At 33.7% G+C, this 72,089-nt stretch overlaps 1 protein-coding gene and 1 long non-coding RNA gene across 2 annotated transcripts; both read right to left on the bottom strand.

Moving 5' to 3' along the window:
- Positions 1–38,559: 38,559 nt before the first annotated feature.
- Positions 38,560–58,950, bottom strand: SCE1 (sumo conjugation enzyme 1). Its single transcript, XM_089786612.1, has 5 exons — positions 58,698–58,950; positions 51,458–51,541; positions 47,623–47,775; positions 47,384–47,497; positions 38,560–38,906 (listed from the first exon to the last, which is right to left on the bottom strand). The coding sequence occupies exons 1-5, from the start codon at positions 58,764–58,766 to the stop codon at positions 38,844–38,846; spliced, it is 483 nt and encodes a 160-aa protein (XP_089642738.1). The 5' UTR covers positions 58,767–58,950; the 3' UTR covers positions 38,560–38,843.
- On the bottom strand, positions 54,490–58,950 carry LOC149551035 (uncharacterized). Its single transcript, XR_016352658.1, has 3 exons — positions 57,741–58,950; positions 57,488–57,639; positions 54,490–57,371 (listed from the first exon to the last, which is right to left on the bottom strand). It is a non-coding gene; the product is annotated as an uncharacterized LOC149551035 (long non-coding RNA).
- Positions 58,951–72,089: the final 13,139 nt, after the last annotated feature.

Raw genomic sequence — 72,089 nt, 5'->3', positions numbered from 1 at the left:
ATCTCCATCAACACATGCCAAACTCTCAACACCAGAAACCTCATTGCTCACAACAAGATGCTCTGCAATACATAACTCACCTCCAACAACTAGATCATCCACGATCGAATGCTCCACAATCTCCATTTCAGACTCAACCAACGTATCGCGAGAACCAATCTCCATCCCAACATCAACAACATTAGGAATATCTTCAGTAACAACCTCTAGTTGCTCTGCAGGTTCTGCATCAGACTTCACAAACTGATCAACAAAACCAACCTCTTCCACCTTGACCTTCTTAGCTTGATCAGCCAATCTAGCATCCAACCGAGAAATCATCTTAGAAAAATTTCTCTCCACTATATCATGGATTTTTGCAATCATCCTAGGGTCCAATCCTCTTGGAGCCATCTCCCAAGATCTTCATAAACCCTTTGCAACAAATCCTTCCTACGCTCCTTGTGACAACCTCAAATTGTTTGCAAGTCAGATTGCAACCTGCCACCTCGCACGAACAATCAGGAACCACATCACAAGTCTAGCACCACGGATTTGCAATCCACAAGCTCTCTATGATCATGCCTCAACAAGTTTAGTCTTCCATCTCCGCATCCATCGATCAATTTGCATGTCCTTCCAAGGTCCTGGTGCAAACTACCTCAACTTCGGCGATCTGTCTACATGCTCAGGAACTCCTGCTCTAATAAACTTCACCCAACCAAGGTCCTGGTACAAACTGCCTCACACTTCGGCGATCTACTTGTACACTCAAGAACTCCTGCTCTGATAAACTTCACCCAACCAAGGTCCTGGTACAAACTACCTCACACTTCTGCGATCTGCTTGTACACTCAGGATCTCTTGCTCTGATGCCACTTGATGAAGGTACGCTCTGATACCACTTACGAAGGGCCACACCACCCTTACCAACTCATAACCAAGAATGCAATTTTATTATACTTGAAAATCCAGTATCAATTACAATAACATTTCTGCAAGATCTCTCAAGATCCAATCCAAACCCAAGCTAGTCCAGATCCACACTCTGGTAGAAACCTCCAAGATCTCAACTTGTGCTCGCAAGCCACCAAGCAACCTCCTTGTTTCTAAACCGCAGTCACTAGCTCTTCTCTAACCTTATCCAAGATCCAAGTGTAAATTGCCTCACATTTAGCGCTCTGTCTACACACTCACAAGTCCACCATAATCCTGTTGTAAACTGCCTCACATTCGGCGCTCTGTCTACAGACTCAGGAAAACTCACTCTTCACTTCCTCCTCCTCTTTCACACCTTGAAGCCTTCCAAGCTTTCCAAGCTTCACCTTCTTGAGCTTCCACTTCTCAAGCTTCTCCTTCTCAAGCTTCCACTTCTCAAGCTTCCACTTCTCAAGCTTCTCCTTCTCGAGCTTCTCCTCGAGCTTCTACTCCTCGAGCTTTCACCTTCTTCTCAAGCTTCTCCTTGAGCTACCACTTCTTGAGCTACTTCTTGAGCTTGATTTAGAAATGCTCATATGTCTTGCTTAAATAGGCATTTACCACCCAATGCATGACTTATCCACAAGCTTCTAGAATTCCTCCACAACCTTCTACAACTTCTATAACCTTCTACAATATCCACAACTTTCTAGAATTCTACCCACACACCTCGATAAATGGAATGACAACCATTTATTTTTTATTTTTTTCTATTATGCCACCTATGCACCTCGAAAATAGAAATCCTGTTTATCTTTCTTTTCTCCTTTTTCCCCTTTTTATTTTTTTATTATTTCTCCTCTAATTTTCGTCACTTTCTCTCTCCTCCGGATTTTTTTTTTTTTTCAATTTTTTTTTTTCCAAATTTTTTTTATTTATTTTTTTCAATAATTTTCCATGCAAGATGCTCCTGCATCAATTAAAGATTGTATTTTTTCTTTTTATAAATTGATTTTTGTTTTCGATTTTGCTTTCAAACCTTTTCTAGAAGTATAATAATAAATTGGAAGAATATCCTAAACTTTTAATTGCCTAGCTAAACTATAGTTGTATAGCATGTTTTAAAAAAATGAACTTTATAAAGATAAGACGCATACTTTTTAATTTTAAAAATTAAATAAGTTATTTATCTAAAAGAGAGTTAGCTAAAAAAAATAGTAAATTATTTTGTACTACATAATTTTTTTAAGACAATTATAGAAAATTATATATATTAAATATAATTATTTTTAATAATTTATTGTTATTTTCAATTTAATAAATGATTTATAATTTTTTATTCTTTAATATTTAAAAAATTAAATTATAATACACTTAAATCTTATTTTTTAAGATTTCTTAATAATAAAGCTTTTACTAAATAATAATGAATGTTTACTTTATTTTGCTTTAAAATTGTAGCATTTTCAGTTTTAATTCTAGAAACAAGTTTCTAATTTTTGTTAAGAATGAAATTTTTAGAATTTGCATGATAAAAATGTTCTATTTTAGATATTTAAATTTGAAAACTTGTAATTATATAAAAATATATTTATAAAATTTGTGATTCATGATAAGTTTATACTTTATTTGTATTTTAATTTTTTTAATAATTTCAATCAAATTTTATTTTATCATATTTTATTCTTCTTAATTTATGGTTCTTGGTAATAAATTATAGAATGTGATATAATGATAAATTAAAAATTATTATATAACTGAATTTTATTCTTAAATATAATTAAGATTAACTAAGATTTTTATTTTTCTCTAAATATCTACTTATCATTTGAATTCAAATATATTTTAAAATTATATTTAAATTCATAGTATGTATTTTATATCTATTTATATCAGTTACTATTTTGTTTCATTGTATCATTGAATTATTTGAACATATTTTTGAAATTATATGGTATCATATTGATAGATTTTGAGTTACTATCTAATTTTTACAAAAGAAAGACGATATTTATAATTTAAATTTGATTAAATAACATGTTTTGTAGCTACTTTATGTTATGTTTAATTGGTGTACTGATGCTAAGTGATTACATTGATGAAGATTGGTACAAATTTGATGAGAGATGAATTAATTCTTAGATTGACATTGATGTCAATTGATTGACTTAGTGTTTTCAGTATGTTACTAGATATTGTGAATAAATAATGAGTTGTGATATTTTTCTAAAGTTGTTATTCTAAACCAAGACAATGTTATGTGTCATGATGTTACATTTGTGCTTCCAACTATGTAAATGAAGAATTCGGTCAATTATATTTGATGAGATTAAACTAGGTGTAAAAACAAGTGCAAGTGATTTGAATGTTATTTGGATAAAAAATATTCAAAAGTAAAATTAAAAATTAGAACAATTAATTTGAACATGTATCTTGTATTTCTTATATCAAAAAAATGTCCATTCAGATTGATATTAGATGTTACATTTGTTATTTGGGATTATCTTTTAGGCTATCTATGAAAAATTTAATACCATATTCTTTTGCAAATATAGTCTTCATTGTACAAGGCACATCACTCCTATTGACTAATCGTTCGGTGTACATAAACGTGCAACTATTAGTAATAAGTATAATGTAAATATAAGAAACTTACCAATTATTAAAGATTTTATATAACTTTAACTACTATTCTTGGTACTTTCTCTAATTAATTGTTACTAATTTTTAAAACGTGTAACTGAAAAATATTCATTTTTTTAAATTGGACATTAATGACTTAATATTTTTATAGTAATTATTTTTAAACACTAAAAAATAATTACAAACTCTCATGAAAATTTGTCATTTATATTTGACATTAACATTCAATTCTTTATATTTTACTTCAATTATTTTATTTATTTAATTATATGAATAAAGTTTGGTTTAAAAAATAATAATAATAATAATCCATCTCCTTTTTTAAAAAATTGCTTTCATGTTTACTTTTGCATTGTGGTTGAATAGAATATTACATTATTAGGAAAATTAGCTACAATTTAAAATTTTAAAAAAAAAATGCAATTTTTGAACTATGAATGAGAGATGAATATTTCTGAAATATTGTAAAAAAACTATAATTTCCACAAACAATTTTTAGGTACCCAATACCTCTTTGACAATTTCATTATGATAATTTATTATTTCTCTTATTAGTTATAGTTTTATAGTTTTTTATTGTATGTTAAGATTTGTAATTCATAATAATAAGTATAATATAAATTTAATAAACTTACTAATTATTAAGATTTTTTCTGATTTTAACTACTCACAATTGATACTTTTGTAATTTATTGTCACTAATTTTTAGAATGTGTAGCTGAAAAAAATCATATTTTTAGTTAGACATTACTGACTTAATATTTTAATAGCATTTCTTTTTAAACACTAAAAAATAATTACAAAATTTATCATGTTATATTTGACACTAACATTCAATTTTTTATATTTTACTTTAATTATTTTATTTATTTAAATATGATAATAAAGTTTGATGATTTTTTTAGAAAAGTTTAGTCCATTTTTTTTTTTTTGCAAAAAGAAGGGTAAAAATTTATTAAGACAAAAAGGAATACAACAAGGAGAGCTCAACAAGGAGCTCGATCCTGAGCAACAAGATCATCAAATTCTTGCACCATCTCAAAGGACAGTTGCCTCCTATCCCTAATATTCCAACCCGGATCATGACTAGATGCCCATTTGGCTAAACAATCAGCAATTCTATTCCATTCACGAGGAATATACGTGAACCTAACGAACTGAAAAGAGGAAGAGAAGAAAAGAATCTGCTTAACAACAGTGGCCAGCTGCCAACTAACATCCTCAAGCTCTTGCGAAGAAAGCATGTTCACCACCACCTGGGAATCAGACTCACAGATAATCTTACTCCATCCCCGCAAGCAACACTGTTCCACAGCATATAAAATAGCCTGAGCTTCCATGAGATTGTTAGTATAATCACCCTTATGAACTGAGAAGAAAAATTTAACATCCTCAGAACTACAACGAGCCACTCCGCCAATACTAGCCGGACCAGGATTCCCATGGGAAGAGCCATCAGTGTTAATTTTCAGAACTCCACAGGGAGGAGGAGTCCAGTGCCCATCCAGGTTAACCCGAGCCTTCCTCTAATGGTGAAGCTGCCTGGACATAGAAGGAAACCTATGAGTTGCAGCCCCATCCTGCAGATGAAAATTGAGGCGATTACAGATAGCAAGATCAACCGGATCCATACCCCCATCAAGCTCACACTTCACAAGAATAGTTTCCTGAAGAGAATGTGATATTTTCCACCAAAGATGCAAAACACCAAGCCGAACATCTTGGAATATGCGACGATTCCTCTCCAACCAGATATGCCAAAGCATGAAAGATGGGCCAGCAATCCAAGCAGCATGGAGAAAAGAAGACTTGGAGGGAGCAGTACCCAAGCGAGCCCAGAACTCAGGCAAAGAGGAAGCATGCCGACAAGAGCAACCCCAAGCGCGCCACCAAAGGTGCCATATCTGAGTAGAATAGGAGCAATGGAAGAATAGATGGGAGACAGACTCCTCTCCATTACCACACAAAACACAATAAGAGGGGCCCTGAAATCCACGTTTACAAAGATTATCCCAGGTAAGACAACGATTGTGAGCCACTAGCCACATGAAAAAATTGCACTTGGACCAAGAAACTTTATTCCAAACTTGCTTCCACCAAGGGACCTCAGCATCCCCAAATAATTGTCTAGTTATCTCCTGATACCCAGCAGAGACATGATATTTACCAGACAAGGTACCGCCCCAAGCCAAAACATCTAGACCAAGCAAAGAAGAACACTCTCTAGAGGCCAGAATTTGAGAAAGCTCCTGACGATCCATGTCTGTACCTCCAGGAGGCCAATCAGAAGAATGCTTCCATCTATAACCAACAATAGGTCCCAATTGATAAGGAGTCTTGTAATGAGCCACTTTATCCCATCCAGCGGCAAGAAAAGAGTCACAAAGAGGCTAAAGATGAGGGTATATGGATAAAATGGAAGGGAATCCATCCCAAGCATCAGACCAAAACAAAGCCTGAGAACCTCCTTTACATATCCAAAACAGACCCCTCTTTACCAACATCGCACCTGTCTTCAAAGTATACCAAACCATTGAGCCACGACCTTCAAGAGGAAGTGCAGAAACAGAGCAAGGATCAGCACCATGAAAATATTTATGAGTGATAATAAGAGCCCAAATTTGATTTTGTCCAGAGCACCATCGCCAATAAAGTTTAGCAGCCAAAGCTTGACTACTCAATAGAGCAGATCGAAGACCAAGACCACCCTCCTTTTTAGGCCTACAAACAGTTGCCCAATTAACCAAGCTCCGTTTAGTACTACACGAATTACCACTCCAAAGGAATTGTCAAGAAAGAGCATCAAACTCCTTGAGAAAGTAAATAGGTGCAGCATGAACCATGCTTCGATAAGTAGGAAGAGCTTGGATAACAGCTTGAAGAAGAGTAACTCGGGCAGCAGTAGAAAGCCATCTATGAGTCCAATGATTTACCTTATCCTGAAGCTTGGTAATCAAATTTTTCCTGAAGAGACGTGGCTACCTGGAAACAGCAATAGGGATGCCAAGATAAGTCAAAGGAAGTGATCCTATCTGAAACCGTAGGATACCAACAATCCTGTGCTGAATAGAATCAGGAGTGTTAAAAAAGTAAATGGAAGATTTGTGCTCATTAACTTTCTAGCCTGAAGCTGCCAAATAGACGTCCAAAGCATGTCGAAAGGCTTCAACTTCCTTGATTCTAGCAAGACCAACAAGAGCAGAATCATCAACAAATTGAAGATGGGAAAGAGAAGGTAAGCCATTACCCCACCGCCAGCCTTGAATAGAATTCTGGGACACCTGATGCTTAATGAATCTACCCAAGCCTTCAGCCATGATGATGAATAGATATGGGGAGAGAGGGTCACCCTGGCGGAGGCCTCTAGAAGCACCAAATAGTTGAGAAGGTTGACCATTAATAAGAATAAAAAAAGAGGCAGAAGTAACACAACTCATAATCCAACTCACCCAGTCAGAACTAAATCCAAAAGAAAGAAGAATACTCCTTAGGAAGCTCCATTTAACTTTATCGTAGGCCTTAGCCATATCCAGCTTAACAAACATGGCTCTCTCCCTTGAAGTAGCCATAGAGTGAATAGCCTCAGTAGCAATAACCACCCCATCCAAAATTTGTCTACCAGCAACAAAACCACCTTGTTCTTCTGAGATAATAATGGGAAGCCACCTTTTCAATCTCTCAGCAATCAACTTAGTAATAACTTTGTAAACCACATTACATAAGGCAGTTGGTCTAAAAAACTCCAATTGATTAACACCCTCTCTCTTAGGAATAAGAGTCAAGAATGTAGAGTTCAAAGCTCGAAGCATCTGCTTGCTAGCATAGGATTCTTTAACCACCTCCAACAAATCATGATTAATGATGTCCCAAAATTCCTGAAAGAATTCAACTGGAAAGCCATCAGGACCAGGAGCCTTCCCCTTAGGCATGCCAAAGACCACCTCCTCCAGCTCTTCCAAAGAAATAGGATGCATGAGATAATCATTCATTTCCTGAGTGATAAGGGAAGGAATAAAGGACAAAATAAGATTTTCTTCATTATCAGTAGGAGGAGAGTCCTCAAAGAAGAGGGTAGAGAAGTACCAAATAGCCTCCTGGAACAAAGCTGACAAGGAATTCAGTTGGATACCTTGAGAATTAACCAAAGAAGAGATAGTGCTCTGATTCCGGCGAGATTGCACTGTTTTATGGAAAAAGGTAGTGTTACGATCACCTTTCTGGAGCCAATCAACTCTAGCCTTTTGCTTCCAAAAAATTTCCTCTCGAAGTTCCCATTCTTCTAGAGCTCTAGAAGCAAGGGATTCCATTTTTATTATTATTTTGCTTTCATGTTTGTTTTTGTCGATTGTGATTGAAATGTTGTATGTAATAGTAATGTCTAAAAAAATAATTTATTATTATAATATAATTTTTTATTGAATTTTCAATTAATATGCTTAGCACATGATGTACATAAAAGAAGAATAAATAATAAATGTGATTAAGGATAATTTCTTCACTAAGGTCAAAATCATATATATATATATATATATATATATATATATATATATATATATATATATATATATATATATATATATATATATATATATATATATATATATATATATATATATATATATATATATATATATATATATATATATATATATATATAATCACATTTCTATTTTCAACAGTTAAAATTTCATTATTTTATTTATTGATGTTTTATGGCACATTTTGCAACACTCGAAACTTTAGACATTTTAGAGAATTAAAAAAAAAAAATTAAACTTAACATATAAGATTTGATTGGACATTTATTATTTTAACTATTCTTTCTACATATTATAAATGATCTACTTTTTCAAATCTTAACTCCTATCGGTTTCTCGTTGCATGTAAAAAAAACATGCAACTGCTAGTTTATTGCCATACTTTTTGTATTAAAAGTAATAAATGAAGGATCTTGACCCTTTAACAACTCATTAAAATATATCAATAGTTTCCTAATAACAAAAGAGTTGGAAGATATAAAACTATATATGATATAATGTCTTGGAGTACTTAAAACTAAAACTTAAAACCCAAGAAAGTACAATAAGAAAACAAACAATTCCAATGCTTAGTAAGAAAGTTAAAGAGATTCTAGTAGTCTCCTTGTCAACAACATCTTTACATCGAAACACTAAAACAATTAAAAAGAATTGTGGTCAACCTCAAAACATTGCAACAATGAAAAAATTGTCATTAAATACTTCATTCAACTTTTATATTTGATTTTTGTCTTGTAAAAATTTAGGAATATAAATATATCTAGTCTTTGCATATTTCATCAAAGTTAACACATGAATATCTTATATTATGTTCAATAGAATTAAAGACAATTTTATAATAATATATCTAAATTTTAGTCTAAGATTGTCACTATATATAAAGACAATCTTATACCAACAATACCTAGATCTTAGTAAAGATCACATTTATATGTGAAAATAATCTTACAACAATAACGTTTAGATTTTTAAGAAAGATCATATAGATCTGCCAAGATAATCTTATAATAATCATAAGTATATTTTAATAGAAACTTATATTAGATATTGTATTATTATTTATAAAATTAAATACATACTACAACATAAAATTTGATTTCCATTAAGTGCATTTGATTGAAAGCCATTCATCTTCTATTAAACATAAAAATCTTTTAAAATATTTATATTAAAAAAAATCAAATTATTAGAAATGCTTGAAGTCCATTGAGATATTCAATTGTAACCACCATTCGAGGAGGACGGCATTTGAAATCATAGGTAAACGCATTCTCCAATATCCTTGGAGACTGAAGATTCCCATGTTCATGCAATAGCACGGAAGTACATTGCTAAAATTGAACGTAATTATTTTTTTCGTTTAATATTTAACTATTACAAAGAAAGGGACTATTCATCAGGCAGCATGTTACACTCCTCCTTTGACTCCTAGAATTTTTAGTTTTTTAAATATTTGGATAAAAATAAGCCATGTTCATATTTATTCAATTTGATTGTTAGTCTCTGTCTATAAATAGGCAAGGTACTAATGGTTTTGTTTACCTAATTTGTGCGACCTAAAAAAAAATACTAAGTTCTAAAGTTCAATAAACTTTATATTCTTAAATTAATTTATATTGATTTATTACCTTTTTCTAATTGGTCCATTGCATTTTTGGTGGGATTTATTTTATTTTCCCACTTCAAAAAATACAATATTTTCTAACATGCATTAATGAATTCATTAATTACAACTCTATCTTTTCCATATTTCTGACAAGTTCATTATTAATTACAACTTTATCTTTTGCATATTTGTCACAAGTTCATTAGATTTATAAAATAATTACAACTTTATCTTTTGCATATTTGTCACAAGTTCATTAGATTTCTAAAAAAGTCATGTTTTTATCTTCCACGACATAAATAATGTCTTATCAATATTAATATCACAATTTTTAGTTTTCAAAATAGTTCTTAAAAATGTTAATATATTTTAAATTATTTTTAAAATTAGTTTTATATAAATCAATAATTATTAAATTTAATTTTTTATTAAAATATATTATTGCTATTAAGAGTTGTATTGCTTTATATATAGACTTTAGTATATATTAATTTAAAAAATTAAAAACAATTAATTTCTAAATTTAACTTATGTAATAAAATTCTTTAAAAAAATAATTTCTTAGTTAAAAATCTATTAATTCAAATCTCATGATTTTACAATGCATTACATTATGTTGTATATTTTTATACAATGGCTAGTCACCACATTATTCTATAAAACTAAAACTTAAAATATTAATTAAAAATCTAAATTAAATTTGCTAAAATTTATAACTTCTCTTTTCAAAACCATAATTTTAAATATTACGTCCAATTTATTTCCCCAGAGACAAGGACTCTAGCTCTCAAAGAGTTCTTGTTTGTATAATTTTTCTTATTGTATTATAGATTTTGTGATGTGCTCTTAAATAAAAAATTATTATTATGGTTAAACTATTTGTTATTATTATTATTAATGATAAAGTGATCATTAAGTACTTGATTGTCTGAATAGCCGACCATTGTGATAAGTGCACATCATCGATTGTAGACAATTTGAATTGTTTGGATGATTATTTTATACAAAATTGAAGTAAGATTGCATAGTAGTAGTAGTACAACTACAAGTAGTATTTACACTAACAATGATAATAATAATAATAACATATTTTTATAATAGAGTATAAGAAAATAAAGATGAATACATTAAAATAAAACTTGAAATGTATTTCCCTTAGTTTATGTTGTCAATCATTCAAATATGATTATTTTAACATGTCTTCCATTGCAATATAGATGAAAAAAATTGTGTTCACACACACACACACACACATACACGTGTCTGTGTCTGTCTGTGTCTGTGTGTCTATGTATATACAATTGTACACACACATATATACATACATGAACATGAACACATACATACATAGATACATGTATGTATGTATATATGTATATACATATCTACACACACACACACACACACACACACACACACACACACACACATATCAATATGTACACACATATAAACATGTACATACGTATATATAGACACACATATATACTTGTATGTACACATTTATGTATATATGTATGTATAGATATATGTGTGTGTACATACATACATATGCATATACATATCTATATATCTATAAGTGTGTGTGAATATCATCAAGCAATTTATTTTAGTCTTATGTGAATAGTTTGTTATCTAGTTCCTAGTAATTGCCTTTGAAATATTGTAATAATAGATTTTTTTTAAGTAAAAGATAATGTAAATAAGATATATACATGTTGTAATTCATATCTTGATTTAGGTACCTAATTTATTTTTCATTTTAATTTCAATAGTCTCTACTTTTAAATATTACAATATTTGATATGCTTATCTTATTTATATATTGTTTTTTGTGAAGATGATCTAGAGATAAAATAAAAGAGTTATTAAAGTAATATAAGTTGGTACATACTTATTTAGAAGATTTTTTTGCTTTGTTGATTTATAATCATCCATGATCAATAACTGATCTTAGTAAGGGAATAAATGTCTATGTATGTGTAGTGTCTCTCCTATTTGCATTCTCCATAGATCATCTTGATGTATGTTACCTTGATGCCCTTTCTTTTAGAGTGATCATGTTGGGAGCAATGAGTGGTCTACTCCTTTGGGGTGATCCGACTTATGTTTTTGCATTAGAATACTAGTTATTATTTTGACTTATGAGACTTATGATTTATTCGACAATTTCAGTTTAAGGTGTGTGCCAATGCTTACCTAGATTGGTAAGGTATCATGATGTTATTTTGTGAGTACCCTTGAGTTATGAACAGTGGTTGCATTGTGTGATGAATTGACTACTACACTTGATTCTAGTTCCTATAGTATTGACTGATATGTTTGATTATGCTGTTAAATTAGTATTTTGACTATATCCTATGTGATGATTTCTTATGATGTTTTCTAGTGTATTTTACATTAGAATTTATCATTGTTTCTTCTAGAAGACCAATTGGGATTTTACAAAGAATTGTGTCATATGCGTTGTTGAGTAACTGAATTGTTATTTCCATTGATATATGCTTAGAATAATCAAGAAATGGTCAATTTTATTTGGGTTAGGATGATTAGTTATATTATCTGATAGATATTATTGGATTCATTATTATTGTGGTTTTACATTGTGGATATCTAGGTTCTTCCTTGAATAGATATATGCTCAAACGCCTAATTATAATTATTTAAATAATTTATTGTAAAGGCTTTTTCATATGGTTTTATGTTGTTATGATGTATTGCACGATGATGGTGCATTATTGGTCATGAGTGCAAGTACAAAGTGGGAACAAAATTGTAGTCACTTGGTTGTGAGATCTACACAATCTCTTATTCTCCTTTGTGTGTGACTATTTTTCTATATGTATTTTAGTTATTTATATACTGAGCATCCACACTTCATGTTTTTTGATTATTGAATAGGCATCAGGTATATTCACCTTGATTTCATAGTATGAGTGTGAAACTATATGCCTAGTAGTGGACACCAAGAGATAGAGACTTAGACCATTCATTTTGAGCGAATTTCATCTCTTTATGGGAGACATATGAATATTATTGTTGTTATTAACCCTACAATTATCATGGTAATTAATCTAGATTAATAATGCACTATGTGATTAGACTTGTGAGCATGTATGTGCATTTAGGGTTCAGTAGTTGTCGTGAAAAATGTTGATTTAATTGTATGTGGGGAATTATATCTATTTAATTTAATTACCAACTCTTTTTTTTTGGTTAGATTTCATATTCTTAGGATTAGTTTATTTACCATGGAAAAGGGTAAATAATATTATTAAATGGGTTAATAATCTATTTTACTATTCACTTTGTAATAGTGGTTAAATGGGTGAGCCTACAAAAGTGGTTCCTAATTTTTGTCATGAAGTAAAATAATGTGATTGGGAAAATGTCATTTTAGGGGCCTTCATGGAAAAAGGGGTCTTCACTTGAAGGTCCCTAGAGGGGTTTTAAAAAAACCCATGTGAGGGAGGCTTCGTGCAAACAACCTCCTCCAGTCGAAGACCCCAAATGGGGATCTTTGGGGAGGGGGGAGTGGGAGGGTTCAAGAAAACCCCCCTAAGCTAGATCGTTCTTTAAATTTTGGCATTCGCCTATGATTTTCACCATCATCTTACGATGAAATTTTTGAGCTAGGCCTCAAAAAGAACACTATGATGTCCACAACTTGCATTAGCTCCCTGACAACATCTTTAGCCTTGTTTAATCATCCTATATATAAGGTATGCAATATTCTTCCCTTCTTTATGTATTGTAATTAAAATTTAGCTATTTTAAAAATATATCTTAGTTATTTTTTAGTATTTTTTGTATTTATTTATTTTTTCTTTTTATACATATTAGTTTTATATTAAATTAATATTATTTTTATGTATTTTGTTAGATAATTTTACACATCAATTATTAGAAAACTTTGAAAAGTTGTATTTAGAAAGTTTTAGAAAATTGTAGTTAGAAATACCAAAGTAGAAAACTATAGTTAGAAAAATCACTTAAAAAATCCTAGTTCAAAAAATAAAACTATGAAACCCTAGTTAGAAAAATAAAAATATAAAACCCTAGTTAGGAAGTATTTTTTAAAAATAGTTAGAAAATGTTGGAAAACCCTAGTTAGAAAATGTTATAAAACCCTAGCTAGAAAATGCTAACTAAAAATCCCTAGTTAGAAAATTTGTGTAACACTTGATCCTAGTTAGAATATTTAGAAAATCCTAGTTTAATAACTATTAAAAATTGTTTCTTTTTAAAATTGTATGCATGTGTATTTGAGATGTTTAAATATTTAGATATCTTTCTAATTTGTTCGAAAATTGTAGATATGTTGTACATGTTTTCATTTTACATGTTATGATATTATCTTAGTTAGCCATCTTAACATATTATATTAGGACTCATTGTGACTCATTGTGACTCATAAGACTCATTATGACATGTAAAACCTTTGAAGAACCCTTACTAGGACTTTTTATGCATTGCATAAGATCAAGTATGACATTAAATGATCTTTTAAGAACCTTTGGTATGACCTCTTGAAACACATAGGACCACTTAGACTCATTTATATATCTAATGATCTATTGATAATTAAGACCCCTTAAGACATATACTAGGATCTATTTATGTAACCTAGGTTACCATAGGACCACTTATGACACCTAAGACATGTTAAAACATTCTATGACCATTATCCATCCCTTATAATATTTTAAGACCCCATAGGACCCATTCAATACATATATTACATGTTTCATTAATACATCTAGGAGGATCCATTGTAGCACACAAGTACACTTTTAAGACATATTAAGATCCCTTCAAACCACTTATGACCCTTACAACCCTTTAAGAGATTCTAGAACTCTTATCCATCCCTTCCAATATGTTAAGACTACAGTATTAGATATGTTTATTTCAAGATGTTAAGAAGATGGAAGATGAATTTGTAAGAAATTATTTTGGAAGAATTGTTAGATTGTGGTGACTGATCAGGGAAGTACTATACATACTCCATAATTCTTTAGTGGGCTTCGGAGCTACTATATCGGCATTTTTTGGCTGACATGTTGTGTAATGCCCCACCAAGGGACCCAAAAGAAATTACCTAAATTTTTACTAAGTTTGCCAACATTTTTTTTTTTTGAAACAAGAAAGAATAACATACGCATCAAACACATAGTAGCGGAAGCAATAACACACAATCAACTATAAGCATACATAATAGGTTACATTCCTTAAGGATCACATGACATTAAATTATATTTAAATTTAATCTAATACTAACTCTAACAACTACCATGTCCACATGAAAGAATAATTATAAAGTCCAATGTCCAAATTATACATTTGTTCTGAATGCCTCTTGGCAAATTAATTCGGAATGCTCAATCATCCACTGTACATGTCACAAGGTATGAAAGGCTAAAAGAATATACATATGAAGAAATATAAATACATCATCCTCCTCGAATCCATGATACAAGTACAATAAAAATAAACGAAACCATCCACCATACATGATACATTCATCCATCATAAAAGATATAAACATCCAACATGAAATACAACTATCCATCATAAAACACAACTAAGTGCGCAGTTCCTCCCAACTATCAATAGCATCATAAGACCATCGTGGGCCCTAGCCATCCCCCACATGTAACATCCCAAGCCACCAATAAGATCGTTGATACTATAGTAATAGGAACGTCACTCCCAAAACATGTTGCAACATATGCATAAGGAAATCTAACATGCTAATCATCAATATAAGAAAATGCATCAGTAAATAACATCATCTGAACATGATAGGCAAGCATCCCAAGAAGCTCCAACCACAGTGACTACAGACGGATCTCAATGGTAAGTAAAAAGCACTACCACCCGACTGCATGGAACCTAAATGGTCCACTCCCACCACGCTGAGGAGATAGTCTCAAGTCCCAAACAGGATATCAAATCATAGAACACAAATAATCTCTAAATTTAAGAAATCCTAAAAGTAATCTAACTCAAAGGTTCTAAGACAGATCGACATCTAATTCCCAGAGGCACAAAAAGACACATAGAAAACCTACTATGTAAGCAGGCAAGTGTCATCGCATGAATCACGTAGAAGTTACCCTGGTAGTTAGCTTAGGACTCCAGGGTCCCTAGTGATCCCCATGCGGCCACTAATATCCTCTCATACTGACAAGGCATACTATGGAATGCAAGGTCACAACCAAGCATTCTCTCTACTCCCATCCTAGTCTGTACTAGCACTCGAGGCATGGGCGAAAACATACAATTATCATATTAAGTTCATTTTAATTTCCATTTAGTGTAATGTTTTCACTTATTAAAACAACTTACAATGAGTTACCCTGGCAGCCACTTAGGGCCCCAGCCCCCATTGCAAGCCACTTCCCAACACTACAAGTAGATAAGCTACCCTAGACTCATAAATTCATAAATCAATAATCACATAAAAATCACCTTAGTCCTATACAAGCGACTGGAAAGCATCAAAAGATAATCCACAATAATCACACCAGTTCTCCACAAGCAACTGGAAAGCACCGAAAGGTAATCATAATGATCACAACAATTCTCAACAAGCAACTGAAAGACATCAAATGGTAAATCACAATATCTATCAGTTCTCAACGAGCAACCGAAAAGTATTCCAAAATAATACTAATCGAAGACTCCAAAATGGTCAAGTCAAACATGTCACAACATGACATCATCAAGAACAAACCGTTCAAAACACCTCAATCCTCTCAAAGTGATTGGAAAGCAAATCAAATAACTCTGATCAAGACTCAAAAATGGTTAAGTCATTATCTCATAAACATACACCTCAGCTTCACACAAGAAGACTGGAAAGCAATAATAAGCAATAAATACAACCATATCATAGAGCATATCATCACATTACCATGGTTGGAATGAAAAGATTGAGATCAACATCATACCATCATAGTCACATAACCCCCCGAGCCTCTAGTCACTACCTAAGACTAGTCAAAGCTAAAACAACCCCAACACCCCAAAACATAAATAGTACATAGAAAAACATCAAAGTTGCACAGTTGATTGGATTTGAAAATACAAAGTTGACTAGAACAATAAAGTTTAAGTTTCCAGTGTTACTATAAGTTCCTCTGTTAACCTGTTCAATCAAACCTTGTCTTGTTCTTATAATAAAAGAAATTGCATCATGACTTAAAAGTATTAATAATCATTTATTAAAATTATTAAAATGATAATAATTGATTATTAAATAAAATAATCCCAATTTCATTAATAATCAATTTTTTTAAATAATAAATATAATTATGATATTTATCATTAATTCCAGCTAATCCCAATACCAATTTACCTTACTAAATTATTAATTATTTAATAATTAATAATCAATATCTATTAACAAAATTCTCTAATAAATAATATTTTTTAATCATTAATTAATTTATTAATAATAATAAACTATGATTAAAATCCATTTAATTAATAATATTTAATAATTATTAATTAATAAAAAAATTACTAAATAATAAACATAATTTAAAATTTAATAATATATAATAATAAACTAAATTAAATCTCACCATACCTTTATGTAAATGCATGGGCTGCTATTAGTAGGCCCGCGGGCTGTCAAAGGCAGCCATAGTCTGCCATTGGCAGGCCCCCAGTCTGCTATAGCAACCACAGCTGCTTAGGAGAAATGAGCGATGGGGGTGTGGTGACCCCACCCTCATTTAATATTTTTTTTAAAAAAATTTACTAATAGATTTTTTTTTAATTAATACTGTTATAAATTTTTATATTAAATTAAAGTCTAATCCAACCAAATACTTCCCCCACATTATAAAATATATATATATATATAATTTTTATTTTTTAATAACTTTTACAATATTGGCTTGATAGGAAAACTAAATTGAACCATTCAAATTTTCAATCTAGGATTTTCATTTCCAAATTGAAATTTCTCAATTCCATTTTAATTCAACCCAAATCCCGATTTAAATTCTAATTTCTTTCAGTTGTAGAATGAGTTTTTCCTAAATAGTTTTTCAATCTAGATTACAGATGAATAGCAAAAGATTCAGAATGAAGGGTGGCAAGATTCATGCAACAAGATTTAAGAACACAATTTTTTACAAGCACGAAGTAGACAGAACATATTGAATTACATAATTCATCTAGTGGTCAAAACACAAGACCCTACCTAAGCCTGATGCTAATGCGCAACCACCCAAAAATTGTGAGAGAATTCGCTTCTATCCAAAATCTTCTCTCTGAAAACTTTCCTCAACAATTCCCTTCCAAAATTCGCATCAAAATTCATCCCTCTTAAAAATGAACCCTCTAATTGTGACAAAGGGTTCTCCTTAAATCGAGGCACTGATCGTGCGTTCACCCCGAGAGAACTCCTTGCTCACAACCCTTAACTCAATATTAACTTTTATTTATCTTTCTTTTATTTTTTCACATGCACATTCATTAATTAATTAATTAACTTTTAATCTCTTGCACACTTTATGCAATTAAAATATCTTTATTAAATATACTTGTTTTATCTTTTTAATTAATTTCTTATATTTTAATCTCATGCACGCATCATGCGAACTTAAAACTTTTATTAAATTAATATCTTTTCACTTTTTAATTTATTTTTGAATGTTTAATTTGATAAAAATTTATTAACTTAAATAACAATAATATCTAGCAAATATTTAAAAATAAACTCTAAATATATTATTATTAAATTAAATAAATACTATCACGTTCTAAATTTATACTTATAACTTTTATCTCCAAATTTAATTCTTTTTATTTATTTAATTTCATAATTAATTAAATATTTAAAATATCATAATAATTTCTATTAAATTAAATCATTAATTTAATCTTTTAATTAGACTTAATTAATAGAAAATCCACCAAAGACTCATAAAACAACATACGAAAACCCATCAAAGAAAAACACATACAAAATCAAACTAAAAGGTTATAATCATGAATTGACATCATTCGACGCATTCAGAGGGTACTCAATTCGGATACTTGTCCTAATTTTCAATTAGGACAAATGGCTTAAAGGTTTAGGATTTGAGCTTGAGAATTTATGTCCCCTCTTATCATTGAGATAATGCGATAAGGTACGCTCATCCGAGCAATTCAGGGAAATCGATACCTAGTACCTACAACCTGCATAAAATCCACGCATGTACAAACACAATATATACTAAGCTAAACAGGCAATGGCAGGAAGTGGTGCATCTTGTAGATCCCGACTAGCAAGTGACTATGACTCCCTTCCTTAACCACATCAGAAACGCCATACATAAAGAAAAAAAATACGCACACCATACACATGCAATATGGGGTAAGTATCCATAAGAAAACACATATGATAATCATCATGCATACATGAAGTATAGAGTGTCAAGTAATCTCATAATAAAATTAACTGAATCTAAAATAATATCTGATAATCTTAAAACAATGCCACTAATCATAAGCATAAAACTAGCCTAAAAGAGTTTGGCAATGATAACATAAATGCGAACTAGGGGTAGGCACTACATGTTGTAACTAATTTTAACCCTAAAGCAACAAAAATACTTATATAAAAAGGCTTAGGGTTAGGGATTGTTTTTTGTGGGTGATGTAAAAATTGCTTCTTGCGACAGTATTGAGTTGTAAGGGATTACGGATTGTAATCAGGTTGTAATCACTAGATCGTAATAATATTGGACTTGATGTTTGGTGGATGTAACCTAAGGTTTGGGTGAACCATGTTAAATCTTGGTGTCTTGTGTTCTCTTTTGTGCGATTCAATATTCCTGATATTGTTTATATTTGCATGTAATTTGTTATTTTTGTTTGTGGTTTTATCCTAACAAGAGTACAGTAGATTGTTGTAGGAATTAAGGCTTATGATGGAACAAAAGTTGAAGATGAATTTATATGGAAACTATTGAATACTTTTACACATACATACAAATAAACATGACAGATGATTGAGAAAATTAATCCTTTCACTCCTAATTTCACAAGAGAGACTCTTCTTGGGATATTAGAATCAACAAAGATGTGGATGAGACAAACTGGAGAAATGTGTAGAATTCATACTTCTTTCATTACACTAAGTGTTCATCCTAAATTGACAAGTGCTAGTACGAGTGGAGATTATGCTAGTAAAAGTCAAGGAAAAATAGAAAAAGACAATAAGATTGAAGAAGGTTTTTTCCTACTTATGGGTATGTGCAGATCATGGTCAACCAAACTATGGTCTTAAGTGGTAGTGAAAAATCAGCAAATCAGGGTTATGTTAACTTGACACATAATTTTAAAGCAGTTATGGGTTTTATATCAAAAATTTGTAAGAAAAGAATCTATAAGAAGTTGAATGTAATTTCTAAACTACTAGGCCTAATCTAGAGAAAAAATTATTTGATTTGTCAAAATTTTGGATTTTAATATAGTACTACAAAAAATTTAGAGCAAAAATAAAAAGTAGCAGTATGTCTAACCATGATAATCAAATCAAATGATAATATATTTTAATATAATTATAGATATAAAAAGTAGACTCATGCCCAGAAGTGATGCATATTTTTGGGTATTTTTATTCCAAATAAATAATTAAATATGAATTTTCTACTATAAATTTTTTATAATAAAAAAAATCCTGTGTATGACCACTTTAATTAATTGAAAACTTTACAAAATTAATTTTTTCTATTTATTTTTCTTATACTAGGCGAAGCATAGAATGTGACACAACTTTGGATTTTAAAAATGCTATATCATTTGAAAGTTACAGTTATTTTTCAATCAATATGTCAATCAACAATTTACAAACATCTTCATTAAAAATTGACTAATAAATACTTATCGAACTCAAAATTTGACAACAATTATATCGATGGAATCTTGAGAGTGTTATCAAACAACCCTTTTTGTTTCATTGAATTTCGATGAAAAATATTGTCAGATGGCTACTCGGAGTCTAAATGTCAGTGAAACATGTCTCAAACACATTTTTTGAGTTGACCAAGGAGGTTTGGTAAATACCAAGCCTAATTAGGTGCCTGATCCTAGACTAGGTACCCAATTTAAAATTGGGTACCCGAAATTTGGCGCCAATTTTTTTTTACCCAAAAATTGATTGCTCAAAATTTGAAAGGAAATCCATTTAGCAAGTGTTCAACAATTAAATTATTATTATTATATATTATAATATAGTAATATATTTGATTATTATATACTATACTAGTATATTATTAGATATTATTATATATTAGTATATATTAATATATTATTATTATTAAATAGAATATAGTAAAATATTATTATTATTATTATATATGATTATTATTATTACTATTTTATTTTTTGGATCGGTAAACGGCCGAAGCTTAGATTAATTATTGTAATTATTATTGTATGTTAAGCGAAGGTAGATTTGAACCCAAGACCTCCCACATGAGAGGCTCGCAAGTTACCGTTGCACTGTAGGCTTTTTCCTATTATTATTATATAATTTAGTAATATATTATTATTATATTCCATATAGTCATATATTATTATATAATATAGTAATGTATTATTATTATTGTTATTATAATATAGTAAAATATGATTATTATTATTAAATATAATATAGTAATATATTTGATTATTATTATTATATAATCTAGTAATATATTATTATATTTAATAAATAGTCATATATTATTATTAATATATAAGATAGCAATGTAGTATTATTATATAATAATAATGGGGTCATAGGCTAGGATAATTGATGCAATGGGTCAAATGGGGTCGTGGGCTAGTCAACAACACCATTTGACCCATAGCATCAATTATCCTATGTCCCTAGGGGTCATAGGACCCCTAAGGACACATGGCATCATGTTATGGGTCCACTACAGTTGTGGGCTAGCCCATGACCCCTTTTGACATATTTCATCAGAACAGATGTCCTTAAGAATCCTAGGACCCCTAGGGACCTATTAGGCTTGTTTGAATGGGTCAAAAGGGGCCATAGGATAACCTATGACCCCTTTCGAATCATGACAGCACATGTCCCGAGGGTCCTAGGACCCTTAGGGACCTATTTAGTTTATTTGAATGCATCGAAAGGTTTCATAGGATAACCTGTGACCCCTTTCAATGCATTGCATGACAACATATGGCCCAAGGGGTACCCGTTTCGACCCGTTTTATGACAACATATGTCCCTAGGGGTCCTAGGATCCTTAGGGACCTATTCGGTTTGTTGGAATGGGTCGAAAGGGGTCATAATATAAGCTATGACCCCTTTCGATGTATTTAATGACAACATATATCTCTAGGGGTCATATGACCCCTAGGGACCTATTTGGTTTGTTTGAATGGGTCAGAAGTATGCATTTCATAACATATGTCCTTAGGGATCCTAAGACCCCTAAGGACCTTTTTGTTTTGTTTGAATGGATTGAAAGGGGTCATAGGATAACCTATAACCCCTTTCAATGCATTTCATGAAAACACGTGTCCCTAGGGGTCCTAGGACCCCTAAGGGTCTATTTGGTTTGTTTGAATGGGTTCAAAGGAGTCATAGAATAACCTATGACACCTTTCAATGCATTTCATGACAACATATGTCTCTAGGGGTCCTAGGACCCTTACGGACCTATTGGCTTGTTCAAATGGGTCGAAAGAGGTGATAGGGTAACTTATGACCCCTTTGACGTATTTCATGACAACATATGTTCGTAGGGGTCCTAGGACTGCTAGGGACCTATTTGCTTTGTTCGAATGGCATTTCATGATAATATATATCCCTAGGGGTCCTAGGGACCTATTTGGCTTGTTCAAATGGATCGAAAGGTGTTATAAGATAACCTATGACCCCTTTTGACTTACCTTAAGACCCCTATGGACCTATTTGGTTTGTTCAAATGGGTCAAAAGGGGCCATAGGATATCCTATAGGTCCCTAGGGGTCCTAGCTTCCCTAGGGACATATGTTGTCATGAAATATGTCGAAAGGGATCAAAGGTTATCCTATGATCCCTTTCAATGCATTTTATGACAGCATAACCTGCACTAAACAACATGCACGTGTGAACTATGATACTGATTAGAAAACTTTATTGTCATTCGTCGTTGCCTTTATTTTTCCACATAAGAGAACCCTAAATCATATATTACTCTATTATATTTATTAATAATAATATATAATACTATATATTATATTTAATAATAATTTCTTAATAATATTAATCTATTATATTTAATAATAATAATACATTCCTATATTACTATATAGTACTAATAAATACTAATATAGAATTATATACAATTTAGTTGTTTATTGCCCACACTTGCCAAATTTTGAGTTCCCTCCAAAATTTGGGCGATCATTCTGGTTACCCAATAATATCCAGTACTCGATATGGGATCTGATACTTGAAATATTGCCATACTTTTTCCAAAAATATTCTCTATCACTTTAGTCTCAAAAATCATGTTTTTTTGGGTCCATTTTCACGAGTCTGGAGAAAAAATATTGTTTGGGGCCCATACGATCGAAAAAGTTGCTATAAGGTTTGATTAGGTGTTCAGTATTGGTGTCTAAATAGGGAGCAATAGTCATCGAAAGGCTAAATGCAAAAGGAAGGTATCAAATGAAGACATTGCAGCATACAGGGAAACAAACAAGGTAAATGATCGAAGTTAGAGACAAGGTATGTTAAATGTGAATCAAGTTGACGATGTATTGATTGAAGGTGAAATCATAGAGTCAGATAATGTATATGTTTAGTTGAGGAATAAAAATGTACCATTTGATAATGATAATGTCGGGACTGAAAATTTGGAGAATGAAAATTTACCAATTCATAATATAAATGTCTTGATTGACGATGTTGAAAATGAATATGCATAGGAACATTACATATCTACTAATTATAATCAACATGAATGTCCTAGAACACCGAAATGGATAATTGAAATTGATGAAACCATTATTATCAATTTGGAAAGAAAAAACCACAAAGAACAATTCGGTTATGGGCTTCAAGACTATATAAGATATTTTTCGGCAACAAGACAATGGTAGAGCAATGTCAACTTTTTATGCACTTATTAAAGATGCAAATAATGAGACCTATGCTTTCCAAATTGAAGACTCGCGTCAATAAAAAAAATGAAAAGAAATGTCATTATTATGAAGAATCTTTGTAGTGCTCTCCATAGCATTGGAAAAAATAGCAAGGACAAGGATAAGAGATCTTCTCGAAAGGTTATTACAACCTCTTTGGTAAGTCATCATTTGAGAAAGGGTAGATGTATGAGACAAACTTGTATTGACTTGAATCTAAATTGTACTACTTTGAGAAGAGAATTTAGTAGACGAGAGAGAATTGACGATCCTCTTCAAAATGAAACATGGAATTTTGGTGGGAGACTTCCACATTTTGATAAGAAGCTATCCAATGATGTGAAGCAAGAAATTACACAGTTTTGGCACTCTATCTCAAGAGTGCTCACCCAATACTAAAGATGTGATGAGGTTAAGAATTGACATCAGAGACCGCATGCCACATCCTAAACAGTATTTGGAGGTAAGTCAAACATTGTTGTTTAAAGAATTTAGAGAAAGTCATCCAAGATTACATATATCACAAAGGTCTTTTGGATCCTTGAAGCCATTGAATTGTGTGCCACTTAAAATTTGAAATACATGGGTTGCAAATATCACGTGGAGTTTTCTATGCACCATGAACTATTATGCTCCATCCATTCTACTTTGCATAGTAAAGAAATGTTGGAAAATTGTGGTGCTAGTGGGATTCCAAAATCATCAAGAGACTTGCTAGATCAATTTTTATGTCCTAGAGTTGATGGTTGCATCTCTTATAGAAATGCTTGCTTAAATGAGAAGTGTTCAAAATGTGGTGGCTTATCTAAGTTTGAAACATGTTTCCATGAGGGGTACGAACAAGATCTTGGTTGGACAATAGTTTTAAAAATGGTATATATGAAATGGTGAAATACAAATTGAAGAGTGGAGGTGAGACCTCTAGATGTGAATTGGTTTGAAAAGAAATCAGTGTGGCTAATATTATTTGAGATTTGAAGACAAATCTTTTCTACAAGTATGTAAGGCATAGTCATAGGTCTCGGTGATTGGATCAGCAATTTAGAATGTGTAAGGAGACTTTTTCCATTGGCACTAATATATTAGTTGTTGACTTTGCAGAGAACTACACATTGCAGCCCCAAAATGAGACACAATCACAATATTACAACTCCATTCAAATTGTTAATTTTGTCAACATAACATATAGACACACCTCTAATAATGTGAAAGATAATCGAAAGATTATTAGAGAGTACCATTTTAACATAAGTTATGATAGATCTCACTCTCATGAGGTTGTGGAACATTATTTCAAGAATTATTTTGATTGCTTACAGGAGCATGACATTGCTATGGATAGACATATCATTTGGTCAAATAATTCCAAAAGCCAATTCAAGAATGCTCGCATATTTTATTAGTTGTGTAGAAAGCATGTAGGGAGGGGGGTGCTTCATAATTGGAGTTTTTTCGAGTTCGACCATGGGAAAGGGGACTATGATGGAGCAAGGGCATGTATGAAGAGACCTTTAGTTAAGGAGCAATTCAAGATTTCAGGAGTAGAGCTTCTTGATGCTCATAGTATTGTTGAATGGTGTAGCTCAACATTATCACAAGGGGGGGACTCTTGATTCAGCAGCACGCAGGTTCTTTTGGTTGTTTGAGGAAGGGTCCATAGGTGATAGATCAAATTGTGCTACTATCAGAGACTCATCTAAAATGCTTTCATTTCGGAGCTCTGATTCTAGTACATTGATCATTTGGACATGACAACTAGCTTACTTTTGTCCTACTTGTTTTCAGTGTGATTAGGATCATTGTTAGTCAAGTGGGTGGGTGGACATATGGGCTCCATATTATCTTACTCCATTGTCTATTATACTCTCTATCAGAAATGATGACATGGAAAGTTCACTTGAGCATAACAATTTATCAAATCTTCTTCAACCAGGACATGTCTTTGCATTAGTTTCACCACAGGGGAATGATGATAAATCAGATTATTAGTTAGCATGTTGTGTAAGACGTAAACAAAATATTGCAAAACTGATCACAAACTATCATGGATTCACATATCCTATTGGTGTAGTTGTTGGTGGAACATGGTTGTCAACATATATGCTTAGAAGGAATGGAGTTTCTACATTTGAAGACTATCAAAAGCACAAAGAAATTCTCATATATTCACATCTTATTATATCAACAAATGTGAAGTTGTTGAAGCATCAAGGAAGACCAAAAGTAAAAGAAATTTTCACTATTACTAATGTTGATCATGAAGCCCTAGTGGAGACCATAAAATAGAGAGGATTGTACAGAAACACTCGACTAGGTATATTTACTTCTTATGTTCTTTTGTTCATAATGATCCGACGAACCACTGATTATCTTGTTTAATACAATTAGTTACTAATATTTTTTATGATAATTGGAATGTAGGTATATCATGAAGAGTAGCCATGCATGAAGATAAAAACTAAGAAGCAGAATGAAGAAAATTTGATTCTATTTTTGACACTACGATTTTTAGTACATTTGTATTGATGTAATAATGATGAAACAATTGAGATATTGTCAATGTAAACTTGTTGATTTAATGTAAGAAACAAAGATGTTTTTACTTAATGTAATTTATGTGGAGGGACCTAAAAAATGATGATTTTAATTAATACTAAAACCAAAATTTGAAAGCGTTGATCTTGGAATCAAATTATCAGTGCCATTAGCTATGGATGGGTGGGTGGACCCTAGTGACACCCTTGTCCCAGTCATGGAGAGCCTCCATCATTCACGGCCACCCTGTATCGAAGAGTCTCTAAGGAGCTCTAAGTGCATTCGAAGGTCAATCTTTGGAGGTTCATAACTCGAAGCTCATGGGGGCTATTGGTGAAATGTTGAATGCCACATGATGGTCATGTCAAGGCCTACAATAACCTACCTCATTTCTAGGAGACCATATTCTATTTGGATTCGGCATAGCGATCTCGCTCGATGTCAAAATTGTAGTGTCTTAATTCATTGGTCCATTAATGTGTAACTTTGAAACCTTTGATCTTGGCATCAAATTGTTATTACCATTAGCTCTAGATGGGCAAGTGAGCCCTAGTGACACCTTTTTTCTGGCCGTAAAGAGCCTCCATCATTTGCGGCCACCCCATACTGAAGAGTCTCCAAGATGCTCTAAGTACATTTGGAGGTCGATCTTTCGAGGATCATAACTTAGAGATCATGGGGGCTATCAGTGAAATGTCAAATGCTACATGATGAACATGTCAAGGCCTACAATAACCTATCTCATTTTTGAGAGATCATATTCTATTTGGATTCGGCAAAATGATCTCGTTCGATGCCAAAACTTGTTGTGTGCCTCTGTTCATTGGTGCATCACTGTGTAACTTTGAAACCACTGATTTTGGCATCAAACATCAATTTCATTAGCTCTGGATGGGTGGGTAAACCCTAGTGACACCCTTTCTCTAACCTCTAAGAGCCTCCATCATTCGCGACCACCTCGTACCGAAGAGTCTCCAAGGTGCTCTAAGTGTATTTGGAGGTTGATCTTCTGAGGGTTGTAACTCAGAGCTCGTGGGGGATATCAGTGAAATGTTAAATGATACAAGGCAATCATGTTGAGGCCTACAATAACCTATCTCATTTCTGAGAGATCACATTTTGTTTAGATTCAACACAACGATCTCACTCGATGCCAAAACTTGCAATGTGCCTCAATTCATTAGTGTATCACTACGTAACTTTGAAACCATTGATCTTGGCATCGACTCGTCAAAACCATTAGCTCTATATGGGAGGGTGAACCCTAGTGACACCCTTGTTTTGGACGTAGAGAGCTCCATCGTTCGCAGGCACCCCATACCGAAGAGTCTCCAAGGTGCTCTAAGTGCATTTGGAGGTTGATCTTCTTAGGGTCATAACTAAGAACTCTTGGGGACTATCAATGAGATGTCAAATGCTACAAGACTATCATTCCAAGACCTACAATAACCTATCTCATTTCTAAGTGATCACATTCTGTTTGGATTCGGAACAATGATCTCGCTCGATGCCAAAACTTGTAGTGTGCCTGAGTTCATTAGTGCATCACTGCATAACGTTGAAACCGTTGATCTTAGCATGAAATTGTCAGCACCATTAGCTCCTTATGGGTGGGTGAACCCTAGTGACACCCTTGTTCCATCGACGAAGAGCTTCTAAGATTAAGATTGTTAAATAGTCAAAGTTGGCTTATTTTTTCCAAACTTAATTAGTGAGTAATCATGTATTAACAAAACAAATAAATAGAAAGTAATTATTAGAATCAATATTCAAATATTGCAAGAAATATGTTGTTTCCCTCTCCAAAGACAACTTAATTTCATTCTTACTCAACATGATTACATATGATAAAACTCAATGCCAGTGGCTAACTAGTCAACTGAATTCCTTATATTTGTTTTTTTTAATTAAATAAAATAATACAAAAGCATTGCAAATCAATTTGTAAATAAATGATCAAATCATTAAAAATGTTAATTTGGTTGACTAAATAGATGCTTCCAAACTTGGTTGGGACTATAATAGATGAAATAAAGAGATGACCCAAAAGTTGATGCAAACGAAATCAAGGTCTGCATTTAATACTAAAAGTTTGTAGTCCCTGTACATGGGAAATTACAATTCGCAGCAGTAATTGACAAGACGAACTAGTGACTAAGAAGACTGATGTATATACCCATTCAAAAGCAGACTAACATGTTCTATACAGTAGTCCAAATATAATCTAATATAAACACTTCGCGCGATGGATGACTCCATCGATCAGCCTAATGTAAGTATTGATATTATATTTGCACTATGGTGAACTGAAATCAAGATGGCTTATAGCTTGTTGAAAGAAAATCATTGTTGGAGATAAACTGGTAAAAAAATTGTCACCAAAATTTCTCGGTAGTTATTCGTTTGTACTTCTCGCTGATTGCATTTTTTTATATTTGGAAAGTTTTCTATAGGGGAAAGGATATGTTAATTTGATATCTATGTTTTTTAAATATAAAGCGACCAAAACAAGGGGGTCAACCCTTACAAAAAAGCTAGTAACCAGTACACTACCAGAAAACACCTACAAAATTAACAAGGGGCAACCCAACCGCATAAACTATATCATCCAAAAAGCACCAGCTAGAAGGAAGTAAATCAAGCAAAAGTCTAAACCAAAGTAACCAACTAATGTTCAGGATTGCATAACCAATAACAGTAACCAAAAGCTATAGTACTAAACAAACTATAAAGTTCCAAATAAAAAATTGTTGGCACAAATAGGCCAACCCAAGTCTTAGTAACAGTTGTGAACCAGCAACTAGGTAGCAACAGAAAACAAAATAAACTAGGAGCATTAAATCCCTTCTAAATAGTCTGATTATTTCTCATCTTTTTCTTTTCCTTTCCCGGCCAGAAGAACCCAAGCCCAGTCCTCAGCAAGAAACTTGTAGAGGAGTTTATTATCTTCCATGTCCATCCCTGAATCATCCTTCTCTTGTGCCAACAACTGGAGGGTGGTAGTCGCTGCATGAGTGACCTTCAGTTTAAATTTAGAGAAAGTATGGAATCCCTCCTCCAAGGTTTTGACTCTTGTTTCCAATGGTGCAGTCTTTTCATTTTGTTCCTCCTCTTTTTCGTTTCCATCTTTATCAACCTTTCCATATCCCTCATTAGTCTTTGTCAATTGATTCTTATCCTGCGAAACTTGAGGGTTAGTAAAAACATTACATTTTTCTTTAACCGAGGAGGAAATTGTGATGGGGAAGTGTCCACTTTGTTATTCTCTTCACAAAAAGTAATGGGTTGGAGGGTGAAGCTGGCCGACACATGAGTCTCGGTGGTAATGTTTTTACCAGCCGACGCCAAGGTATTACCAGCAGACGTCTAGGTATTATCCACCGAGTTTTCACCTTTTTTCTTTTTTCCCTTCCTCATTATTTATCTTGGAGTCAAAAAAAAATTCCTCCTCTAGCTCCCTTTTCTTGCTCTCAAAACTCTCCTTTTCCTCCTCTTCCACCCTATATCTTTTGGACTTCTGCTTATACCTAGCCTAGGACTTAGAAAGCCTTCCCGACCTTCTCCTATCCTTACCCCCTCCCTCCTCTTCTGACTCCTCAATTGCCACCTCCACAAGTTTTTCAACCTTAACTTTTTAACAACCTTTTTTTTCCATAGCCGACTCTATTTTTTCTTTTTCTTATCCTCTCTGCTAGGGGAGGGGCGCAGGGTGTAGACTTTGGTACCTGTGTTGGTACTCAGAGGAATTCTGATGTTGGCACTGGTTATCAACCACTATAACCCTAGGGGGACAGAGGGCAAGGTGGAACTAATAGAGCCTAAAGATCAGGCCTTGGTGGATAATGGTAAAATTTAGACCCTTGCTCCTTTTTTCCCTAACATCATTAACAATATCCTCTAGAGAGTGTAATAGAAAAAACGGAGTAGAAATGAAATCACTTTTTTCTAAAATGATTGAGCAATGGAAAGTGATAGTAGTAGTAAACTCCAAACCTGCCTTCAAGCATAAGGTATTTCATAATCATCGAGCAGACGTCGTCCCATGGAGCTGGATGCTTGTCCCTTCTGAATCCTCCCCTATATCGCATTGGTTCTTCATTCTCTTCAAAAAAATTGATCATATTGGCCTCGTCTACAGTTTTTGTGACCTTCCGACATTTTTTCCCCCTCATGGACAACCTAGTAGCCATTGCAATCACTTCCTCATTGATTTGGAATGTAATTTCATTTATTGCGACCTTGCGCTCATTCCACCCGTTCACAAATTGGAGTGCACAATTTTTGTCATATTCCGCCATCGCCTACATATAGGGAAGAAATCCCCCTTTAACAGAAACCAGATTGCCATTCTGTCTTTAAAATTTTCAATCTTCGATGGTTCCATTCTATTCAAATCTCCACCCATCTCCTCACTAATTTCTAACCCTCCCACCTCAGTAATTCACGTTTAAATTTCCTTACCATCAGGGTTCTTGTAAATATTAATCACCAATATCACAGCAATTCTATGAATAACACCAACAGGGGTTTTAATTGTCTCCCAAACTAGTTTTTGGGACACTTCAAAATCCCACTCAAAATTATGATGGGATTCGCACGTACTTAGCATTATTATTCTCACATCCCTGAATGTACTAACAGCCTTGTTACTGAAAGTTTTCATTGGAAATGTTAGATTTAATATTTATATTTGTTGATTTAATATTTATGGACATAATGTTTCTATTTTAACAACATTGTACCAATATTATGACTTTAAAGTTATTACTACAATGATGACTATTCTTAGTTGCAAAAACCAATGAATGACATGATTTTTATTTCGATTGTTTTAGACATAATAATAATGTATGCTGTAAAAATTAGAAACATTTTGAAATTTCCATATAGAATTTTAAGAAGCACAAAATTAGAATGCTCCAACACTTTTTAGCTATGCTTGTAAATAGTATTTTTATAATAAATTAAAAAATTAGAGAGAAATTTTATGCAAATAAAAGGAAAGAGTTTAAATGGTGATGCCACAAGCCCCTCCTTTTTTCCCAAAGCTTAGGGCATGCATGTCCCCATGCCCTACATAGCTTATTTTGGAATATAATCAATAATATGTTTATTTTTCGCTCACTTTTTCCCAAAGCTTGCCGCTTGAGGAATTCGGCAAGATCATCAGGATTGATGAAACTACCCGATTGGTACCTAATCTCGATGCTAGGGTCTTAATCTCCATCAAACCAGGGATTGACATTCCAACGGATCTTAAGGTTAATATCAATGGTCAGTTCTTCGTTTGCCCTATCGAAATTCTAGAGGGCTTGAACGCCTACTTCCTTTGTAAACGTGAGGGCCATCAAAGAAAAGATTGTCCTATTATTTCTAACTGCAAGAACCCTAATACCACTTCTGAGAATCCCACTTCTAAGAAACCAAATCCTAGCCCTATATCTACTAATACCCCTATATCAGTTACCCAAACTATCAACCCGAATTCTAGGATCGAATCATCTGCTTCTCCTAGGCCCTATGTTCCTCATCCTAAGAACCCTAACCCTACTCCTCTCTCCACTTCAAGCGTCTCACAAAAAATTTGTCAACCCTTTCTCTAATTCAAAATTTACTAGCAAATCGACTCCAAATTGTCCTATATTTGCCTCTAACGAAGTTGGTCCCAATAATCTCGCTTGTCTTGATGATTTCCATATTGTTGCAAATCGAAAGAATAAAAGACGAAAAAATGCCCAACAATTGGCTTTAGATCAAATCCGCTCAAGAAGGGCCAAAAATAATCCTATTGAAATCATTCAACCCAGTCCTATATTACTATTGGACAACACTCCACATGTTGATAAAGAAAAACTTGACGATGCTATGGTAGACACTCAAATCTATTTACTTCCGAACCCAAGGTTAGCGCCTTGCTCTAATCTCTGTGCTCCAAACAATGATAGCAGTAAGGATTTTTCTACAAAAAATTCCTTCTCTACTTTGAATGAAATCAAGGATAGTTCTATGATAGAGGTTATCTATGTCAATCCTCTGTTTAACAATAATCGCCCTTCTTCTGGTATGGATCTTTCCATGGGCTTGGATTGTGAGCAAAACAGTGATGATGAGGTTGGGAATATGAAATTTCTCCCCTCCAAGAAGATAGGTAGACCTCTTGGGTCAAAGAACAAAAAAAAGAATGGACACAATGATGTCTCTCTACTAGAACCAATAAACCTAGTTCCTCATGAAGATGTTATCTTGGAATGTAAGAGGCCTTGAGTCTCCAGATCGCAAGTTTATTGTTAAGAGATTTGTTAATATGCATAATAATCTTGATTTCTTGATGCTGCAAGAAATTAAAACTGTTGGTTTTGCTCTTGATGTTGCTCTTGATTTCATTTGGAAGGATGCTACTAAGATTTTCTCCAACCATCCTAAAGGAAAAGGAGAAGTTGCTCTTCTTCTACATCCTAAATGGGCTAATCATATACATAACTCGGGCATTTCTCCATCTAACAGAGTGGCCTGGGCTGTTATTAAAGACTGTATCTGTTTTTTATATACCTCCAATGATTATCGAGAACGATCTCAACTTTGGGATTGGATGTCTAACCTGCCTAACATCCCTTGGATTATTGAAGGGGATTTCAATATGATTGAGTCGGATCTTGATAAGTTTGGAGGTGTTCCTTTTGAATGGAAAGGATCATAAAAGAATAGTTGGGATAGATTCAAAAAACTTCTTAATCTTTTTTATCCCTTCTATGATCAACCTTGTGACAACTCTATTCTTAAATACACTTGGTGCAATTTCCAACAGGGTGCCAATCGGGTTTATTCTAGGCTAGACATGTTTTATGCCAACCTTGATTCTTTCTCATTCTTTTCTTCTGCTTCCTCTCTTGCTATTGTTGTCCATCCCACCATGCTATCCGATCACTCCTTAATTTCTGCCACCATCAACTTTAGAAATGCTATCCCTCTTTCAACCCCTCGTTCTAAGAAGTTTATTCTTAATACCTCCTTCCTTGTTGATTCCAATATTTTGATTGCTATCAAAATGGTGAGAATTTTTAATCTGAACAATAAAAATATTTCACATATAGTTAGATGGAATACTAATATTGAATCTTGGCAAAAGGTCTTTTAGACTTTTGGCCAAGAAAAAGCCAAAGATATTAGAAGAATTGAAAACGATTTAACCAAACATCTTCTATCATTGGAAGCCAGTATTCAAGCCCAGCCTTCATCTTCGATTCTGGCAGTGCAAGTTTCTCTTGCTAGAAATAAACTTAGAAAACACCAGCAAGATAAATTTAAAGGAGCTTATATCAGATCCAGAAATCAATGGTTGCAATTTGGGGATAAAGGATCTAAAATTTTCTTTAACTTTCTAAAACAAAAACATGTGAAGGAAAGAGTTGACAGGGTTGTTGTTGAGGACAAAGAACTTTTGTCTCTCTTGACATCATCAATGCCTTTCGCGATTTCTACTCTAATCTCTTTTCTTCTGAGGACTCCCCCACTTCTATTGATATCAAGGATTGTTGTATGAGCCTTATTCCCAATAAAATTTCTGAGGAGGATTTTATCCAACTTCAAAATATTCTCTCCCCTCAGGAAATTGCTGATGCTATCCATAAGCTTAAGGATGATAAAGCTCCAGGTCCTGACGGGCTCCCTGCTGAATTTTATAAAGCTAATATTGATTGGATTACACATTATCTTTATAATGTCTACTCTGAGGTGTTTCAAAATGGTTCTTTAGGATCCTCTATTAATACTGGTATTATTGAACTCATACCCAAGTTTGGTGACAAGGCCCTTATCAAGAATTGGCAACCTATCACTTTGCTTAATGTTTCATATAAGATTCTTACTAAAGTCCTTGCCACCAAACTCGAAAAAGTTCTTCCCAAATTTATCTGCCCTACTCAAACTGGGTTCATTAAGTGCAGATACATTTTGGAAAACTTAATCACTAGTTGGGAAACTATGGAATGGGCTAAGACTTCTAATCAGAACAGTGCTATGTTGCTTGTTGATTTTGAAAAAGCTTATGATAGAATTGAGTGGGATTTCATTGTTAAAATGATTAGAGCTTTCGGTTTTCCTCCTATTTTCTGTAGTTATGTTAAAATTTTGCTTGGTGATGTCATTGCTCTTATTGAAGTTAATGGTAATCTTTCATAGCTATTAGTCTTTCTCACTCTATTAGACAAGGTTGCCCCCTTGCTCCTGCCCTGTTTGTCATAGCTTCTAATGCTCTTTTTTACCTTCTCTATGATGATTCCCTCTCTCCTAGAGTCCATGGAGTTACCCTCCCTGATAATTCTGAACTTTTAAACATTCAATTTGTCGATGATACCTCCCTTTTTTTGGAGCTCTCTCAACATAATATCCATTGCCTTAACCAAAAGTTCGAGATATTTGGGAAAGCCTCTGGAGCTTGTGTTTCCAGTCCTAAATCTATTATGCTTGGCTGGAAAGAGTCTCCTCTTGATTGGTTGAATCAGTTTTCCTACTCTTGGGGTGGAGCTCACAAGATTGTTAGATACCTTGGTATCCCTTTTTCTGTTGCTCCCTCTCTCAAAGATATGTGGGGGTGGGTTAAGAATAAGATTATGAATAAATTAAATAGCTGGAATCATAGAACTCTTTCTCTTGCAGGAAGGGTTCAAGTGTGTCAAAAAATCTTATCTTCTTATAGTATATATTACTCATCCGCTTAGATGTTTAATAACTACCAAATCCTTGAAATTCAAAAGGCCATTCGTAATTTCCTTTGGTCAGATGGTAAAGGAAAAAGAAAAGCTCACATGGTGAAATGGAAATGGTGTCATCTGGATAAAAAAGTCGGTGGTCTCCGATTGAAAGATCTGAGATTACAAGGAATCTCCCTTGCTTCCAAATGGATCTTCCAAGCTCTTGAGGGTAATGAACCTTGGAAGGTTCTTATCAGAAATAATATTCAATGTGGTGTTCCAAAAAAAGCCAAATCTTGGAAAGGTCTTCCTTTATGTGACTTGGTGGCTGGCCGCTTTGCTGTTGCCATTCAAGGGACTTGGGTCTTTAGATTCATTTGGAAGGCTTGGGAGTTGGTCAGAGGTTTCATTGACAATTCCAGCTTTGACTACCAGTATACTATTCATGGAGAGCGTTCTATCTGGTGGAACCTTACTAATTCTGACAAACCTCTTGCTCTCATTAAAGGATGCTCTGCTAGATCTTGGAACTCTAAGAGCATTAAATGCATTATGGACATCATGGAACATAATACTCTCATTCTCTGGTACAATCTATTCAAAATCTATGACCTTCCTAATTCCCAAATCAGAACTTATAATTTAATTAAGAATGCTTGTTTTCCTTTAAATCTGCCTAGGAGTATTGATGTGGACTCCGATCGTTATTTATCTTTTAGATGGAGGGATGGATCTCTGCTTACCAAAGATAAAGCCAAAGATATTTATAAGCTTCTTAACTTTAACACTGCTGTGACTGAACATATTAACAAGATTTGGTACTCTAATCTCAGTTCTACTGAGTGGCAAAAATCCTTTGACATTTTATGGAAATCCCCTGTTCCCTCTAAAGTTAAATGTTTTAATGGCAGTTCCTTCTTGACAAGCTTCCTGTTAGAAATCATCTTACTAGATTCGATACTTGTTCCATTTGCAATCCTTGAAACTATGAGGCATTTTTTTTTACTGTAATTTTGTTAAAGAAATCTGGTTAATGTTCGACATTTATATTACTAAACATGTTTATGCTTTTGAGATTGTTACTGGTTTTATACAAGGATTAAGAAAAGATGCTAACCTTTTCTAGCTCGGAAAGATTCCAATTTTCCCTAAATTAAAAGTTTACATGAGAACACTCACTGCTTAAGCAGAAATTGTATATAAACAGCTGCATGGAAACATGAGGTAAGTCTTCTCCGCTGATCTAATTGTCAAATTTAACACCATCATTTCTCAAGTTGCAAGCCCAAAACAAGATTTGAAGTGAAATCCCAAGATCCCAAGCCCAAAACCTAAATCTCATCACAGGCACCAACCCAACACAAGAGATATAACAATTAATATTAAAATAATATTTAGCCGCACATTCAAATCCACGTGCAGGTACTCAAAATAATATTTAAGATGCGGATAAAGATTCCATGCAGCATAACCAGTAAGTAATAGCTACAAAGCATACCATAAAATACCTTTGAATCCTTCATGTAGGAACCCAACTATTTCAGCTTCGATCTATTGTTTCATGCTAGAAATATAAAGAGCCCCCAATTGCCGAGTCATTTGCTTTAGTGCACAAACTCCAATTTATTCGAGGGAGTTGATGTTTAATAAACCACAACTGTCAAATGTGTCGACACTATTAATTTAAAATAGTTGTGAACAGTCAAATGGATGAAGGAATTTAAATAGCGACCATGATATGAAACAGTTAGACACCACTTATTAAAAAATACTTTGAGCTTTTTCATGTTCTCTTCTAGGTTAACCCTCTCATGAATCGTTATCAGAAAATCAACAATTTTATTTTGAATTTTGTGCGGCCTTGCTTCTTCAAAAAGTTATTGTAGATAGTCCTCCAAGTTGTTCTCATAGTACTCACATATCTTGGTGGGCAATACACTCAAACATAAAAGCGTCATTCTATTTTGGGAGGGGTAGATCCTGGAGGTGTTATTTGCAATCCTAATTTTCCTCATCAAATAAGTACTTGTATATGCGGGCCAGGTCAAAAGTAAATGGAGTTTTCAAGATTAATACTGATGATGATTCATTGATAAGTAGGAGATTTCAAAATTAACACCGACTCATGATTCTTTCTCTTCATGGAGTTTTCAAAGTTTAAAATTAACACTGACGGTTCCTCTTGAAGAAATCATAGACATGTTGATGCAGGCATGTTGGTATTACAGTTGGTCTAGATTGTTCTACTGATATTCTGTTTATTTCTTGTGTAAGGGCTTTCATATGAATAATTTAACGACATCTCTTGCCATTTTGTATATAGATAAGGATCGTCGTGCTTGTGGTTGGTGGGAATTATTTAAGCCTAATTCTCAGGTAGTGATTACTCAATTTAAGTGTGTCATTTTAATTTAACACACCCTTCTGCTACAGAAAATACACTCTCTTTCTTTCCAAACCTCCCTGGTAACCGTCTAGCTACCCATCTTGCATCGCAGAAGATCTGGTAGAAATCAATAGTGCCATTACTCGACAAGAAAATGAAAGCCGTGATATAGTGACCTTACGCCCACGTAGAATTAGTAAAACAATGCGGGCAGCACAATGATTAGAACCACACGCTTTCTAGTATCCAAACATCCAATGACTCGTAAAAAGAAAACCCATCTAGATGTATGGGCATTCACAAATTCCACTCGCTTTAAAAATCAGACATACTCGTTGCGAGACAAGAAGGAAACATAATCCTATAACAACGAAAATTTGGAAAACTAACAAATAAAACTATGAAAAAAACCTATAAAATAACCTCTGTAGAAACAGAACTAAATAATACAATATTGTTCAAAAGCGTGACGTGGAATGACAATAGCAATTACTGATGCTAAGGGCAAAAGAATTGCGAGGAAACACCGTAAATACTGAAAACAATTACATAAGCAACCGAAGGAACTATTTCTTACTCGCAAAACAAACTCATTATTGAAATTCTCAGTGACTATGAAAAGGCCTGCCACATACGCTAGAATTTTTCTAGATCCCTATAACCTACAACATGAAAAGACTAACATAATCTTCTGCTCAGAGATTAAAGCTATTTTGCAAATGATTACTGAGATAACTAAAATTGTATTACTTGGGGCTCAATTTTAGAAGTAAACAATAATTTTTTTATTTTTGACAACTGTTCAGAAGGATATTTTTATATTTGCCACTTTTGAACTATTTTAAAGCATTCATCATTGATGGTAATTTACAAATTTCATCATCATTTAAAACGTTGATATATATGCTTACCAAATAGTAAATGCTCTACAATACGTCTCCCAATCATAGAAAACATAATGAACAGCGACCAGCTTTTGGAAAAAGCAGTTGCTGGGAGCTAGTTTACATGCAACAGGGTGTAGAGCTTTCCAACAGATTTATCCTCATACAATATACCAACAATTGAAAGTGGACACCAATCTAGAAATCAGACAAAACCAGAATCCCAAAAGACAAAATAAACACATTCTATCTGTATTTATTAAGTCCAGGACCACCACATTGTAGGCAACCTACAAGTTACCAACCAAAAACAAATCTGTATGATACAGTTGACGTTTTCTGAAATTCGTCTAGTTATTTCAGAGTGAAAGTATTACATAAGCGACCACATGTTTTACACAAATTGTGTTCATATTAATATTAACCTGGGAAAACCATATTACTGGAGACAGGTAAATAAAGCCTTGCCAATCGTCATAACCTACCACACCCTCCCCCACCCACTGTAGAAGATCATACTGGAGGAGGATACTGTTTTGCCTGTTGGCGAACCCTTCGCTTATACTCATTGGGGTCCTGCAATAAAAAAGATAAAATTGAGGTCAGTTAAAACAAATAAGTGTAGACCATTTGTTATTTCCTTATGCTTCTCTCTTATAGCCCAGGTACACTTAAAGAGTGCCATCATTCCACCATCAGAGTAGCACTTCCAAAGAAATTCTTGTATGTACACAAATTTATTCAACCAATAAAAACCATGTAGCCTGTTGGACAACAGAAGCTAAGAAAACATATTTAAGTGGAAATTCTGAATTCATCATTTTGCTCTTATTCACCCATTTCACCCACAAAGCATCAACATAGCAAGAAGACAGCTAGAGGAGATGATTATTAAGACTTCTAAATTAATCAAATCATCAAACAAACAACTATTGTTTTCCTTTTCGCATTTCCCTCATTCTATTTGCATTCTGTTTTTAATGAATAAATGTTCATCGTTTTGCTTACTGCTGATTTTTTGCAAGACAAGTGTTGCTAGCCACTTCCACACTTAGCAAAGCATTCTTGCTGCAGTTCCCCATGTCAAGCAAATGTTTGTCCAAAGCTAGGTTGGAGCCTCTATTTTCCAAAAAAAATGGAAGAGCAATGTTTGACGACTTATCCAAAATGGAGTTAATCTAGGTAGGTAACAAATACAAACATAAGCCTATAAAAAGCCATCTATTTGTTGTTTTTTCAAGAGTAAGCTTTATAATCATTTCAAATTAGTCTTCAAATTTTTGAACGCCAAAGCCTTACATAATAGTTAACTTACCATATTCTATCTATCTAATCAAGGTCTACAAAGGTGTGAAGGGCAGGCTCTTTTATTAACTCAAGCAATTCAAAGGAGAGAACAATTAGATAACAAAAAAACATATAGGTTTTTAGATGAACATTAATTGAAAACTTGATTCTTATGATTTTTACTTATATTTTATAATTTTAATGTTTTTTCATAGATTTATGGTGGGATAGCTATGGTGTTGACACACCAATCTTCAAAGGCTAGCCATCCACAAGAAACAAGCTGACCCAGCAGCACCTCAATGAAATACTTATTTGATGCAAACTTCACCTTCAACTTAGAAAAGTGGAACTCATCCCAAATGAATCCATCAACTGAGACAAGATTATTCTTATGGTGAATGGACTTATCAATGAATTAAATGGTGTCCTATCGATCAAGATCTTGCAAAATTGGAGAAGGAAGAAAAGTAGCAGAACTGGATGCAATGAAGCATAATAAAGACACTATTGAAAAAACAATCTGTCATCATTTTGATGCTAAGTTACCATCTAGTTTGAGGCCAAAAATATTTGGTTGTTTTTTTCATTTTGACATATCATGTGTAAACAGTCATAATGCTGTTATACATTTACTATTAATGATTATTGTTGCATTACACCATACCGTTTAACTTTGAAACAATTAAGTTTCAAATTTTCAAAGTTTGAGGATCATACGACAGGTATAATGTTCGACTTATGCAAAATTGATAGTCAAATTTCATATGTTCTTTAAATGCATTAATGTTAGTTTGTTTGCCAAGTCTAAGTTCTAAAGCTATGATCAATACAATACCCATATGACACCATTCGTGACTATAAGATTTTTTCTGGTGAGAATTACACTCTTCAAGTTTAATAGTATGTTTTTTTCATTTTCTAAATGCCAAACTAGTAACTTCCTGCATATTACACCATCTGGATATCAGATATTTTCTGTTTCCAGTTTATTGTCTTTGTCAGTCTCAGTCCAATATTTGGGCATACAAAGTCCAAACCAAGAGTTCTTTTGTTTATCTTTCATATTTTGGAAGAACAAAAACATTTGCTATGATGAAATCCGTTTGACAGTCATATATTCAAAAGTACTAAGTGCTAATTTACCAATCAACATTAATTTGAGGAGCATTCAATACTTTGACCATATCTTCATCATGAAGAAAGTTTTGGAGCTTTCTACATCTATTGATAAGTTTAAGCAGTTATGTTCTTATATTTGGTATAAATAATTTTTCTAAGTATTCTTGTCGGATCATGATGTAGAAGTAAATCCTCAAAAATCCTCCTATCTTGACAACACCTAACTGCTTCATCCACAGGGCTATGACACCTGGCATTTCCCAATGTGCTTTTATGTACATATTTATCCAATTAAAAATAAACCAGCAATAACAGAGAGTCTTTTTCAAAACATACTTCAAGTAACAAGTTTTTAAATGTACTTGCAAAATGAACAAAATACTGTGGGGCAGATTTCACATCACAGTTTGAAGTGCTTTGTATAAAAAAAGTAGGGGTTGTAAGAATATTTGATGTGCAAGTCGAACACATATTTCTTGATCCTTCTCACACCTATGTTTGCATTTTACTATCATATCCCCACCAAGCTGACATTCAGATGTGGGAGTGTTGGCCTTCGAGTGTCGTCCTAGGAGGTTGATCAGTTCAGTAGTGGATGACTTAGCAATTTTGTTTACAAGGAGGAGTTAGTGGAAGTCAATAAGATAATAAAGTTGTTGTCCTATGTAGGGATGTGTGGACTCTAAGCTGAGGTGTATACAATGATGTGGAGTGTTGAGCCACCAAGCTACATGAACCCAGTGATAGTGGATACAGGCGAGTGTACATTTGGTATGCAGGAGGAACAACCGTTATATTGGAGAAGCGTTAGGGAATCCCAACAGACTGGCTGCAAAGGAGTTATTAATCAAGCATGACTGGTGAGCAAGGCATGTGATTTTACCAGATTTGGAAGTGCTAGTAGAAACGTGTTGTTGAAGTGATAGTCTAACAACCTCAATGCCTCTTGGAATGGTCTTGGGGTTCAAGTACATTTCATGAGTAGTTTGGTCTCATTGAGCATCACATAGTGGCAGTAGGAAGTGCGCAGGAGTCGGGCGATCTAAATAATTGCAGACACTCACATTTCCAGTCGAAGGAGCAAGGGGAATACTGGTATGGCCTGAGATATTGGAGTAGTGGTAGTGCACAAAGCGGACATGGTCAGTAAGCAGAGTCTGGTGTTACCAAAACACAAGGCAGGTATGGGTATACTTGGTGTGGACAAAGTAGGAAGTGCCATCAGACAAGAATGGGAGTAGCCAGCTAGGACAAGTCGCGCCAAGGAGTTAGGACTCTCAACATCGGGCACCCATGGATGAGCAAGCCGGGCTAATATCAGGTTCTTGTCATTTCTGTCTATCTCTGTTTGTAAGCAAATGCCCTTCGAATGTACTCCTAGACTGTAATATCATTTTCTCTGCTGGAAGCTGTACTAAGTTTTGTTGGAAATAAATCAAAGTACTATCACCATTATTTGGTCGCATTATTGTATTCCTGATAGCATAGTTTGTAGGACTGGTCATATACTCTTTACATCCCTGTACATCCCAAGTTGCAGTAAGGTTGTAAACAGATTACAGATTCAGAACCATATTTATGGCCTGTAGTGAACAGTCATAATTGCACAAGAGCAGTTTACAGTCACAACTGCAGTGGGGTACTAATTTACATACATGCTTAGGCAATTGTTCTTAAGCACTTAATTTTATCTCTTATATTCCTGAAAATGCACATGGGGACTGAATCAAGGAGTGAAAACAAACGCCTGAAAGGAGACACGAAACCCAATGATTGAAGGCATTTATTGTCCAGTAATTCAGATGATTGAAGTTTCCTATTCAAAAATGTGGAACTCTAACACATGCCGAGGAGAAAGCTTGTCAAATTATCTGGAAGATCTAAATGATCTAAGGACCCTTCAATAAAGCAAATAAATTATCCTAGTCGAAGGGACATCACAAAATATTTGTGTTCACATTTTACACTAGAATGGATGCCTTGTGTGCCATTTTCCATATATCAAAGTTTCACAGTCTCTAGGTGTATGAAAATTATGCAAAGCAAAGAAATCAATATTTAGGTGATGACATCCAAGCTTTGGTCACACGGCAATATATTGACTACATGAACAAGCCAGAACTAAACTATTTGTAACCACTCTACAACAATAAATAAGTGAGTGGGCTTCTCTAAGACCTTGAATCAACAAAGCAAGATAACCACTATTATAAATGTGAATCCCTCTATAAATACCCACAATCTGTCACAAGCTTCGTCGAATTTTCGGCTCCAAGTTAGAAATTCGGCAAACCTTAAATATAAATGAAAAAATCGTATAAATTTGTCTCAAATTCGTGTCTGTAGACTGTAATGATGAGTACAGGTCGCAAGACGTGGGTTACAAATCCTCCAACCTCCACTTTCTCGTCTACTTTTAAGGCATTAACTTCTCTGCTTCTCGTTTGCCTTCAGTGTCTCCTGAATGCCCTGTAACGAATGGCATCTAAAAGAAACTTGGCTTTCATTACTCTCCATCGGTTAAGGTGTCTGAACAAAACTTGCATCCATTCCTCTCCGTCCACAGTTTGGGCATAATTATATTGTTTTTAACTTTTTAATAATGTTCAGAGATTATTTAATTTTAGGTTTTGGTTAATAGTTTTAGATTTTGATTATGATATGTTTAATATTTTATTATTTTGAGATTATTTAATTTTAGATTTAGTTAATAGTTATAATTTTTTATTATTGTATGTTTTGCTATTGTTATTAGTTTATTATTGTTATTAATTTTATATTATTTATTAAATATTAAAATTTAAAACATGTTAATATTATTATTTATTATATAATCATATATAGCATATATTTATAATTAAATATGTAAATAATTATATTATTTTATCAATTATTAAAAAAATATAATAATAATAGCATATACTTTATTTTTTTGAAAATATTATTATTTATTATATAATCATTTATAGCATATATTTATAATTAAATATGTAAATAATTATATTATTTTATCAACTATTAAAATATATAATAATAAAAATAGCATATACTTTATTTTTTTGAAAATTACATTAAGCAAATTTAATGTCAAATTTTTTTTTGATACTTTTGACTTGTCGAACTTCATCCGAATTTCATGGTCCTCGAACTCAAACTCAAACCTTGTGACTTAACCCACATCAATTCCTCCATGATATTGTCTATGAAGTTGAATTCATTACAATTACTGAGTTGAATCTTTTAATGTTGGGAAATGAATCTTTCAATCCCACTTACACCTCTACTCCATTGTTGTATATATAAAGGGTAGCTTGCACATCATATGATCAGATCTGAATATTTCCATAGTTATTCTGCCAAAAGTCACTTGAATTCTTTTATATTGAATCCATTGAGAAACCATAAGGATTTGGGTAACTTCAACTGAAGTTTGTGGCATAAAATCACTTATCTTCTAAGTAACTTTAACTGCTTCAATGGATTTTAATTTAATAGAAGATGAGTTCTTCTGTCAAAAGCCACTTATCTTTATGCGACACAAAACCTAATGCCAGTCTATGAACTTTCCCACACCCTAAACAATCATTTAAAAACATATAAATCGGCATCTAAGCCTTAATTCCAGATCACCACCAAGACTCAACAGCAAGGATGAAAATTGCGACAGCAAGCACCAAGTCAAGAGAATGAGAGATTGAAAGTAAGGCGTTTGGAAGAAAGAGAGTGCAAAGTCTTCATAAATCAGACAATCTGTAAGCCTCAAAGTAGGCTATGTTTTGAGTTCTGAGTAAAGCCTTGACTAGCACATTTTTGACAATTTTCACCCATTCACACCAATTGTTTTGCAATTCATCACATCTTTTGAAAAATAAACATGCACCCCTCAATAAGTTTTATACTCGAATTTTTGCTAGTGTTTTTGTTTTTCTTAGAATAATTACTATGACAACTTTGCAGCAAGATTTTCTTAGATGAGGCAGGTTTATCACAATTTCTCTCCTTTGGAATTTGTTACAATTTTGTTTCCAGATTGTTGTTGTGCCAAACAAGAATTTCAAAGTGCTATCTTTTCTTGACATCACTCTCAACCGATGATGAGTGCACGAAGTAAAAATAAATCTTGTTAAGACCCCATGCATATGGTGATTTTTATTGATAGGCAATTGCCACCATTTTTTTATTGTAAATTCAATGCTTTCCTAAGTTTGAAATTTTTGTTCTAGAAGAGAGAGGCATCATTCCATAGGTGATGGTGAGTCAAGGATTCATCTATAATCAGTGTTACACGGGGACTCGCACCCCCCTCCCAAACCTCGAAGTACCCCTCCCCGAGACGTCCCCACACCGGGTACTCACATACCCAAGTACCCCCACCTCCGCCATTCCGCAACCATGCTGCCACCAGTATGGGGACTTGAATTTCTATTTGACTTTTGTTTCTTGAATGTTACTATTGGGTATGTAATATGTTACTATGTTGAATGTTCAATGGTTCTAGTTCATGTTGCAATTTGGCTATGCTCAAGTATTTTAATTTGGTATGCTCTACTGAAACATCATTTCATAACAAGCATTTTAAGTTCTATATGTATACTATACAACACTCCTCCCTGCCCTGTCCTCCCCTTGGCTGTCCCCCCGCAGTCCTGAAAATGAGGCCCATTTTCACCCCGTCCCGGAAACTCATTCCGACATCCTGTCATCCCAACATACCCCAGTACTGGGGTAACATTGTCTATAATCTAATGATAGATCCTACTTCATGGTTATGGCTACTTTAAATACTAATCCTAGATAATTTTGTGCATGAATCACAGTCACTACTGCCAATAAAATTTAATTTAGGTGTCGGTGAAGAAAACTTAAGCGAAGAATATGAATGAGGGGTATTGAGAAAATGGGGAGCTGGTTGATAAAAATTCAACCACTAGTTCAAGGGGTGTGTGCTCTAAGAACATAATGCTCTAATATGGGGAAAGTAACCTCAAAAATATTTTAATGCTCGTGGCATAACCATTCCTATCCAAGAATTTATATAGAAATTCTCTACTGGAAGGAAAGCAGGGCGAGAGGACACAATCAATCATCCAGCAGAAATAGTCTTATAGCAGAGACAATCAAACAAACAGCAGAAGAATTTGGGGTTATCTTGTCATATGTCAGAATATATGAAGCAACGAAGAATAAGATCTAGCAGTCGACCTAGAAGGATATTTGTTTAAACAAGATCCGAGTGTAAATCATAGCAGATTTTTGAAGGAGAATTATGTTGCAGATTTGAAGACCATTATAGCCATTTTCTGAAGGAGAATTATGTGCAGATTTGAAGATCATTATAGCAGAGTCAGATTTATGAGGCAGATATATGAGCAGAGAATTTAAGGATTATAGCTGTAATCAAAGCAGATTACATCTGAATTGAAGCAGCAGGCAAATGCAATCATATCCACGGCAAGGCAATCTGTTACAATCTTTTTGGTTACTGTGGTCCAAGTATAAGGTGATCCAAGAAAGGGACATTACATAAGAACATTTCGCTCCTGCTGCTCAGTTGGGGAAGCCGTCTTTTGCTTTTCCTAATTATCATAATTTCTAGAGTCCCAAAAAGACCAAATTGCAGACTTTCCAGAAAAGTTAAAAACTAGACCATCAGATTCAGAAACTATGCTTCAAATCTATAGTTAAAAATAAAGGTCTATATTTCATTACTACTAAAACTGACCTCATAATGCATAAGCTCCGTGAAACAATCTCCTTTTTAACAAAATTATATGCTTTCCTTCCCTATGGATAAATTCTCACTGTACCCTTCAAATTCTTCTCTTTCTTGTATCATTACTTGTACACCTCCAATACGCTAAGGGCCCGTTTGGCAACGGGACTACAAGCAGAATAGGAATATGTAAATTCTTATAATTTTGAATTCTTTGTTTGGATGCACCAAATCGAAATTGGAATACGAAATAAAATAGGAATATGTATTCCAATTTTGGCCCAAAAATTAGGTTTTGCAATTCCACCTAAATAGGTGGAATTGGAATACGTATTCCTATTCCAGTTTTATTTATTTTAGAAAACATAAATTTTTGGGTCCACGAATTCCCCATCAAATTCTGGTTGAACCAAACAGAGAATAGGAATATGTACCCCCATTTTCTATTCCAGAAGAAGTATTCTAGAATAGCTATTCCTATTCGCGCAGCCAAACAGGCCATAAGATCAGTACTTTCTTAACTTATAAAATCAAAGAAGGATTTGCCTAACAATAATATTCACAAAAACTATAAATTTATCTTAATAATATTTTCTACTACGTTTTACAGTTTTACTATTTAACAGAAAATTGGCATAAAAAACACTAACACAATCACACAACACCAATATGAAATATTTTATTGATATATGAGATACTATCAAACTTCATAAGAACAACTGTTGGAGAAAGCAGCTGAGGCAATGAAAAATCTTCACAGATTTTGAAATTTAAATGCACGTTGACTCTTTTCACCATTGATTTTAGCAGTGAGACAAATACTTGACAAGGAAATACAGAAATTTAAATGATATCCACCAAATAATTAATAATCTTTTATGAAGAAAAATGTAATGAACAAAACCATAGGAAAGTTTTCTTAAGATTATGCCTGCATATACAGCTGGTAAGCATCTGTTTGAGCAGGATCTGCTGGATTTGGCTGATCTAGTAGGTCCTGAATGCCAACAAGTATTTGCTTCACAGTGATGGCTGGCCGCCATCCCTATCCAGTACAAAAAATCAGATTCAAATGGTTACTAATCCAAAGTTTAAACTTCTGCATTTAACAATCATTTAAATTAATGTCATACCAATCAAATAAGAAACTAATATAATTCAATTACTTACAGAATCCTCATTGAGAATTGACAGACAGACAGTTCCAGATGGATACACATTAGGATGGAAAAACCCTTGTGGAAATTTGCACTTTGGTGGTTTACTAGGATAATCCTCACTGAAATGGATTGCTAGTGGAAAGTATCCACCCTCCCAGTCGGTCTGTAGATAGAAGTCAAAATCAGCTCATGCAACTTTGGCCCCAAAAGACTGATTTATAATAATATAAATACATGGAAAAAAACTTCGTGATTGCAAACCCACTGCCATGAAGATACACTTAATATAGATTCTAATTCTCAATAATGAGCAACCCTTCCAGCCTAAACTAATATCACCATTGAGCAAGTAGTACAAAACCATCTACGAGAGTTGAACTTAACACATCAAACAAAAACAACTCTACTCTTGAATTTGTGCTAGCCGATAATATTATTAGGTGTCATAATATTGCATTAAATAAATGCAAATTGGATACATTCAGGCACTGTCAGTGAAAATACACAAATTTCTAAAAACTATTCAGTGTGAAGAATTTCGATATATTGTAAGAGCAATGCTATGTTGAGCAAGCATAAATAGACAAGTTTTTATAACATCATAAGTCAGGAAATGCACGGGTTCCTACAAAATCATTCTCTGATAACATGATTGCAAGACTAATGTGAAATTCCAGCTTCAAAATTCAGGATATGAGGGCTGTAAAAGAGTACCAAATATTAGTATTTTCTGTGATTATAGGTTGCAGTACTTCAACTTTAAATCAAACAATGTTTATTGCTGAAGAAGCAATATAGCATTGGTGCTTACACCACAAACTAGAACAATCACAACTGTCAGAATATAAAGAAGAAAATGATCTGCAAAATATTTAATTGCTCCAGGTATTTACTACCAAAAAGGAATGCAATGTGAACAAATCACTTATAACTAAGGCGGTTGGTACTTTATAGAAGTCCGTATTATTAACAGCTACAGTTTTTAGTTCCACTAACCCATTATGATCCATAATAGATTTATGAAATGGATGACATGTTTCAATTTGCATCCCAAAAAATATTAAAGGACTGACAGTGATATGTAATAACTTATACAAACAATATTGCACTATCAAAATTCAGCAAATCTTTTTTTTAGTCAAGTTTAAAAATAGGATCAAGAAACAAGACCTATTACTTTATTTAAGATGTGAAAGTAGATATCCAAACCAAACCAGTGCTCAAACCTTCAGAATAACATAATTCGTCTGGATATTTAATTAATAATGAACCTTAAGACTTAAATTTGAGACTTCCTTTCCCTTATGCTGAACTTCTACACTACTATAGCATGCATCAAGGATAATAAAATAACTTAAATACATGAATTCCATCTTGAGGAAGCTGGAATTGCATACAAATGGAAAACTTTGAATTCAATCAGAACTTTTGATAAATTAACAATTCCTCTATAACACTATCAACAGAGAAAACGCACTGAAAAAGTCCGAGGGCACTTTGACCTGAAGTGGAAACCATACTGTTCACATGTACCTTTATTATCTTAGTAAAACTAATAGAGAAGTGGACTATACTATGTTTAAACAAGTCCAGTATGCACATACTCAAAAAAGGCTAAACAAAGTTCACCGTCCATGATGAAATGACATTACTTAATAGAAAATCTCTATATTCTATTACAGCACAAAGACACAAAACTTCCTTTATTTTATGTCCTACAGATTAAAAATAACATATATGGATACCATTTTCAAACAACTTTAAATCTAATGAAACCTTCACATTTTCTCAAACCCAATACTATCTTAATTAATCTTCTCACTGACAGAAATCTCACACAGCGACATTCCTAATTGATGACATTTCCAAAATAAAGCACACACTATATCTGTAGGCTTACTTCCAGTTGTTTCCAAATTAAATGATCAGCAAATATACTCAAGTAGAAAAGCATATGCATTAAAAAGCAGGGCACCTATATTGCTCAATCCACTACTACACTGCCATTGCTTGATCCGCTACACTGCCACGTCAAACAACCCATAAAATATAGTGGAACTAGCCCCATGTGCTTAAGCTATTTTTTTCATTTCCAAATTGGGGTTGTTCATAGATTATGCAATGAAATATTCTATTTGTTACACAAACGTGTCGTGTCACTGTGAATTAAATACTTCTTGTTAACGCACTAATTTTAAAAGCTCCGCCAAAATAGCTCTTTTTGAAACAAAAGATGGCCTCCACCTTTTAGATGATCTTCCAAGTACTAAAGTGGCTTGCAGAATTGACTCCACTCCCCTGGTCCAGTGGGCACAATATGTCAAAATCACTAAGAAACCCATGCTCATCAATCCAGTGATTATGGTACATGATTATGAGCTCAATCTCAGTAACTGTAATTAAGACCTCAAATTCAGTAACTGTTAATCTAATAATTTTGTATATCTCAGTAACTGACCATGGATCCCACCACAACCATTTATTCCTTTAACTTAACAGATCTGATTTGACTGCTCTATCTTATCACTTTTCATTTTTTATGTTAAGATGTAGAAACTGGTATCATTCAAGTTTATATCTACTATGACCATACAATCCATTAGCACAACTACGAATTCCTAATTTTAACAAATCTCATTATCCTTTCACTCAATCTTCTAGCTATTCCTATTGATAAATATGTAAACTTGTAAACACTTGTTTGCCCAATGTTGAGCTCCAAAAATAGAAGTCATTGGTGCAACTAGGAATCCCTGTCATTTAGCAAACCTTATTGTCCTGAAAAAATCATCTTTTAATAATTACTATTGTGAGATGTCAAAACTTGCAAAGTATTGTGTGGTTGATAGTTAACTGGAGACCAAGGACAAGGATATGGGTTCACGGATGAGGACTTCAATCAAAATAAGGAATGTATATAAATGACTACAGAGGTGGTTATATCTTTTCTAACTGTGGTCAACAGAAAAAATGTGGGTTCAAGGACAAAAGAATGCAGACTGAGTTCCTCTAGCAGAATTGCCTGGTAACAGTTTCTTTACAATTTGTTTATTGCAGGAATATTATGGCTCAGAAATGGGTAAAATAATAAAATTAAGTCTTTGAAGCACCTACGTAGGCAAACAAGTACCAATAGAAAGCCAGTGACAGTGACAAAATGCACCTCTAATTCTGGGGAAAATGTGTACAGATCAGATAATGGTGAACTAAAAACTTCAAAGTGCCTAAGTAATCAATCAAGTACCAATGCACCAGAGACAATGAACAAAAGCTCCTTCTCCAGTATTGCATTGTATGGATATGGCAAGCAAATAAATCTTTAAAAGGCCTATTTAAAAAACGATGATATTAAATAAAAATTGAAATGATAAATCATGAGACTGGTTTTTTCATTTCTAGAACAATTATTCAGATTAATTATGTAGTTTTTATTTCCTGTTTTTCAATATTTAATTTTCGAAATCTTTCTAGGATCATTCAAAAAAAGATTGTATAAAACTGAATGAACAATTTTAAGATGCAAAATTTTTGAAAAAAAAACCTAAAATCTAAAAATAATGTCTTCTATTTTCAATGATCACTTATTTTTTATCTTTAAAAACACAACATCTTTAAGTAAGATTTGTTCACCATTTTGGGATTTTTATGTACACAGATTCTTCACAATATATTAGTGTAAAATTCCTCTCACACTGAAAACTCATGCATCATAACCAAATATTATAACACACCATATGGCAGTTTCCAGAAACGTGTTTTTCATGTCCAACTGTGACAAATTTCTATAAGATTTGTAATATAACAGCACTCAACACCATTTCCCCCCAAAGAAGGATAGTACATACCCCAGTTTTCCCTGGAATGATGCACTGCCAGACCATCAAGTTCAAGGAGCCATCTGGTTGAGAATCTGGCCTGGCAACAAAACCCTGCACCAAACAGAATTTTAAAATTTGATATGCAATACATAAAAGTTCTCAAAAATTATAATAGAAAACAAGCAATGAAAAGATCAGTAGTCACAAAATGAACAAGAAACTTTAGCAGATAAAACAATTATATACAATTTCATAGTGTTAAGGCACTGTGCAAGGTTATAGCTAAATTCCCAAATAAAGATTTCCAACTAGAACCAGAGCCCAGGTCTAAACATCATCAAGATTTTAAAACAACAGCAAGATGAGATTTTTCTATTTGATTTAAGAGATTAAATAAATTATAAACAACTGAAAAAGAAAATGAATATGCTGCCCAACTCATATAGCATAATCTGATAAGAATTGAGTAAATTAAACTGTAGGCACATTAAAAATTAAAGATAAATGTTATGAATTTGCATGGCCAAAGGCATCCATGAAGTACAGATAGAACCAAATGCAGACATTCAACATACGTCCCAAAGAACTTAAGGTCATAAACATATAATCAAAACTTATGTTAGCTGTTATATCCACAATTTATCAACATTTTGAAAAAGTTAGGATAACGATATATCTTTTCCAAACACTTCTACATCCATTGAGACTGCCAGGACATCAAGCAAGACATTTCAAGGATTAAAAAACCAATCAAGCTAATTCAATGTGTTCAAAACTTCAAAATCCAGGGATTCCATTTGAATTCTTTGACAGTACTTCTATCACTAAATCTTTAATGATTACTGCACAGTCAAAACCTCAATATGGCCTCACTGCACGACAATTATATAACATATGATATAAATTTGGCACATGAATATCATATATACACTGCACACAAAACCCTTTCTGCCCTAGACAGCAAGTCTAGGGACTGTGACTAAATTATTCCTTCCTCTCCTGATGGATATAAAACATTTGAGCACTCCAAAATAACTGTTTGTTAGTAGATCCCACTCGTCCAAGATGAGATACCAGAAATCAGTAATCCACTGATGAAGGTCTTTCAAGCTTGGCCAACAGACCCTGAAGCAATCAATCAGACACAGTTATAAAAAACATTGACATTATGATTGTGGAAGAACAAACCAAACCCTCATATCTTACTGACTCATGTTAGCAGACACTAACTTGTTCAGTAAAGCCAAGAGGGAGGGATCAGCCCACAGCCCCTGCTTTATCGCTTTGAGTCAACAAACTCCCTTTATGAACATCCTATGCAAGATGCCTTTTTCCCTAACCATTTGAGCACTCCAAAATAACTGGTTGTTAGTAGATCCCACTCGTCGAAGATGAGATCCCAGAAATCAGTAATCCACTGATGAAGGTCTTTCAAGCTTGGCCAACAGACCCTGAAACGATCAATCAAACACAGTTTTAAAAAACATTGACATTATGATAGTGGAAGAACAAACCACACCCTCATATCTTACTGACTCATGTGAGCAGACACTTGCTTGTTCAGTGAAGCCCAAGAGGGAGGGATCAACCCACACCCCCTGCTTTATCGCTTTGCATCAACGAACTCTCTTTACAAACATCATATACAAGATGCCTTTTTCCCTAACCATTTGAGCACTCCAAAATAACTGTTTGTTAGTAGATACCACTTGTTCAAGATGAGATCCCAGAAATCAGTAATCCACTGATGAAGGTCTTTCAAGCTTGTCCAACAGACACTGAAGCAATCAATCAAACACAGTTCTAAAAAACATTGACATTATGATGGTGGAAGAACAAACCACACCCGCATATCTTACAGACTCATGTGAGCAGACGCTTGTTCAGTGAAGCCCAAGAGGGAGGGATCAGCCCACACCCCCTGCTTTATCGCTTTGCATCAATAAACTCCCATTACGAACATCCTATGCAAGATGCCTTATTCCCTAAAACATTCAAACACCCCTTAGAAAGGAAACTGGCAGCATTATTCCCCTGCCCTAACCAATACATTTGCAAGCCACCTTTAAGGAAGCCTATTTCATAGATGCCCCACACCTCACAAGCAACAAAAAGATGCCCCCATTGCTAGCTAAATGTAATATTAATTTATTCATCATACTCAGTTGAATACAGATTTTTAAATTTATAATGTTCAATTCACAAATACATTAATAATATTGTATACTATATTTATAAAATAATATAATATTTATAAATATTGTATTTTACTAAAGTAAAATTACTAAAATAATAACACGGGATCACCTTGCGGTATAGTGGTGACTTGGTTGCACTATTAAAGGTACCACCAATGTTCAAATCTCCGTTTGGCACAATACAAGTGTTAATGCTGGTTTGGTTTATAAACATTATATTTTACTAATGTAATATAATAACAAGGGATCACCTTGTGGTATAGTGGTGACTTGGTTGCACAATTAATGGAACCAACCAAGGTTACAATCCCCGTTTTGGCCCAATAAAAGTGTTAACGCTGGTTTGGGCCCACCCTGGTGACTGTGCAAGTGGTTGGTGGTGGGGAGGACATTGGTGGTCAAGCTACAGATTGTTTGTGTCAGGAAGGAGGGTTTCTATGTGGTGATTAGAGGAGGTGATAATGCCTCAATTTGTTCTGAGGATGGGGTTCCCCTCCCACTAGATCAAAGAATTAATAATATTTTCAATATTGTATTTTTATAAAAACTAGAATTAATAATATTTTCAATATTATATTTTTAATAAATGTACTATTAATGACATTTATAAATATTATTAATATTGGTATACCTTTTTTTTATTTAATAAGAAATACTATATTAAATTTTTCATTTAAAAGTAGTTTTGAATACATTTTAATTTTTCACAATTTAATTGGAACTGTTTTTTATTTTTTGTAAATGGTGAAATAAAAAATGCAGGCATAGTCATGTCTATCACTTGCTGAGGGCAGATGGCAATAGAGCATGCAGCAAAGGGCAGTTTCACGGTCAGGAATTCCATTTACCTACTGTTGAAGGAACACAAAACTGGGTAGTATTAACAACTTTTGTAAACAATATATACATTGGCTAGCGGTTTTGTTAAATGAAGAACTTGAAAACAATCATCTGGTGCCTGACACTGGCATTGCCTCAATGTTCAGCTTCAAAACATATCTGTATTGAATTTCCTTAGTTGATTCTTCAGAGGTATTGGGGAACATCTAATTCCAGAAAAGATCAAAACCTGGAATCAGCAGGGAAATAGGCCAATTAACCAATATAAGATGAAATCATATTACTTGGATCCATTGGGAATGCCATATTCTTCAACTGCTGTGACTGATGTTTATCTCAAATTGAAGAATTTCTCCAGACTTAATATATTTTAGAGATAAATTTTTAGATGGAAGAGCAGTGCTTGCCTCACTTGAATCCGAGCATTCATATATATTCAGTGTAGCCAGGAAACTGGTACTATTACTAGGAAACAGGTACCATTACCAATATACAATTTTTTTCTAAAATGTAGTAAGACAGGTTTTTCCTTAGAGACAATTTCACATTAATAAATTAATAAAAATGTCAAATATACAGATATAAACCATTTGTTCTATTATTCAAAATTATATTTTTTAAATCTAAACATTATAAATCAAATTGTACATATTAAATTTTAATTTGAATATTAAAAAAATAAAGACAGAACTCTGCATCTAAGAATAAATACAGCTCTAGAACAATAAATAGTACAGCAGTAAACCAAAAAAGGAATAAACAAAAAAATTTAAAAATACAAATATTAAATTATAAATCAAAATACAAATATTCAAATAAATATAAATTTACCAAAAATACAAATATTAAATTATAAGTCAAAATACAAATATTCAAATAAATATAAATTTACCAAACACATAATTTCATTTTTCAGTATTCACTTTCACACTCACCACAGGATGAAAAAACTTAAGTGGAACACAACAGGCAAAAAGAAAGGGAAAAAAGCATTGAACTTCACAGAATACAAACCTTCCTTCATTGCTCTGCTCTACCATTTCGAGTTCTCAGGAATTGCAGCAACCAACATTACAGACTGAAGAAAGACTACTGTGGAAAAAAACAGCAATCACAATTGCATTTAATAATATTTTAAGGGTTTTTAAGAATTTTAACATTTTAAATTAAATCTAGGGATTTTGTTAGCAGATACACTGAGAAATAGTCAGGACATCTCAAAACATAAAGATGTCTCCATAAACATCTTCTGTACTGCAGACGAAAAACAGAAAGTCAGGACATGCAGCTCCCATCCATTTACACTGTTATTATGATCAGTCCATTTGAAATACTACAAGGCATGATTGCACCTCATTAGAACTCAATCTGCAGATATCACGGCCTATTTAATGCTGTCAATTAAATTTGTGGTCACTAGAAAAAGCTGCCCAAAAGCTAAACATATATTTTGCTGGGCGGTTCGCAATATAATTCACAAATTTGTAAAAGCACTAGTCTTGGAAGAGAAAATGATTTCCTCAAGCTTGTGTTTCCTGCTTCACAACCCATGAAATTTGTGCATAGCTTTAGCACCACCATGTTCACAACCAAAGCCATTTAAATTGTATGCTTCATGACTAAACATAGTTACTTATTAATTAAGCTATCACTGACACAAAGCAAACAACTTCAACATTTCACTTGACAAACTTCTAGCACACAGTACGGAACTATTTAACAGCCACTAAGAAGAAGACATAAAGATTGGTCCATTACAAAGCCACAGCTAATCATCAGAAATTAAACTAAATCTAAAAGCCCAACCTTGAGCATCTTCTTAAAGCCCACCACATGTGTTTGGCTTTCACAGAATCATACACACAGATGCCATGATCTAACAAGGGCTTCAGTCGTTTCAAATACATTTTATGATGATTAGACATCAAAAACAGTTTATAAAGTAAATCACCAAAAATCAATTGATTGCACTACATGACAGAAACCCAAATCCTGCTCTTGCCATTGGTCATATGCAGTGGCTGTAAAAAAGTATCTTCTTAACTAATATCATACCTACCATATCTACGAAATCTAATACCTTGTGGCTAACAACAAAGTGGCTAGAAAATAGAGCAACAAGGGCGCAGAGGAAAAGCCACACAATCTACAGCGGCACAGTCAAAACCTCAATACGGTCTCACTGCACGACAATTATATAACATATGATATAAAAGTCAGCACATGAATATCAAATATACACTGCACACAAAACCCTATCTGCCCTAGACTGTAACTAAATTATTCCTTCCTCTCCTGAAAGATATAAACCATTTGAGCACTCCAAATTTAAACCACCACAGATACCGAATCAAATACTTCATAGCTCAAACTCAAAGTGAATTACTTATTAACTAAAGAATTACTTGTACAGACAAAAAGTCAATGATAATTCAGATGATCCTACCAAACCCTTTACTAAAAAGGCATTCCACAAGAATTAAACACCTTGCACAATATGACATACTAAAGAAGGTCATGAGGCATTACTCTACATGAAAAGCCCATACGTGCACCTCTTCCTGACATGTTTACATCTTGCAGGAAAATCCTCCGGCACCAATATGAACCCATTTCTAGAATAAATTTTTTAAAAACTCCCATTAAAAGGTGAATTTCTCAACAACTAAGGTAGGCACAGAGCAAAAGCCATGAAATATTCACACAGAACTCACCAAACCCTTGAGATGACACCATCCACATCAATTAAACAACAGTGGCACTTTATTCAATACAATATACATTTGAAAATCAAATATTACACTGCATAACAAAGCCGTATATCCTGCACGCCAGCATATTTCTAAATAATATAAATATGCACTCCTGAAACCATTTGATACTCTGAATTAGAACTGCTCTCCCTACAAAATGTAAAGCCATGCATAACTTTATTTGCACACAGCACTCCATAAGCCTTTAATATGAAAGCGTTGCACAACAATAAAACAACGGCAGTTTATATCATTCAAAATCCAACCTCTAAATATGGAACATGAGAAACCCCTATTTCCTGCTCTCGTCAGCATGTCTGTGGCCATTAGAAACAACCACTCTTGAAACCGTTGAGCCATCTGAACTCTAAGTGTTGTTGCCACGAAATGCAATACTTCGTCACTAAATACAGATTACCTAGAGCATAAACAGTATCGCCATAAAAAGGGATAACAAATAGCCAAATACAAATCACATGACTGCACATAAATTTGAGGAAAACTCACGAGTGAACAAACCTGTAAGCCAGGGCGAGACAGGCAAATGAATTCATTCACTCCGCTGCTACTAAACAACATGAAGATAATTCATACGTCAAAGCACACGGCTTCTAAACTTCAAACATCAACCTTTATAACAAAGCCCTAAGTAACTATCACCTGCGCTTACCAGCATATGTCTACCTAGTAGAAATATCCACTCCTGAAACCATTTGATACTCCGAATTAGAACTATTATTGCTACAAAAACTAGCTATACATAATTTGCACACAGCAATCCATGCACCTTTAATATGAACTCGCTCCCCAACAATAAAACAATGACAATTTATCCATACAACATCGAACATGACAAATCCCTATTCCCTGCTCTCGTCAGCATGTCTATTGCCATTGGGAATAGCCGCTCTTGAAACCATTAAGCACTCTAAACCATTACTGCTGTCGCAACGGAATGGAATACTTCGTCGCTAACTACAGATACCCTAGAACATAACAATTATCACCATAAAACGGCATAGCAATTAGCCAAATACAAATCACATGACTACACGTAAATTTGACAATAACACGAATGAACAAACCTATCAGCCAGGGCAAGGCAAGCAAAGAATTCATTCGTTCCGCGGCTACTAATCAACATGACGATAATTCATACGAAAAAGCACAAGGCGTCTAAACATCAAACATCAAACTTTATAACAAAGCCCTAAGCAAACCGAGCAACACTTTAAATCCAACGCAAGCCCGTACAAGCCATTAAACACGACCGCAAGCTGATACAACCCAATAACTCCAGCAAATCATAACCTAATTGCAAAATCAACTGAGCTTCCACATAAACTTAACTCATCATCGAACGGCTCTATGAATTCCACAAAATCTCGCTCCGAATTCTTCCTCACGCCCTAGGAATTGATCATCTACTACTTCAAATTCCAAGCATATTTAGAGAAGGGTTGAAAGATTACATACGTGCGGGTGATTCTTCCGCCACGCCTTCCGCTCTTCCGCAAGACGACCACGAGCAATGCCGCCGGACATTTTAACCTGCGATTGCGATTGCGATTTCTCCGCTACTTCACAGGGACAACCCAATTGAACAACAAGCTGCGACTAAAGCTAAATTTCCTTCCAAAACCCTGCTTTTCCAAACACCTCTCCACACGCCAAATCATGTACATGAGAACGGCAAGATATAGAGAGAGATTTCAGAACTTACTTCCACAAAACAGCACAGAGGTGAAAAGCCCAATTTATAAACTCGTTTGAATTCTCCCGTCGGGTCCGAGAAAAGTAGGAACCTACCGTTGTTCCCGCCTATATTTTTTTATTAGCCATTATAAGATAAAAAAATAAAATAACTTGTCCGTATTTAGCCTCCAAAGTTCTAATTGGATGCCTCTGGCCACGTCATCAGAAAATGATGACGTGGAATCTCAGCCACATAACAGTGTGCGCACGTGGAATTACAACCACATAACGGTGGTCCTGACGTGGCATTAAGAGCGGCAGAAAAATAAATAAAGTAAAAGTCGTGGAATTTCTTGTATAGGGCGGGGCCCACCTTTTCATAGTCTAGATTCGAACCAATCTCTTCACAATAGGAATGAGGTAGGTATGTGCCTGCAATTTGCATGGAATAAAAAAAAAGGTGTGTTGGATCTAAACATGGAACTTCGTTGTACCCTTGGCCAAATGAGAGCCTAAAGAGGGGAATTTCTTTTCTTTCTTAGGCCCCGTTTGGTTACTAGGTTTTCGAAAACTTGGTTATGTATTTTAGGAAGATAGTTGGACCGTTTGGTTGACACGGAAGATGAATTTTCAAATCCATATTCTGCGTTTGGTTGCCAATTTAGAAATTGGAATTGGAACAGAATATGACTAGGAATATCTTTTTGTTGCGTTTGGTTGTTCATTTTCTAATTGGAATTGGAATTTGATGTAAATTTTTTTAATCTTATTTAATTAGTGAAACACAAGGATTAGAATGAGTAAAGTATTAATATTTATGATTTAATTTATTTATAATTAGACTACATTATTATTATTTTTTATTTTTGAATATTCACAGTTTTATTTTGTTAGTCAATAATAAATAAAATGATTATTATTTTTTATTTTAATTCTATTTATTAGCAAAGAAAAGTAAAAAATAATCATACATGCAATCATTTGTATGAAGTTATTTTTTGTCCCATTGTTGGAAATTGTGATCATATATATTATATATTTTTGAAAAATTGTGTAAGACAAATTTATCGTCGAATTGAATTTATTGTCAAGTTCATCCGAACTTCATAATTGTCGAACTCGAATTGAAACTTGAACCTTGTGACTTAGCCGCTAAATATGTGTGTTTGTGTCCTCTCTCTATCCCTCCCTATGTTTGTGTTCATCCACGTGATTTGGCAGAAGGATTGGACACAATAAATGTTGTTTATGCAGATGAATTATTACCTACACTATATGAGAATTCTCACATCTCTTAAGACTAGTTGCCGACACAGAGAGAGATTGTGAGGCGTGTTGTGGCTCTTGGTCGGTATCTTCAAAATCCATTGGCCATGGTTGCAACATTATATAGTCTTGGCAAAGAAATATTATCATTGAAGCTTCATTCACTGGAACATTTCCTTACTCCAGATGAAAAGTATGAAGCTGTTGAGCAGGTAATAGTTACAACAACCAACTGTAGAGGCTATGAAGCCACTTGTCTTTATAAATGCTATTGGTTTTTTTAAGGGTTAGAGGGAATGGACAAGCAGCATCCGAAAACCATGTTATGGATCCATTGGATGATACTAGAATTCATCCAAAGTCATATGAATTTGCGAAGAAAATGGCTAAGGACATATATTGTGAAGAAGTTGGACATGATATAGATGATGTGGATGAGGAAACACAAGAAATGGTTGTTGAGCATGTCAAAAATATCCTGATTTGTTAAATGCCCTTGATATTGATGAATATGCTAGAAGTGTGGAGCAATGGACATCCAATAAAAAGCAGGAAACCCTTGCTGACATAAAGAGTGAATTGTTACATGGATTTCAGGATTTGAGATCGCCATATAAAGAGCCATCCTAGGATGAGGAATTTTATCTGCTGACTGGAGAAAATGAAGAGACCCTGTTAATGGGAAAAATTGTCCCCGCAGAGTCCAAAATCATCGTATAATTTGTGATCTGGAATCAAGCTTGACATGAATAATATTGAAAGAGGAGCTTTCTGATGATCTAGATATAGATCCTTTAGAAAAAATTGCAGAAGGCAGCATCCTTACCTGTTGGGTGAAAACTATGACAAAAGTGAAGTACCTAGTTGAGTTAACTTGCAAAGAGAGTTCACTAAAGAATGATAACTATCAGGGTGCATAGGATAAGGATAAGGAGGTTAAGGATCCATATTTTGCGGAAGAGGATTCCATTTCACGAAGTGAACAAGAGAATGAAACCATTAAGTTCCTAACAGATAAAGAGCCAGGGGAGAGTATTATCCGTCCAAGCTTGAAAGGGCCTACTCACTTGATTCTAACACTGAACATTTTCAATGGAGTTTATGCACACAAGGATATTGTGGAGGGAGGAAAAGACCAAAAGGATTTTGCTAGCTATCTTCGACTTGGAAAATACTTTCAATTGGGGAGGAGACATTTGAAGATCTTGATGAGGTCATAGACAAATATATATTCAAGAGAGGATAAGATATTTCAGTATTTCGTTCTACTGTTTGGTGAGTCGTAAAACACACATCAACAGACACCTTTCTACAGATGCAGGAACACACAAGCTCCTCTCTCTCTCTCTCTCTCACTCTCTCCCTCTGTCCCTCTGTCCCCCCTTCTTATCCCGCACTCTCTGCCCCTCTATGTATCTCTCCTTTTTAATAAATTTATTAAGTTACTTAATTATTCAACAAAATATGCAACTAAATTTTACGTGAAATATTATATAGGAAAAAATATACCATTTTACATTCACATACATTAAACATTTGATGATAACTTTAACAAGAAAAATGATGCTTTGTTAATAATTGCTCTTAAAAAATGTGGAATTTTGGCAATATAGATTTTACATGCAATTTTAAAAAAAAGATCATGAAAATCATTAATCATATAAATCATATTTTAACATCATGAAATTCTAATAATGAATTTCACATAATTACTACAATATGAAAACTTGCTAACTTGATAGAACAATATCCATGATTTGATGGTGGTGTGAAAACACACCGTTAAACACGAAAACACTGAGAAATCCACGATGTATGCCTTTATGCCCCACATTCGACGACACACCGTTACATACGAAAACACTGAGAAATCCACGATGTATGCCCTTATGCCCCACATTCGACGGCAACCCTCTCATGCTGCTCAATCTTCCCATTACTGTTTGTATTGTTAGATGGTCAATCCTGCATATATGAACTAAACATGCTTGAAAAATTAAAACCTGATTTTTTTTTAATGGAATACACCAAGGAGTGGCATCAAAAATATTGATCGTTTACAAACACAGTAAACAATCATCAGATAGCTCATTTTTTATCAGCATGTGTGGTCTTGCAATATTAGCAAATCAAGAGCAATAAAAAAATACAACAGAAAGACACTTTATCAATACTGTTGACAATCTTGTCAAGAAGCACGTACATAGGAAACCAAACTGTGGAAAAAAAAATAAGAAATTTAAAAAATATCCAAGCAAATTAGGAATATACATATAACATGGGACATAATCATGACTGTACAATCATCTACCAAAAATCCTCAATACTTTTGATAATCTTGTCAACGAGAACATACATAGGAAATCAAATAGGGACAAAAAGACAAAAAAAAAAAAAACATATGCAAGCAAATTAGGACTATAGATATAACATAGGACAGAATCATGAACTATACAATCATCTAGCAATTCACATTTCTATATGCTTTCAAGTTCTACAATTGAGCATTCGTCATTTGCCACTCCTTGTGTATTCCACGTATGTATGGTTCAAATATAACTCTAATTAACAATGCAATGAACAACTATACCAAACGTTTACGGGATCATAAACTACATGTTGTGAGAGATCAATGCAATACCATTAAACAAAGCCAACTAACCCTCTGGAATTATTTCACATGCCAATCGTGTGAATGCCAATGAAATGAACAACTAAACTATGTACTGACCAATGCCAATCATGTCAATGAAATGAATGACTAAACTATGCATATATCAAGTATGTATACATACGTACATACATGCGTGAACATACATATGCACAGACATACATATATACGCACATACATACATACATACACATGTACATACATGTGTACATACATACACACGTACATACATACATACGCACATACATACACACATACATACATACATGCTTAGCAAAATAGAAAAAAAGTGCTCAGTAATGATTTCCAATATAGTGTTGTGACAGATCAATGCAATACCATTACACAAAGCCAATTAACCATCTGGAATGACTTCACATGCCAATCGTGCGAATGCCAATGAAATGAACAACTATCCTGCGTATTGACCAATGCCAATCATGTCAATAAAATGGATGACTAAACTATGCATAGATCAAGTTTGTATACATATGTACATACATGTGTGTACATACATATGCACATACATACATACATACGTACATACATGTGTGTACATACATATGCACATACATACATGCATACGTACATACATGTGTGTACATACATACATACGCATATACATACATACATGCTTAGCAAAATAGTAAAAATGTGCTCAGTAATGAGTTCCAGTATAGTGTTGTGAGAGATCAATGCAATGCATAGATCAAGTATGTATACATGCGTACATACATGTGTGTACATACATACTGTTTGTTTCAAATCTGTTTAGCAAAATAGTCAATATGTGCTCACTAATGAATTCCAATATAGTGCTATGACAGATCAATATCACTGAAATGGACAACTAAACTTTGTAACAGTTTCTTGCCAGTAATGAGTTCTAGTATAGTGCTGTGAGAGATGAATGCAATACCATATAAATAGAGCCAATTCATAAGCTATGTATAGATCAATGGCAATCATGGCTTTTATCTAGACATAATCAATATGTGCTCAATATGTGCTCAATAATGAAATTTACAAGTATATCACTAGCTTTTATCTATACATAGCTGACCTATACATAGTTTATCATGCTTCTATTTCTATCTGCTATTTGCTTAGCATAGTCAATAGATGTGGTAACTATTTGTCTCAAATCTATTTAGCAGAATAATCAATATGTGCTCACTAATAAATTCTAGTATGGTGCTATGAGAGATCAATACCAGTGAAATGAACAACTAAACTTTGTAACAGTGTCTGGCTGTTTGTGTCAAATCTGTTTAGCAAAATAGTCAATATGTACTCAATAATGAATTCCAGTATGTGCTCATGTGATTACTTGTATATATCATAATGCCAATCATAATAGCAAAACATGGCAATTATGCTTTTATCTATACATAGTTGACCTATACATAGTTTATCATGGTTCAAATCTGTTTAGCAAAACTGTCTAATATATGCTGTAACAGTTTGTTTAGAATCTGTTTAACAAAATAGTAAATATATGCTCACTAATGACTTCCAATATAGTGCTGTGAGAGATCAATGCAATACCATTAATCAAAGTGAATCATGCCAATGAAATGAACAACTAAACTATGGATATATCAAGTATGTATAGATCCATGTAAAATCATTCAACATACTTATGATGTCATAAACTATGTACAGATCAATGCAATACCATTAAACGCAGTCAACTCATAAACTATGTATGGATACATGGAAGATCAATGGCAATCATGGCTTTTATCTATACATAGTTGACATATACATAGTTTATCATGGTTCAAATCTGTTTAGAAAAACAATCCAATACATGTTGTAACAGTTTGTTTAGAATCTATTTAACAAAATAGTAAATATATGCTCACTAATGACTCCCAGTATAGTATTGTGAGAGATCAATGCAATACCATTAATCAAAGTGAATCATGCCAATGAAATGAACAACTAAACTATGGATATATCAAGTATGTATAGATCCATGCAAAATCACTCAACATACTTATGACGTCATAAACTATGTGCAAATCAATGCAATACCATTAAACGCAGCCAACTCATAAACTATGTATGGATACATGGAAGATCAATGACAATCATGGCTTTTATCTATACATAGTTGACATATACATAATTTATCATGGTTCAAATCTGTTTAGCAAAACAGTCCAATACATGCTGTAACAGTTTGTTTAGAATTTGTTTAACAAAATAGTAAATATATGCTCACTAATGAGTTCCAGTATAGTGTTGTGAGAGATCAATGCAATACCATTAATCAAAGTGAATCATGCCAATGAAATGAACAACTAAACTATGGATATATCAAGTATGTATAGATCCATGCAAAAATCATTCAACATACTTATGACATCATAAACTATGTACAAATCAATGCAATACCATTAAACACAGCCAACACATAAACTATGTATGGATACATGGAAGATCAATGACAATCATGGGTTTTATCTATACATAATTTATCATGGTTCAAATCTGTTTAGCAAAACAGTCCAATACATGCTGTAACAATTTGTTTAGAATCTGTTTAACAAAATAGTAAATATATGCTCACTAATGACTTCCAGTATAGTGCTGTGAGAGATCACTAATTAAATAGTCAAAATGTGCTCAATAATGAGTTCCAATATAGTGATGTGAGATTGATATAGTTTTAGTTTAGTGCTATTAGAGATTAATGCAAAACCATTGAATAGAGTAATCATGCAGCATAAGTCATTGCAATCCAGTCAGTAGCTGAAATAGCTAAATGGTACCAAATGTCATTGCAATCCACTCCACTCTCTCCACCTCATCCATCATCAAGAACCCTTTGGCTCTTTCACGTTGAAGTACGAAGGTATCATGTGCTTTCACGAAAATTGCTCGACTCAGTCCAAGGACAGCTTTGAGAGCAATATATGCAGCAGTCAAAATATTATCATCTTCAGATTTATCCACTTTTACAATCAGAGGCTTAATGAGGCCATCTTTCAGTTCCTTCATAGTTTCGCATATCACATCCAATGATGCAGCCAAAGATGTCTTCTTCCTCTTTCCCCTCCTTGATGATGATGGTGGAGGAGTCCCTCTAGCACTTGCACTCGACTGATTGGAATGATATAACTCTTCATCAATATCTGGTTGGCTGTCAAGAGGTGTACCACAATTGCTATCATCCTCATCAAGCACATTAAATGCATCATTCATAGGGTGCCCTTCTTCAGCATCAAGGGGTGTTGTAGATGTGAACCCTTCAGCAATGTCATTACCGACAATTACAGCCAACTCATTGAAATATTGGAAAGGTGACCTCTTATACATTTTTGCATTTTTGAATTCTCTCCTCTACATATAAGCATTAATAGATGGATTAGGTTGTAAGTTTTTCATTATTAAAATAAGAAGGAAAAATTTCTTCAATGAAAAGAGTACAAAGATGATCCTACCTTCAAAAGGTCATCCCACACTGAATCCTCAGCATCCACAGTTTGAGTTTCTTCATTCCAAGCTAACCCACTTGTATTTTTCAAGTCCTTCATTACTTTATATCCTACTTTCCATTTTTTTAGCTTATTCTTAAAATGATCTCGTGACAGATTCGAGTTCATCGCTGCATTGAATGTCCTCTCTATCGCAGTCCATGCCTCTTTTTTAAACCCACCTTCACCTTTCCGTCCGAGATGGACTTGTTCAAGGAGCAAGTCTAAAAACTTGCGTTCCATCGATTTTGTCCACATTTTCTTCTTTGAAGAAGAAGATTTGTTGCTCACAGCGAGGGATCCATCTATATCACTCAAAGTAATGGGAGAACACATCTGTTTCACATGATCATATCCGTCCATGCTCATCATGAGCTCGGTATATGCCATTGTGTACTCCTTCCTGTATTTCATTTAGATTTGAAATAGAAAATCTTTAACTATCAATTTGTAATACGTCATAATGGAACAAGGCTAACATATTGAATAGGTAAACGTATTACGATTTAAAGTAATCATACGACTGAAATTGAAAGTTATTGCTCTTTAAATTTAAATGGAATGCAGCAAGCAGTAACATCAGAAAAATAGGATTTTCAACGAATTCGTTGTTCTCTTCTTACTAGTGGGCTTATGATCTTCATCATTTGGTACTCCTTGTTGTATTTCATTTAAAATTGAAGATGATAAACTTTAAATATCATTTTTTAATACATCCTAATGCAATGAGGCTAACATTTAATAAACTTGAAAGAATTTAACTGAAGATGATACACATTTTAATTGATGATAACACATCAACATCAAAAAAACTACCAGTAAGACAAAATGGTGATATCAATGGCAAGTAAATAGTCATGAGCCCCATTATGAAGCATGTTATTGTACTTTCTCAATGCAAAGATGTATAATAATTGTGCTTTCTTGCATTTAAATCAATGTAATCTATATTTCAAGTTGAATTGTGTATTGCAGATATGATCAACAATTTTTGTACATAATGTAGGTGTGAAATTGAAAGTTAATGTTCTTTTTATTTAATTAGAATGTAGCAAAGACTGATATCAGAATAACGAAATCAAACACCATCATTGTATATGCATACATCAATTTAATCATATAAAGCACATTGCCTTCTAATAAATCATTTATTCTCGAGATCTATAATCTTCCCACATCCTATTTGCTATATCTTCTCGAAATTGGGCCCACTCATTTCTATCCTCCTGAGACAACCCATATGTCTCAAGTAGTGGCACCTCTATCCCATCACGATCATCTTCCTCTTCAATAGCTTCTTCTGATGGAAGGCCATCCTCTATCGTAATGAAATTGTGAAGTATGCAACATGCTAAAACAATATAGGATTGTGTCATGATATCATAAGACGTTGCATGTCTTAAGATTGGAAAACGCTGCTTCAGAATACCAAATGTACGTTCTACTGCATTTCTAAGAGAGGAGTGTCGATGGTTGAACAACTCATGTGCAGAGTTTATTGGGTTTTCTCTTGACCACTCTTTCAAGTGGTAGCGTGTACACCGATAAGGAGCGAGAAATCCAGGTGCATTTGGATATCCAGCATCCACGAGATAATATTTTCCTATATAAAGAAAGTATATTGTCAATACTTGAACCATTTAGCATAACCTTGAGTATATTAAAATGTGATTTGGCTTACCAGGGGGAACTACAAGTGGATCTGATCTGGATAGAGCTGAGGCTAGAACACGGCTATCTGCAGCAGAGCCTTCCCAACCAGCAAGGCAATACTGAAACTTATAATCAAAGGAGCAGACACCCATAACATTTTGCGATAGGTTCCCTTTTCTATCACGATATTTACCCTGTATGTCGACATCAACTCGCACTGGAATATGGGTACCGTCGATGGCTCCAATGCAATCCTGTGGGATATGATACACTGATCAAATGTATGCTCAAGTAATAATAAGATAAGGACAACATTCTAGACAATAAACTTGTAATAATGTGTGATTTACCTTGAAGAATGGTTCAAAACGATCCTTCCCACTAATTTCAGGAGGAGTGCCTGGACTAGGTGGTATGAAGTAATCTCTATGAAGGGCTAAGATAGCCATCAAAACCTTGTGGAAGTACCGACTGACTGTCTCTCCTGAGTGCCCAAAGTTATGGGCAATCTTGCGGTCCCTTAGATTGTGCCCAAGGGTGTGGAGGAACATCACTAGTTGTTCCTCTAACTTCAAGTGGATCGTATCTCTCAAGCTTCCTTTCAGCCTCAGAATACGAGCTAGAGAAAAGAAGGCTGCCCTACTCATCCGAATCTGATCATGACAATCCACCTCATTCGAATGAATAATGTCTCTACAAAAGGAATTTCCTTTTCTTATTCGTTTACCCATTTGACTACCTTCTCGGGCTACTAGTACTTTGGCTATGCCAACAAAAGCAAAAAGAATTGTGAGAATGCGGGTGTATGTGGTCTTCCTAACTATGCTTCCTTGGACCTCTATACTCTCCATAGGATCCATCAGTGACCTGAAATGTGGACAATTTAAACACTATCAGTTATGAAATATCAACTATCACCTATCGAGATACAACATGATTATTTGCTAGCCTCATTGCATTAAGAAGTCAATTATTTATTCAAATACAACAAGGAGTACCAACTACCGAGGATCATAAGCCCATAAAGAACAAATTACAATGTGTCATTATACTCCATGTAATCTATCTATACCAATGAAAGCATAATATTGATTCCATTTGTCTATATGTATACACACATGTATGTATATATGTATGTGCACACACATGTATGTATGCATGTATGTACGTACACACACACACACATGTATGTATGCATGTACGTACGTACACACACATGTATGTATGTGTGTATGTACATACACACACATGAATGTATGTATGTATGCATGCATGTATGTACATACACACACACATGTATGCATGCATGTACGTAGACACACACATGTATGTATGCATGCATGTACGTACACACACAAGTATGTATGTGTGTACGTACATACACACACATGTATGTATGCATGTACACACATGTATAAATGTACAGACACATGTATGTATGTACACATACACATGTACAAACTATAACTTGAATTTGGGCTTTTATGAATGTGTTTTAATAAATCGTCGGGTCCGCTAAAACTGAGGCTCGTCTTTTAGAAGATGAAAAGTAGCATAGTTGGCAATAGGAATAGAGTTTCTTTCTGCATTGATCTATACATAGTTTGAAATCATGGCTTTTATCTATACATAGTTTATGACCTCATAAGTATGTTGAATGATTTTGCATGGATCAATACATACTTGATATATCCATAGTTTAGTTGTTCATTTCATTGGCATGATTCACTTTGATTAATGGTATTGCATTGATCTCTCACATCACTATACTAGAACTCATTGGACTATTTTGCTAAACAAATTTGAACCATGATAAACTATGTATAGGTCAACTATGTATAGATAAAAGCATGATTGCCATGTTTTGCTATTATGATTGGCACTATAATATATACAGGTAATCAAATGATCACATACTGGAATTCATTATTGAGCACATATTGAGCACATATTGAGCACATATTGATTATGTATAGATAAAAGCCATGATTGCCATTGATCTATACATAGTTTATGATTTGGCTCTATTTAATGGTATTGCATTCATCTCTCACAGCAGTACACTAAAACTCATTACTAGCAAGAAACTGTTACAAAGTTTAGTTGTTCATTTCACTGGTATTGATCTCTCACAACACTATACTGAAAGTCATTAGTGAGCATATATTGACTATTTTGTCAAACAGATTCTAAACAAACTGTTACAACATATATTGGACTGTTTTGCTAAACAGATTTGAACCATGATAAACTACGTATAGGTCAACTATGTATAGATAAAAGCCATGATTGCCATGTTTTGCTTGATTGGCACTATGATATATACAGGTAATCACATGAGCACACACTAGAATTCATTATTAAGCACATATTGAGCACATATTGATTATGTATAGATAAAAGCCATGATTGACATTGATCTATACATAGTTGATTCATACATAGTTTATGACTTGACTCTATTTAATGGTATTGCATTCATCTCTCATAGTAGTATACTAGAACTCATTATTGGCAAGAAACAGTTAGAAAGTTTAGTTATTCATTTCACTGGTATTGATCTCTCACAGCACTATACTGGAATTTATTAGTGAGCACAAGTTTATGACTTGGCTCTATTTAATGGTATTTCATTCATCTCTCACAACAACATACTAGAACTCATTACTGGCAAGAAATTGTTACAAAGTTTGGTTGTTCATTTCACTGGTATTGATCTCTCACAGCACTATAGTGGAATTTATTAGTGAGCACATATTGACTATTTTGCTAAACAGATTTAAAACAAACAGCCAGAAACTGTTACAAAGTTTAATTTTTCATTTCACTGGTATTGATCTCTCACAGCACTATACTCGAATTTATTAGTGAGCACATATTGACTATTTTAAAAACAGATTTGAAACAAACAGTTACGTTTGAATGAACCAAAAAAACTTAAAAAAATCCAGTATGCAAAGGTGGGTGTGAGAGGAGAACCGTTTACCGCCGCCGTTGTTCAAAGTGGAGAAGAGAAATCGCAAAAAATGCCACGGCCACAGAAAACCCACAAACCAGAAACCCTCGCAAACCACGACCATAGAAAACCCACAAGCCCAACAAACGCAGCAAACCAAAAACCCTCGCCTTCGCACAACAGAGCACGAAAACAATACAACTGTCGTCTTCCAAAAAACCCAATTTGTTCTTCCAAAAACCTAAGGCGGATTCGGCGCACCCGAAGATTTATTCAAACGCATTCATAAAAACCCAAAACCTGGTTTTCATTTCAACTTCCACCTATTTCTTGGAAGAAATTTTTTCCAATTTTTGAGCGAAATTGGCAGACGAAACCCGAAACCGGGTTATGCGTTTGATGAACCAAACGCCACCGTTTTCTTCCATAACCCAGTTTTGGCGCTGAAAACCCTATTCCGCACCCGGTATTCCCGCAACCAAACGGGGCCTTATGGAAACAATGGCATCTATAAAATAATGTTGTTACTTGTTTTATTATAGGAGTATATATATTAAAAATTGTATCATTGACTAAATTTTTAAAAAATGAAAATACAATAAGATTTTTTGAAATTTTCAACATTTGATCTTCATAATTTGTATATTTTGTAATTGAAAATAACAATTTTTTTTAGAAAATTATGTTGTGTATTTGTGAATTTGAAAAAGAATCATGTTTACTTTTTTTTTCTCTTTGGTGCATTTTGTCTCGAGATTAGCCAGCGCCTATATATAGGACAAATTTAGTACCAATGTCAAGACTTCTCTAATTATCTTGTGTTTTTTATTTATGGGAGCTTTTGAAATTAGTTATTTGAATAATTTTATAATATAAGAGTGTACATTTATTATAATATAAGAGTGTACATTTATTATAATTAGAATATGAAAGTCAAGCCTACTCTATTTTTTATCTTTTGATTTTTAATAGGAACATACATTTATTGCATATAGAGTATGAAAGTTGAGCCCACTAGAACTATTATCTTTATTGCTTTCGACTAGCAGGTTCAATTAATATTTATTATTATTATTTTATATAGTATTTTATAATGATAAGAGTATATATTTATAACAAAGTCTCTTCTAATTATCTTTATT

The sequence above is a fragment of the Cupressus sempervirens genome, chromosome 6, assembly GCF_028749045.1.
Source record: "Cupressus sempervirens isolate cs-2001-9-10 chromosome 6, ASM2874904v1, whole genome shotgun sequence".
Lineage (NCBI taxonomy): Eukaryota > Viridiplantae > Streptophyta > Pinopsida > Cupressales > Cupressaceae > Cupressus > Cupressus sempervirens.
The sequence above is the reverse complement of the archived record's forward strand: the minus strand, read 5'-3'. Positions and strand labels throughout refer to the sequence as shown.

Coding starts and splice junctions, on each gene's coding strand:
- SCE1 (XM_089786612.1), bottom strand. CDS start 58,766: ATGTCCGGCGGCATTGCTCGTGGTCGTCTTGCGGAAGAGCGGAAGGCG. Junction 51,542..58,697: donor GGCGGAAGAATCACCCGCAC/GTATGTAATCTT, acceptor TGTTTGGTGCAG/GGTTTTGTTGCCAGGCCAGA. Junction 38,907..47,383: donor CTTACCAGCTGTATATGCAG/GCATAATCTTAA, acceptor TTTTTATTGCAG/GACCCCAATGAGTATAAGCG.